The sequence below is a fragment of the Stegostoma tigrinum genome, chromosome 19, assembly GCF_030684315.1.
Source record: "Stegostoma tigrinum isolate sSteTig4 chromosome 19, sSteTig4.hap1, whole genome shotgun sequence".
NCBI classification, from domain to species: domain Eukaryota; kingdom Metazoa; phylum Chordata; class Chondrichthyes; order Orectolobiformes; family Stegostomatidae; genus Stegostoma; species Stegostoma tigrinum.
The window spans coordinates 42,381,645-42,453,733 of NC_081372.1; the positions used below are offsets into that span (position 1 = coordinate 42,381,645).

Sequence of the window (72,089 nt, forward strand, 5' to 3'; positions counted from 1 at the left end):
TCATTAGACTCGTAATTCCTAGGTTTTATTGCATTCAAACTCCACCGTTGGCCACAGCATTCGCTAGGTCTCTGGACTAATAGTCTAGTGATAATACCACACGAGGCCAGTGCCTCCCCATGAGTGTATGCACACATTCACCTTGGGAGCCTGAGAAAATAACTTTTGTTTCTGGTAAAAAAAATGATTTGGGTCAGGAAATCCCTTCCAGTTGGTCTCAGTACAGGATTTTCTGGGTGACAATCTTTTGCTGCTTTAATGTTCATTTTCCAAACAGAATTCAGTTCCAGAAGGTTCCATTCAGATTACAGTTCATGTATAAAAAATAATGCTAGGACATGTCTTTACTGGCATATGGGAAATCCTCCAAAAACAATTGAATCCACAGCATGAAGCAATAATTTAGCTGTTAGCCTAACCTTATTGTTTCTTTCAGAAATGTATTATATTTATTACATTCTTCATTGCTATATTTATACACATATATTAAGCTGGACCTGAGATGTTGATGGTGACAGAAACTAGTTTGAAACTAAATTGGACAATATGATTGATTGCTTGTGTATAGCTTCTGCTACCAAACTGTTAAATTTAGAAAAATCAAGTGATGACTGATGTTGTTGAATTGCCCACTGAGCTGACTTGTATTTGTTCAGATGTTTCATCACCATGCCAGATGACATCATCAGTGGAGCATCCGATGAAACGATGTCATTCTACTCCACTTGGAATTTATACTGTCCGGTCCATTATGGTGAGTTCTGTCATTTCTGGTTTTCATCTGTATGAGTTAATATATGGGGTCCAATTTTATATGTTCGTTGATTGAAGTACAGGTGGAGAACTATGCCTCTAGGAATTCCTGTGCATGTCTATATTTGGCGCTACTCTGGTTACTTTGTCCCAGTTCAACTGATGGCCTTCATTGTCTGAATGGACAGATATTAAGGAGAGTTCATCATGCTGATTTGCTGCTAGCTGAAGTTCATGTATTCTAGTGGCTAGCTCCTTCCTGTTTGTCCAATTTAAACCATGTCCATTCTGCATATTGTAGGAATGGCATCTTTAATCCTTGTAGGTGTTTGTCATAGAGTGGTCATGGTCTTGTGGGCCACTATAATTGGTCTTAGAAGTCTTGTGGACAATTCCGATGTGTTCCTGATGCAGGGAAGTGTGGTCAGTTTGTTGGGTCATACTTTGTCCTCCTGGTGCTGTCTGTTATGTCGGCATCTGTGGATGAGGTTGACGAGATATCTGTTGAAGGTGAGGATTTTGTACAAGTGTTCTTCTTCTTCCCGGTGTAATCCTAAAGTGTTACAGTGTGCCCTGGCCTGTTTCAATAGTATCCTAATGCAGTTTTGTTTGTGGACATTGGGGTGGTTGCTGTGGAAGTTGAAGATTTGATCTGTATGAGTTGCTTTTCTGTATGCTGAGGTTTGGAGCTCCCTGTTTGTCAGTCATTCTACCTTAACATCCAGAAATGGAAGTTGATTGATGGTTTCTTCTTCCCTTGTGAATTTAACCACTGTGAATATGCTGTTGATGAGGTGGTGGGTCTCTTCTAATTTATTGCGTTTAATAATGACAAATGTGTTGTCTATGTATGAGATCCACTCTCTAAAGAATGGAACTCTGGTGACTTTAACTATACGTTAGTTTGACTAACAGTTAGTTTGAATAGATATATATAAAGTATACCATATTTTGTGAAAGGTTATAACTGTATCAATTTCCAAACGTTTCCAACTCTTGTAGCACATATTCATTATTTCTTCAACAGATTAAATATATTTGCAGTGTGAGAAAATCAAGTAATTTATTTTGCTTAGTTTGGACAGCCACTATCCATTAAGTTATTGATACTGATTAGCATAAATATTGATAGATATTGAAAATGATCACTTAACAGTAAAGAATTCACACAAAAAGCCATCACTTGATTAAAGTATTGGCCAAGATCTGTAGCTCGGGTTGTGGATGAGGTTGTTAGAGATGACTTATGGTGGTTTAATGTGAAGGTCACTTTGCCTCATGGAAGGGGAAGGGTTGAGAAGGAAAGCCCTTCATGGTAACCTCAGCTGGTGCAGGAATTGAACCCTCCTTGCTGGGGTCACTTTACATTGCAGCCAACTGAGCTAACTGACCCCCAAAGTCAATTGTTGGTAATTACTTGCTAAGTTTAATCATTCCATCCTAATATAAAAAATAATCTGAGAAACAAATGAAAGTATGAAACAGCATGAGAGGTGGGTAAGATGACAGCAGCTGTTAGGTTGGAGATAAAAGTGGCATCAATATAAGAGAAATGACCTCCAAAGAGCTTCCAACTCAGATCCATCCCATCCCTATAACCCTGTATTTCCCATCACTAATTCACCAAACATTCATATCCCTAAACACCATAGGGCAATTTAGCATGGCCAATCCATCTAACCTACACATCTTTGGACTGAGAGGAAACCATAGCAGCTGGAGGAAACCCATGCAGATGTGGGGGGAACATCCACACAGCTATCTGAGGCTGGAATCAAACCCAGGTCCCTGGCATTCTGAGGCAACAGTTCTAACCACTGTGACACCCATAAGATTGTGCTCATGTTTGAGAGTGCTTCGCTTGATGAAGGAACAATGGGATTAAATGAGGACCTTGTATCTGATTCTAATGGAGAAAAAGTAGACCTCAAATTGTTTAAAGAAGGAACAACATGTTTCAGTTGTAATAAGAAACTGAAAGCGTTTAAAGTGGATATGGTGCGGAGAGGTGGGATGGGGAGTGCTGAAAGCGTGGGAGAAATAGCAGGGAAAGCAATAGGAACAGAATGGAAAACAGTGAAGATCAAGGTAATCAAATTTGTTCTTAAAAAGTTGGAAATCCAAGTTATTTTGAAGAAAAGAAATTTGCTTGGAAAACACTTTTCACATCCCAAAGTAAAAGTCAATTATTTACTAATGTAAGCAAATCTCGCTATATCTTGTAAGTCCCTCAAGCCAACAATGAGACATGAGCAAAAACAGAAATAGCTGAAGAAACTCAGCCAGTCTGGTAGCATCCTTTGAGAGAAAGCAAAGTCAACGTCCTGAAGACGCGACGCTGTACCCGAAACGTTAATTCAGCTTTCTCCCCACAGATGCTGCTGGACCTGCTGAGTTTCTCCAGCAATTTCTGTCTTTTGTTTCCTACATTTGCAGTCCTTCGTTTTAGTGCCAGTAATGAGCAGTTCTGTTTGCTCTAAAAGAACTAGTTAAAAGAAAGAGAGATCCAACTCTGTCACATTTTAGGAACTGTACCACGGATTTTGCAGTTGAATAGGTCCGTGGGATTTTTGGTTAATATGTGTCACCCTGAAAACTGGCACCTTCAAAAGAGAGAACTCTGTCGATCTCGCACTAACCTTCCAGCCTCAGTTACCTGCAGTTGCGTTTAACTGACAAGTTATAATGTACGGAACTGTGCACAAGGGGCTCGATTTTATTTAAATGTAAAAAAATACACATAGTTACAAATCAGATTGGAAAAGTAAGCGCATGGAGGTGTTCAACATCAATCGCTCCTTTCGTATTTCTATGAAGCGGCCTCCTGGACGAATGCTTCGTTAAGACAACGCGAAGGAACTGGGAAGATTACAAACAAAACGGAAATTGCTGGAGAAACTCAGCAAGTCTGGCAGCCTCTGTGGAGAGAGTAACAGTTAACGCTTTGAATCCAGAGACCCTTCCTCAGAACTGGATGGGCGGGAGAGAGAAGTATTTCGGGTTCTTTACAGGAATTTGTCAGGCGGTGGAGTGCAGGAATGTAACATTTCTACGGATTATGTGTGCATATCAGCTTTCGCGTTACAACAGAAGTGATCAGCTAAGATTCTGTTACTCCCAACTGTGTTGAACTGATTGGTGTTCCGTTTTCTAAAAAACAAAAAGAGAATTGAAGTTATTTGGACAGCGTGTTTTCTTTTTCCATGCTGACTTTTGTTTACAAATGCGATTCCCTAATTGTGAGGTTGTTGTTCAAACGAAGCCGGATCGCAGTGCCCTGGCCTTAAGCGATTGACGCGATTGAACGAGGCACACTCATCCAACTCGCAGCGGCTGCAGATCACTCCACAGTTTGATCTGGCACCCCGTGTGTTTACAGAGAGAGAAAACCAGGGGCTTGTCAACCACACCAAGCAGGTGCGGTTTCTGATTCGCTGGGGACTGGGAGCCACACAAGCCGCTGTCTCTATAAATTTGCTAAGGAGATTGAAGCCTCACACAGAACCTGCTAATTTCTTGCTGCCCGTTTGACACTTGAGATTCGACAAGAAAAGAAATGAGATTTCAGAGCCGGAACATCAGAATGCTTCTGCAGTTTTTAAGACAAGGGGGCAAATGGCAAGGCAGCATTCCGGTTTCTACTGCTGGCAGTGCCTCAGAAAAAGCTCTAGCTCCGTGTAGGCACAATTCTATCCCCGGTCCCACGAACTGGCCTGTACTGGGGAGTCTACTAGAGATCATCAGGAAAGGAGGACTCCAAAAGCAGCACAAAACACTGGTAAACGGAGGGATGCAACAAGCGTTAGGTTCAGCTACGGGCGTGCAGTGAGAATTTATCCTGATTTCAGAAAATAAGTTGAAATCAAAGCTTAACTGATCAATATGTGTTCTTAAACTGAGGCAGGTACCGATAGTATCGGAGAGGGATGCATTGCACCCATGAACCAGGTGAACGTGACAGTCTGACTAAACGCGTATTGTATGCTTTCCTGCAGGTGGAATTTCACAAGAAATTTGGGAAAATTTTTAAGATGAAGCTGGGTCCTTTTGAATCCGTTCACATTGGGGCCCCGTGTCTTCTCGAAGCTCTTTATCGCAAAGAAAGTAATTACCCTCAGCGCTTAGAGATCAAACCGTGGAAAGCCTATCGGGATTACAGGGACGAGGCGTACGGGCTGCTTATACTGTGAGTTCGGTAGGGGCTGCGGGGGGCGGGGATGGGGGGACTTGGGGCAAGACGGGCTATCCCGACCATTGAGCACGCTACGTTAGAAATTACACAAAGCGCACATTTGGAACTATTTTATATTTGCCAAAACGAAATATCAGACTGAGAAGCTGCATCATTGCAAACGCGGGCCGTTTATTCTGACACTGCTAATTAGTATGTTCAGTGTACGTTTTTGTTTGAAAACGTATCCACTAACTTTAACAGATCGCGCATATAAATCCTTGTCTTCCAGACGTAACCGAGGCAATCATCATTTTTTTTGTCCTTTAAGGGAAGGCAAAGATTGGCAAAGGGTGAGGAGTATCTTTCAGAAAAAGCTGATGAAGCCAACAGAAGTATTAAAACTGGACGGAAGAATCAACGGGGTAAAGATATTTGACCTCAGCGTGCGTCACACGCTTTTACTTAAGTCTTTACACAACCTGATCGGGATACCGAGGTGTTTATATAAAATCTTCCCTCTCGCGGCGCTGACGAGTGAACAGGCAAGGCTGAGCTTTCACACAAACTCGTTCAACAATGGAGACCGAGAGCTGTCCATCTCACGGGGTTCTGTAAGAGGCTCGGGTGGTTTTCTTTAGAAAATACGACATCTTTTAACAGCGCAGTTCAAAATATTGACACAGGAGCACACAACATCCCATAGCTCTCGACCAATGCAAACAGGTATCGGTGTATGCAAAGGGATCGCTTTGATCTCCTTGAAATTTACTGAGTTGGCTGTTTGCCTCACTGCACTTAGATCCAGCAGCCGATCAGTACTCGGCATCGTTGGAAAGCGCCGTTATGTGCTCGGCAAACGCGCCTAAAAATACAGTTAAACCTTGCCACAGCGTCCGGGCTAGGGTTGCAGTTTGGTGACTAGAGAACGTATGAAGAATCATTGCAAAGGAATCAGTCCGCACAAGGCAAGTAAGTAAGAAGGTGCGCGGGACAGGTGGGTCTGCTTAGAAAAGTAACTGGGTTCACAATTGTTTCAAAATTGTTTCCGTGTGAGAAGCCTTCCAAATGTTGATATTGTGGAAAGCGTATGCCCTAAATGACTGGACTGACTTCTCACTAGAAAACTGGGCGCTCGTTGTAAAAGAGATAGTAGGAACTGCAGATGCTGTGGTCTGAGATAACACAGTGTAGAGCTGGATGAACACAGCTGGCCAGGCATCATCAGAGGAGCCGGAAAGCCGACGGTTTCGGGTCGGGACCGTTCTTCAGAAAAAATCTGAAATGTCCCGACCCCTCTCCTGCTCCTCTTGGCCTGCTGTGCTCCTCCAGCTCCACACTTTGTTTTCTCGGTCATTGCAGAAGCTGTGTGTTCTGCAGGAAAATGAGTATTGTGTTGTAAATTGAGGAATAGAACAAGTCAAAAATGTAGCTATCAGACGGTCAAATAGGAGGTCTTGTGGTTCCCCAAAACGTGCATTCCAGGAACTCCTGCTTTGCATATTTGTTCACTCCGTTTTTGTTTTGCTGAATATTTATCAGGTTCTGAAAGATTTCGTCGACAGAGTGGAGAAGCTCCGCGATGAGACCGGCAAGATCAACGATTTATACCAGGAACTGAACAAATGGTCCTTTGAAAGTAAGCCCTTGTTTCGACGCTAAACGCATTGAAAATAAGAGCGTAGATAACAGGGCTGTAAATTCTCTCTGATGAAGGGTCTAGGCCCGAAACGTCAGCTTTTGTGCTCCTGAGATGCTGCTTGGCCTGCTGTGTTCGTCCAGCCTCACATTTTATTAGCTTGGAATCTCCAGCATCTGCAGTTCCCATTATCTCTGTAAATTCCATTTTGCGGTTTTGTTCACCAGTATTGGAATAAAATCCACTTCAAACATTAGAGTAATTCGATTAAGATCATTTAAGCACTTCAACTCACTTTTGTAGGAATATATCTGAAAATATGCATTTCAGTAAATAAAACACCAACAGTATTTATGTTGAAATGGACACAAAAGTTATTTGCTCATTTAGAATTAGAATCCCAATTTTGTAAGTTTACACACAATGCTGTTTTAGACATGTCAGTAAGGGGTTAAAATGTTTTATTAGTTAAAAGTTTTCTTACTAGTAATGAAAGTGGTGAAAGAGATATGTGCTCTGATTGTAGACCTCTAATCTTGGGTTCTAACCTATAATCCAATGAGAACCAAGTGATAAGGAGGAGATGCACACACAGCATATTTGTGAACCTTCGAATAGATTTCTAGCCACAAGAGATGAATAAGTAAGCATTTGAAGTAGAGACCCCACTCTCAGTTTGATAATTCCATCCCTCCCTCCCCAAACATTAATCTGCCTGTTTCATTCCGGATGCCCCTGAAAACAGGATCTCCCGAACACTACATGCACCATTCTGTATCAAAATAAAAGAAATTTTGTGAGATGAATGATAGAAATGGAAGGGAAAGATCATTGTTATCAACTCTTCCAATTTGCCCCTCACTCTGGTTGCCAAAACTATTTGGGGGAAACTTATGACCTCACTCGATCCCAGGAATCTGAGAAAATACACTTAAAAGAAGACAAGTACCCATATGGCATTACATTTTTCCACTCTTCAGATATGGTGTGTTTATCATAGAATCCCTGCAGTGTGGAAACAGGCCATTTGTCCCCACAAGTCCCCATCATCCCTCTGAAGAGCATCCCACCTAGACCCTTTTCCTCTACCCGTGTGTTTCCCATGTCTAACCCAAATATCCCTGGGTATTATGGGCAATTTAGCATGGCCAATCTACCTACCCTGCACATCTTTGGACTGTGGGAGGAAACCAGAGCACCCAGAGGAAACCCACACAGACACAGGAAGAACAGACAGTCACCCGAGGTTGGAATTGAACCCTGGTCCCTGGTGCTGTGAGGCAGCAGTGCTAACCACTGAGCCACCGTGCTGCCCTGTTTGTAAATCCTCTGTCATAAATTAGAATCAGTATATGTTTGAATTAAATATTTGTTTCCAAATTACTGTTTTTAGTTATTTAATAAAACATACAGATACAGAAGGTATAAAATACAGAAGGTATAAAATTTAATATATTGTATATATTTTGTGATTTGTTTGGCAATTGCATTATATGCTTATGATTAACTTTCTAATTATAGCAATTTGCTTGGTGTTGTATGATAAAAGATTTGGCCTTCTGGAACAAAATGTCATTGAAGAATCTTTGAACTTCATTCAGGCAATTAAAATTGTAAGTACACAGCAATAAATATGTTGAGGATGAATGATTAATTAGTCCTTTGGGATACCATTTTTTGCAGCCTTTTAACAAGTTATATAAATGTGTAAAGTATTAAAATTACTGAATTAATATCTAATTAAAATAACATTTTAAAACAAGTGTAATTTTCTGCAGCATCCCTGTATATTTATTGGATAAAAGTTTGCTGTCAATTGCAGTGATAAAATGGAAAAAATGACAAAAGACTAAGCAAACAAAAGGTTCAGAGTTCTATTGAAAGGCCCACATGTGAAACATTCATTTTTATTTCTTCTTATAGAACCTTATAGAACGTTATGAATTGCTCATGCTCTGTGTTTTATTCTGAATTTTAAAATGCAATGAAACAATCAAGATTTATGTGCATCCCTAAAATAAGTGGGATTTCAAAATGATTTTATATGAATAACACTGTTGGCTGTGACGTCTAACATAATAAAGCACCTGACTAAATTGTTTACTCCATCTTTCTTACTGGAAGAAGCATATTTTGCAGAAGTTTGACACAGATAAAATATGTATTTAAAAAAAACAGGAATTTTACGCTTGAAATACATGCTGCAATACAACTGAATGAAGAGAAGCTAATTTCATTCTTCAGAATGCATTTATCTTCTCCCTGTATATAATTTGCAAATGACCAGCCTTCTTGTATGTCTCAGATGATGAATACATTTGGTAAAATGATGGTGACTCCAGTTGGGCTCCATAAGCGTTTAAACACAAAGACATGGAAGGACCACACAGAAGCTTGGGATAATATATTCAAAACAGGTACATGCCTGATTAAGGTGCCTATTAGTAATATAAGTTACAACAAAAAACATTTAAACAAACTACACTGAAAAGCTAATATTTTAATCTCAGGGATGATAAAACCTTTGAATAGCTATGAATACCTAGAATGTCAAATTTTAGTGCATTCTTGTGTGAACTCTTGTCTTTCAGGCTGTTTCAAATTTGATATATTAATATTCTGAAAGAAAGGAGATGATGATAACACCTGCTGTCAAACTGCATTTCATACCTTAGTACAGATTGATGGGATGGAAATATCTTTCTCTGTTATTCTTGGGCATTGTCTTGCAGACAACCTATTTTTTATTGGTGAGGTTCATATTTTGCAAGTAGGAAAAGCTTTTATACCTGAAAATAGGCAATTTTTTTCCCTTCACTGACTCACATTTAACAGACTGGTAATGAAGCAATAGTGTTTTTTGAACTTGTTGCTCTGTATTTCTTACAGTATGATGTGCTGATAGTTTAATATTTGTAGCAGCATGTAGAAAGCTGAATCTTTTGTCAAAGCAGTTATCTGAGAGCAGCACTTTTTATTTATTTATTATTCCACTCAGACTGTTTTGAAGCTCTACCCAAAATAAACTAGAAACCTGTAAGACACAATTCTATAGTAAATGCTATGAAAAGGATTGCTTTGTTTTGGAAGCATATTACCCCATAACATCATCATTCTGTTGCTTCCCAATTTTGCCAATGTAAATAGCTACACCAATTGCAACGTGATAAATCAAAAATGACTTTTGAAGCTTTTCAGTTCTTTTTGTGTGTAATCTGCAGCACAAAACTACAGTTGGTTCTGCTATAACATGATAGTTGTGTTCCTGCACAACAGTGCATTATAGAAAATTGCGCTGTAGAAATAATGGGGCCAATGGGAAAAGTGAAGTTAGGGGCAGACCACCAAAAAAACCCCTCAAATTCACTCAAAAGCCTAAAGCAAAACATAGCATAGAATAAATGTCTAATTCAAATATAATAATGAAACGAAAGTAAATTTAACACTTACCTTGAAGAAATGTCAAGATGACTTGACGGTGGAGGAGGTTTTGAGGTTGATCTGTTGATCATGTCATACCGGCATGGAGACCCTTTCGGCGCTAACATTGAGCATGCTCAGGGCAAAGCCAACAAAACAATCATGTGATGTCTGCATGTACTCCTCCGCGCACCAGTGGAATTGTGTTATCGCCAACACAAGTTTGCATTTTAGAAATAGAGCTCTCTATTCATCAGCCGTGTTATAACCAATTTGTGTTGCCAGAACACATGATTATCAGAACGGACTGTACCACACAGGTGGTTTTTAATATGCTCACTTTAAAAACCTATCAGGATGGTCGATGCCAGAAGTGGAAGTAAAAGTAACAGAGCTGCTGAAAACTTTTCTGCATTTGGGATGAAAAGATATTATAATCTTTAAAGCAAGTCCACTGTGATCGGGAGCTCCATTTAGATTACACAAATTAAGTTCGCATGTGGGATCTGTTCGGCTAATAGAAGGGACCTCTATTCAATCATCAGAATTAGATTTGAAGTCTTCAAACATTCTTCAATCATGTGCAAATTACTATGTGACTGGTTCCTGAAGAACATACAGCTTTAAAAAAAATTACAAAGACTGTTATAACACTGAATGGAGTATTTGGCCCATCAAGTGATTAAATATTCTGCTGAGTTAGCCAAGTATGATCTACACTTTCAAAATTTCTGCTGACCAGCCACAATTAGTTCACGTTTCACTATGTGCATCATAATGCTTTTTTGTAACATGGACTATTTTTTAACAGCTTGAAAAGTAAGTCGCTGACCCACAATTTTCAGTTTTGATTTCTGTCTCTCTTCAATGAAGTAAAAGTTTTGTTACAATCAAATAGTTAATGATATTTAGAAGTCATTACAGTTAGAAAACATCAGATGTTGCCAAAGAATCAATTAGTGTCTAATTTAATAACTATTTTACCCAAATATTTTTAAAATGTCATAGGTATTCATTTATTCAGTCGATAAAGAAGAGATTTAAAGCCACTTTTTTTTGGATCATGTGATTGATTGCTGAACCAATGCCATTTCACTGGAATGGCATGCTCTTGGATCAGTCATCCAACTAGTAAACTGAATGACCTGGATAGGTATTGGAGCCAAGTATTTGTAACAGTCTAAGGTTAACATGAGACAGTGACTGAGGTCGCTGAACTGACAGTGATATGTAACTCAAGTTGCGCACATAGCTTATTCATTCGAGGCACTATTGACAGACACACCCACTTTCCTATGTCATGAGTGAAAATAGCTGAAGATAAAGCACTTTCAGCATGACTTATGGGCACTGTAACAGATATTAACACATCAAAGTATATTTGTTTGGCTTTCTAACTTATCAACCTGTAGCCATCAGATTCTTTGCAAATATTTCTTTTGCTTATGTTCTGTCAAAGTAATATGACAAATATTTTATTTTTAAGATAGACAAACAGGAGAAGACAACAGGCCAGGCAGCATCTGGAGGAAAGGAGTAGTCAATGTTTTGGGTATTACCCTTCTTCAGGACTAAAGACTATTCCTTTCCTCCAGATGCTGCCTGGCTTGCTGTGTTCTTCCAGCTTTCTGTTTGCCTACCTTGGATTCCAGCTTCTGCAATTTTGTTGTCTCTAATTTTATCTTATTTAACCTTATTTACTGAAAGAGCCAATTTGTTAACGGTTTAGTAGTACTTGTTTCAAACTCAAAAACAAACAAATTCTAAACAGCAGTTTCCAAAAAGCTAATATCGCACCTGATAAAGCTGATACCTCATGAATGACCCGCATTATTGTTTATTGTACATAAAAAACTATTGATTTCACCATGTTTGAAGCAAATCACTGAAATACACAACATTCCTTCACTTGTGTTCAAGGAATTAAGCATTGTGATGAAATTAAAGGAAACATTACAATGAAATAAAAATGCTAAAGACACTGAATTAAAATGAATTTTGGAATTTAAAAGGAAGCATGGGCAGAAATTCTTGAGGGCTGGAAGTCAGAGCTGTATATTGGATGCTGCCAGGACTGTGTGTAGGCCTATGAAAAGACCCAATGGATCTGAGATCCACATACATCCAGGGAGACTGGATCCAATATGGCTATGTATAACTAAATAGAAGTTACAGCACAGAAACAAGATTTTTGGCTCAACAGGTCTATGTGGTGCTAATAGTCCACATAAGCCTTCTGAGAATTTAATTAATTTAACTCTATCAATCCAAGCTTTGCTTCCTTTTTGCCCCTTATTAATTTGACTAGCTTCACTCCAAAATGCTATTTTGGTGTTCTATTTGTTTTAACTACTTCACAAATTATCGGGTTCTGCTTTTGAACCATACTTCTAAAATGTTTTTCTTGAATTCCTTATTTGATTCATTGTAGACTATCCTACTTTTATGGTCCTTAGTTCTGAACTCTCTCCCACAGCTATATCAAACAAAACCTTTATTTTTTTCAAGGTAATTATTACGTGCTCAGGTAATTGTTTACGAAACAGAATTGTTTGAGTAAGATGGTTCAGATGATCTCCTGTTTGTCATCTCAAGTAGATGTTAAACATTTAGGAGGTCAGCAGGGCAAAAAAGCAATAAACAAGACCAAATAAAAACAGTCTTTATTTCACTCACACAAATAGTCTGAATCCAAATGGGTTGTTCAAGAATTCAGATTCTTGTAACTCAGTTCTAACCAAAAATACATTTTATAAAATTAACAGCCTGCTTTTTAAGACCATTAATCAATGCCATTCACTGCAGTTATATTAGTTATTTATTCAATATATCTCATAGAAATTATTAAACAACAGCATCTGTCTTTTATCTTTGTGAAGTCGTAATCAGCCAGAGATAAATGTATTTGAATAAGTCCATGTTTAAAAGTGACCTTACTAAGAAAATATCTGAACTGAAAAGAAAAGAGTTTAGGTTCTCCAAAGGATAATTGCATGAAGAATTTGCTACTTCCACAAAATATTTCAAGCTCATGACTGAAGCTAACTACAAACTGCTTTAACGCTTGGAGATTCATACAGTGATTTGAATTTGGATATTTTGCTCAACTGTTTTCTTGCTTGATTATTTATCATTTTAATTTTTCTTGTGTGTAATTTTTTTTAGCAAAGTGCCACATTGATGGAAGATTGAACAGGCATTCAGCCTGTCCAGCCAATGACTTCCTCTCAGAAATCTACAATGGCAGTGAACTATCGAGAAAAGAATTATATGCAGCTATCACAGAGCTCCAGATTGGAGGAGTAGAAACGGTAATATTCTGACAGAAGTCTACATGCAGTAGTTGAAAAGATGCAGCTCAGAGCTGCACTAAGAGAATGCACTTGGTTACAATCTTAGTTGTTAAGTGTCAACTTACCTCACGTGATAACACTTTCACCTTAGAGTCAGAATATTCTGAGTTCTGAACAAGAGTCATACTGGACTGAAAATGTGAACCTTGCCTGTGCATTGATGCTGCCAGACATTCTGAGTTTCTCGTTTCAGTTTTGATTCCCCGATTTCAAGGGGATTTGAACAGATTAAATCAGAAGAAAGTTTGATGCTAAGTGAAGGAAACTTTGTTAAAGTTGATGGACAGTTATTGTGCACATTGGGCTGACAGTGGGGGTAGGTCAGTCACACTTTGTATCCAATATACCCAGTAACACCATGGTCAGGTTTCATTAGAAAAAAAAGACTCAGTTAGATGGCAATGCTAGATGAGAATTTTAGCCCTCTGTGTTTGTGTTGGGAGTCTGTCAAAGAAAAATCTAACAACTTCTTCAAGAAGCTGACCAGGTCTCTGAGTGGCGAATGAGCAAGCTCTGGAAGGACCAGCAATTGTTGTGTTTTGAGGAGGACCGTTTCGGTCCCACAGGAATTGCTTAGAAAAACAGTTCCAGAGTGATGCTAATTGTCCGTTTAATGTCTAATGGTTAGGACTCTGAAAGCTGAATTTTATCCATCTGAGGCACAGAGCCCAGTCCACGAAAAGATGAGCATAAGCACATTGTTGAGGTTCCAGCCTGTTTGGAAAAGACCAATAGCCACCTATGAACATATAAATGAGTTTGGAGCGAGAGTAGGCCATTTGGCCCCTTGGACCTTCTATCTGGTTGTAACTTAATCTCCATATTCCCTCTGACACCAACCCATTCTGCTCATCAAGAATCTATCCTTTGCCTTAAAAATCTTGTAACATTCTACTTGCATTAACTTTTGAGGAAGACAGTTCGAAAAGAATTCTGAATTCTTTGCTTCATCTCTCTTAAATGGGCAACTCCTTATTTTTGAACTTGGATAACCAGTTTTTGATGTTCCTTTGAGAGCAAACATCCTCTCCATATCCCACCTGTCATGAACCCTCAGGATTTTGTATGTTTGAATTAAGTCACCTCTGGACTAAAAATCTAGCTTGTCCAAACTTTCCTCTGAAGACAACTTGCCTATTTCAGATACTAGTCTGGTAAATCTTCTCTGAACAACTTCAAAAGCATTCACAACCTTCTTTAAATAAGGTGACAAACACTAGATACAGTATCCAGATGTGCTCGCACCAGTGCCCTGTATAACAGAAGCAAAACCTCCCTGTTTTTGTATTGATTTTTCCTCACAATAAACAGTAACATTCTATGAGCTTTCCTAATTACTCACTGAACCTGTATTGTAGCCATTTGCGATCTATGTAGGACATCTAGATTCTGGCGCTCTGAAATTTCTCATCATTTGAATAATATGCTTCATTTTTATCTGTACTTCTAAAATAGCCAATTTTCCTACATTTTACCCATTTTGTCAAATCTTTGGCCGCTCACTTAACCTATCTTTATCACTTTCTATCTTTTTTATGTCACTTCACAACTTTCTTTCCTACCTAGCTTTGGTTAGTCTGCAAATTTAACAACTGTACCTCTGTTATCTTCAGCCAAAAATAATTTGTAAAAACTGATGAGTTGTGGCCCCAGCAGTGACCCCTTTGGCACACTACTGTTACATCTTTGCAATGAGAAAACGATCCATATGTGCCTACCCTGTTTCCTGTCAGCTAGCTAACCTTCTATCCGAGTCAATATAGTAATCTTTCACATACAGGGAAACACTGCTCTAGTAGTGATGGCATTGCATTAATAATCCAATGGCAAGGCAAATGCATTAGGACATAGGTCCAAACCTCACGCATGGCATCTGGTGAAACTGAAATTTGATTTCAGGATGTGATTAGTGGGAACCTGCAGAGGTTTATGGTGGCTTTCAACATTTTAAAGTTTATATCAAACACTTACCTGAGTGGATTGAAGGCTTGGACACTAAATGGCACAACTCTCCACCTATCTTCTCCTCTATCCATCTTCGGTCCGCCTCCCCCTCTCTCCCTATTTATTTCAGAACTCTCTCCCCATCCCCCTCTCTGATGAAGGGTCTAGGCCTGAAACGTCAGCTTTTGTGCTCCTGAGATGCTGCTTGGCCTGCTGTGTTCATCCAGCTTCACACTTTGTTATCTTGGATTCTCCAGCATCTGCAGTTCCCATTATCTCTGATCACAATGTATGGTGTGTTGTTCATGAGATGAAATAACAAGGACCAGACAGATATAGATAGGTTAAGTGAGTGGGCAAAAAATTTACAGGTAGAGTATGAAGTGTTAAATCATTCACTTTGGCAGGAAGAACAAAACCAGCATTATTCAAATAGAGAGCAACTGCATAATTCTGAGGTGCAGGGAGATGTAGCTGCTCAAGTGCATGAGATACAAGAAGATACGATGCAGGTTCAGCAATGAATAAGAATACGAATAGAAAGCTATCATTTATTACTAGATAAATTTTACATGAACAAAAGGATGTTATGGTTGAGTTACACATGGCATTAGTAAGACAGCACTTCGAATACTGTGTGCAGTTTTGGTCTCTGTACTTAAGGAGGATGTAATTGTGTTGAAGGGAATTCAGAGGAGCTTTACTATACCGATACCTTGAATGGCTGGGCTGTTTTATGAGGGAAGATTGGACAGATTGGACTATTTTTTAAAGGAGTTTCAAAAAGCAAAGGATGGTTTGATTGAATTTCATCGGGTCTTGAGGGGTCTTGCGTAGTGGACGTGGGTGTTTACTCTTGTTGAACAATCCAGAACTAGGGACACTGTTGTGAAATTGGGGTATCACCCTTTTAGGACAAAAATGGGTCAAAAAACATCTTTCAGTTGGGACTCTCCAGATCTAAATGGTTGTAACCATTCTCCCTGTGTCTGCATGGGTTTCCCCGGGTTGCTACGGTTTCCTGCCACAGTCAAAGGATGTGCAGGCTAGGTGGATTTGCCATGCTAAATTGCCTGTATTGTTCAGAGATGTGTAGATTAGGTGGGTAACAGGGCGGTGGGCCTGGGTGGGGTGCTCAGAGAGTCAGTGTGGACTTGTTGGGCCAAAACACCTGTTTCCACAGTGTAAGGATTCTATGATTCTATGAAAAATTAAATACTTCTAAGGTGGAGGTAGGTAGATTTTTGTTAGGCCAGGGAATCAAAGGTTGCAGGAGATAGAAAGCATGTGGAATGTTGAACGGAAATAGATCAACCATAATCTTAGTGAATGAAAAGATTTAATGAGATGAATGATCTACTTCTGCTCCTAATTCATATTTCCACACATTTGTATTTTCCACAATAACCTTTGATGTTGCATGTTAATAAATGCCTTCTGGAAATCTAAGTACAGTATGCCCATGTTTTATCCACAATGTGTTACTTCTTCAAGGAATGCCAATAAATGGTTGAACATGATTTCCTTTTCCCAAAGCCATAATAATGTTTTTAAAAACAGCCGCAAATATTTTCCTGACAACAGATGTTAAAATAATTGCCTGTAGTTTCCTACTTTCTCCTTACCTTTTAGAATAAAGGAATTATATTTGCTATCATCCAATTTAATGAAACATTTCCTGCGAATAGGGAATGTTGGAACATTAAAACCATTGTATCTCACCAATCACTTCTTTTAAGACCTAAGGATGGCTTCCATCAGTACTCAGGGACTTGTCAGCCCCAACAATTTGTGTAATACTACTTCCATGGTACTGTAATTTTCCTGAGTTCCTGCCTACATTCTATTTCCTCATTTACAGATAAATCTGGGGTGTTTCTTCCATTATAAAAATGCTCATACAACTTATCTGTTCAATTCATCTGCCATTTCATTATATTTCATTACTAAATGACAGAGTCACTTTTCCATCCACGTTGAGATCTCCTCAAAAATTGAACTGGGTAAGCCTTAGATGTAATGGAAAATTTTTAAAAGAAATTTTGCCTTGTAACTACCTCATTCACCTTGAAAATTAGGAGTCTTCAGTCTTGTTTTTTGCATCCAGATGCTGGACACCTCAAGCATTGATGGGAGATCCATAGAGCTTTTTCCTCTTGTTAGCTGTGAAATTGTCCTATTAATCATGACTATATCACAGGGTGTTCAACAATTTCAAACATCATGGCTTGTTGCCCACAACTATAGCATTCTTGTTTGCTACTGCCTAGGATTTCCCTGCTGTGGGACCCTACCTCTCGCTGTGGGAGGAATGTATGGGGACAGATAACCTCCCTTACTTCTGTCACTCCCTTTATTCTGTCACCCAGGACCTGGGCGTTGGCCTATTGGTTTGGAGTATGGAGGGTTTGATGCTACATTTCCCACATTCACCTGATTGATCTTGCCTCCCTTGCTCTGTCTAGGGTGCTGTAACTCCTGGATCTCTATCCCTGAGGCCTGTGTCACCTTTCTAAGTATCTAAGCCTAGTGTGGGCATCATCAGCTGAGCCAAAATTCACACACAATGGTCCTATTACTCATGACAATATGACAGATTGTAGAACTTTGATCTAAAGAGAGGGTTCAGAGGAGGTTTACCAGGATGCTGCCTGAACTTGGAGGGCTTATCTTATGAAGAGAGGTTGACTGAGCTCGGTCTCTTTTCATTGGAGAAAAGGAGGAGGAGAGGGGACCTAATTGAGGTATACAAGATAATGAGAGGCATAGATAGAGTTGATAGCCAGAGACTATTTCCCAGGGCAGAAATGGCTAGCACGAGGGGTCATAGTTTTAAGCTGGTTGGTGGAAAGTATAGAGGGGATGTCAGAGGCAGGTTCTTTACGCAGAGAGTTGTGAGAGCATGGAATGCGTTGCCAGCAGCAGTTGTGGAAGCAAGGTCATTGGGGTCATTTAAGAGACTGCTGGACATGTATATGGTCACAGAAATTTGAGGGTGCATACATGAGGATCAATGGTCGGCACAACATTGTGGGCTGAAGGGCCTGTTCTGTGCTGTACTGTTCTATGTTCTATGTTCTAAACCCATAATTTTCCCGTAACTGTTGAAACTTTAGATATAAATTTTGAATTAACCTTCATGATATTGAAGATTTGCAAGATTTTCCACAAATCTTAAGTCAATTAATTTGGAATTATTAAATTTTGTGAAAAAAACTATATTACAAATTTTCTTTCTCCCAATGTTATTCATATATGACATTATATGTGTCTTTAATTCTAGGTGAAGAAAAGGCTTTGTACAAATACTGTAAATGGTAACAGTTTATTTAACTGAAGGCAATCGAATGAAAATTCTGCAAAAAAGCTGTTAACATTTTAAACTATCTTATGTTACAGACAGCCAACAGTTTACTTTGGGCTATCTTTAATCTCTCTCGCAATACCAAGGCACAAGAAGAACTTCACAAAGAAGTGTTGTCCGTGCTGTGTAAAGACCAGGTCCCAACTGCAGAAGATATTAAGAAAATGCCTTACCTAAAGGCTTGTCTAAAGGAATCTATGAGGTTTGTTGACCAGATGACTGTTCATTATACCTACTCAAAATGGACTGCAGTGCTTCAAAATAAAAGCTAATTATCACCCTTCTCAAGACCAAATAGGGTTGAGCAATAAATATTGGCCCAGCCTGAGACACACACATTCCATGAGAAAATTTAAAAAAGATTTTGATGTTTGTATTTCATAGTTCTGAGCTTAATATTGTCATTTCCAATCCTGCATTTTTGTTGTTTGCTTATATCATGCATCTAATCCCAGTCAAAATAAGTAACCGTTCATTTTTAGAATGATATTTACGATACAGCTTTCTTCAATCTGACAAACTCTCAATTCTTTTGTTATATGGTTTGGCCAAGATTGGGAAGTATACAAAATTCCGAAAGCAAACAATTCTGTAATAATCCAATCATTCTTTAGCATGCACTGTAAATCACATTGCTGGATTACAGTGGAACCAACAAATTTACAGTTTATTACTTCAGTGTCTTTTTAAGAATGAGACATGAGTTGTTAATTTTTTACTGATAAATTGTCCAGAACTGAAATACTGATATGTTGCTATTATATCTGCCCTATTGTAATCAGTTAGGTTTATTTTCTTCAGAAATATTAAGTATGTAATATCTTTATTACACGTCACTATTGTACATATCTTTCCATCCTATATAACTAAAGTGATCATTCCAATTAACTTGGTGTGTGCTTTTTAAATGAACAAAGATGTTTATAGAGAAGTTTGCAATCTTGTTAAATATTCTGCAATAACAAAATGCCGCATTAAAGTAACCATTAATACCAAATACTTGTTTAGGATTACACCTTCTGTGCCCTTCACGAGTCGCACCCTGGATGAGGAAACTGTTCTGGGTGACTACTTGCTACCTAAGGGAGTAAGTATCACATGACATTTCAGATACAAACTGCAAGTATAACAAAGCTCCGTTTTGTTGTTACGTGATCAACATCTTAAATTATTCATCATCCCATAGTTTGATGGACTTTTCATATTATGATACTAGGCAAAAGACAGCATCTATTTCATCCCAAAAACATTCAGATAATAAATTACATTTGAAGCTGAATGGCTGTTATTTAGACCTAACAAAGTGTACTTTGAACAGACTAGAATGATATAGTTACCAGGGAATTGTTTTTAATATTGCTGGGTTAAGGCATATATTTTTCAAGGACACCAGAAGACAGTTCTTCTCTTCTTTGAACAGCATTAAGAGATCTTTAACGTTCACCTGAACCAGAAGAAGCTGAGGAGTACTCGTTTCATTAACTTATCCAAACACACTCTAAAATGCCTGAGAAAATGGGGCCAATCAATAGGAATGATTCAAACCAAAAACCTCTCATCAGCTATGCCTATAGTCACAGGCACCTATCAGCAGCAAATGTGAAAAGGAACCAGTCTGTGGTTCAAGCAACATGGAGAAGGTGAATGGCAGCAGTGAAAGAGGGTATAGAGGCAAAGGAAGTCAGCTCGGAAGCCACAGAAGGTGGTGAGGCTGCCAGGTTCAAGGTGAATGGAGACCTTTGGGTTGAGGGTGTAAGGCACTAAGACTGTGGGCTTGTAGGGCTGGGATTAGGAGTGGTGAATGGATGGGAAGTGAGGCTGCAAAGAGAAGCTGCAAACATTAGGAAGGGGGACTGCAAAAGGTTGCAATGGGAAATGGCTGTAATCAGGAGAAAGCACATTTACGTTTTTCAGCATTTGGAAGGTTCAGCTAACTGGGAACCAAGAAAACCTAAGTCACTGAGATAATCGATTCCTTACAAATGAATATGGAGAGTATACGGTAAGGCTGCAGAAACTCATGAACTACTCTGTAGGGGATGTGTAATGGATGCTATCGTAATGAACACTGTGACTTTGATAATTTAATATTGAACACTTTTATTTCTTAAATATTAGCATTTATATATGATCACATCTCAAAGCATTTCACATAATGTGAATTACTTGAGTTGCAATGACAGTGTCAAAGATAAACATGCAACAATTTAGTTAAGACCTCACCACTTTATGGGAAGCATATTAAGGTTGATGGCTTTTAGGGCACAGAAGAATGTGTCAGTTACTTTCTAAAGAAAACATTTTTTGCCAATATGCCTGTTATGTTACACCAATTTAAACATTTTGATACCTGGGAAATTAATGCTTTCCCTGTGTGTTGTTGCTTTATGTTTAATGGGGATAATTCCAGATCTGGACAACATCCAGCTTTATGCTGATAAATGGCAAGATATTATGCCATACAAATACCAGGCAATGACCAACTCCAACAAGAGAGAAATCTATTTACCAGCTCATGAGCTTTCTATCACAGAATATCCCACTGTCAATATCCTGGGGTTACCATTGACCAAAACCTGAACTGGACTGGCCATATGAATACTGTGGCTCCAACAACAAGTCAGAGCCTAGGGATTATGCAGTAAATGACTCACCTTCTTTGTCCCAAGATCGTGTGTGCCATCTACAAAGCAGCAGTCAAGAGTGTGATGAAATACTTTCCAAACCTGTTTGGATGGGTGCAGCTCCAACAATACTCCGAAGCTCAACACCACTTGATTAGGACACCATCCACCACTTCGACATTCACTCCTTCCACTTTTGATCACAATTGCGGCACTGTGTGTCATTTGCAGATGCACTGCACTAAGTCACTAGTGCTCCTTCATCAACAAACCTGTGACCTCTACCACCTGGAAGGACAATGGCAGGAGTAGCATGGGAACATTACCAACCTAGAAGGACCAACCCCAAGCCATGTGTCATTCTGAGCTGGAATTATATCACTGTTCATTCATTGCCACTTAATAAAATTCCTGAGGCTCCTTTCCAACAGTACCGTGGAGGTTCCTACACCCCATGGATGGCAGGGATTAAAGAAGGCAGCTCACCACAACCTCCTCCATGCCAATACATGTTAAGCTAGCCAATGACAACCACAATCCATAAATAAAAAAAATGCAAGCTTATCTATCGAGAACGCAGATGAATTCTTCCAAACCTGCTTCTGTGTGAGTCAAATACCCTAAATGTCAGCTCAGGTATGGAATGTATTATTACTGCATGAATTCATCATCTAACAAAAGGCTTTAATGACAGAAAGGAACCCGGAAAATTCAGGAAGAATGACTATAAACAACAAAAAAATCCTCTGAAAATCTCAAGAGGAGCTCTCAAGAAAGAATACACATATGAAGGGTCTAGGCCTGAAACATCAGCTTTTGTGCTCCTGAGATGCTGCTGGGCCTGCTGTGTTCATCCAGCCTCACATTTTATTATCTTGGATTCTCCAGCATCTGCAGTTCCCATTATTACACATATATTTTGACCCCTGCATTCAACAAATGAGTATCTCAAACAAAATTTCAGTAGCACAGTGAGATTTCACATCAGATTATGTGTTCAAATAAACTTCCTACAATTGATTTTGAGTGGTGCCAAGTGGGCTGGGTTGTCACTTGACAATTATCTAGTTGAAGTACTATTTCAAGCGACTACCTAAGTCAATCATGATTTATGTAGCCAGGCAGTAGCTTCTGCTAAATCATCAAACTATTGCCAAATTGTTGCTATGCTTTTATTTAGAGTGCTTTAAGATCAAAATCATGTTTAATATGTAACTCTGTCTTAAGCAGACAAATAGAAATAAACTGAAAGAATTAGATAGCGAAAGATAAGATACATCAACATAAACTAGTGGAATTAGATAGTGAAAGGTAAACAGAGAAACAATTGCACATAGGGAAATAGGCCACAATCTTTCTTTTTATTTGCCAATACTGCTGGAGAGTAGTATTACTATTTTAATAATTTTACTATTTGTAAAAATGTAAGAGCAATTGATTGTTCATATCCTGGAAGCATAAGTCTTGAGTTTGAGTGGGTTAAATAGATGCATTTTCAGATTGATCACACGTCTGTTAAAAAAAAAAGTTGTGGCTTCATTTCTTTTTCCTGCAGACCATTTTAATGATAAACAGTCATGCATTGGGATGCAATGAAGAATATTTTGATGATGGAATGCAGTTTAAACCTGAACGATGGCTACAGGCTAGGCATACAATCAATCCATTTGCACATGTGCCATTTGGTGTTGGGAAAAGGATGTGTATAGGTCGGCGGCTGGCTGAGCTACAGTTGCAGTTGGCCCTCTGTTGGGTAAGTCTTGTGAGCTGGGCATCACCATTGCCTGCTAACCACATTCAAGTGCATCATTCAACCAGAGTCACAGATTTTTCTAACCAAGGTTTTGTAACCTTTATTGCAGTTAGTGCCAAGGTACAAAATAGTGGCAACTGATGAAGATCCTGTGGAAACATTGCATTCTGGGACACTGGTGCCTAATCGTGAAATCCCAGTGGCGTTCCACAGACGTTGAGGTGCATTTACAATTGTTATCAAATCATTGTTTTGAAATAGTGTATAAGTGACCCTGTTGCTTTGGTTTTCCCCTCTTCCTGCCCTTCAGTATTGTGTGCTGATGCTGCAGCTGAAAATTGACTGTTGGATTACATTCAAATGATATATATTGGTTTATTCCTAATATTTTTCAAGATTCTCTGTCCAGTGCTGTCAAATGATATCATGAGATCACTGCAAATCACTTTTAAATTCAACTTTTTTGGCAAAGGAAACCAGTTACTCTCCTCCCTTTTAAATTCTGCTTCTTTGATTAACCTTTCAGTCACGTCTCAGAATATTCTTTTTTGTGACTCCCTGTCAAATCTTGTGTGATAACATTCCTACAAAGAACTTTAGGATGCTTTATCTTCATTTAAAATGTTATATGAATCATTGTGTTAAAGAAACTGTCCAATCCTCATCTTTGTTGTGATGAGCTATGATTCCATTGCCCAGAGGAACAGTTTTAAGATTCAGTGATAATGGGAACTGCAGATGCTGGAGAATCCAAGATAATAAAATGTGAGGCTGGATGAACACAGCAGGCCCAGCAGCATCTCAGGAGCACAAAAGCTGACGTTTCGGGCCTAGACCCTTCATCAGAGAGGGAGATGGGGTGAGGGTTCTGGAATAAATAGGGAGAGAGGGGGAGGCGGACCGAAGATGGAGAAAAAAGAAGATAGGTGGAGAGGAGAGTATAGGTGGTGAGGTAGTGAGGGGATATGTTAGTCCAGGGAAGACAGACAGGTCAAGGAGGTGGGATGAGGTTAGTAGGTAAGAGATGGAGGTGCGTCTCGGGGTGGGAGGAAGGGATGGGTGAGAGGAAGAACAGGTTAGGGAGGCAGAGACAGGTTGGACTGGTTTTGGGATGCAATGGGGGGACGGGAAGAGCTGGGCTGGTTGTGTGGTGCAGTGGGGGGAGGGGACAAACTGGGCTGGTTTTGGGATGCAGTGGGGGAAGGGGAGATTTTGAAGCTGGTGAAGTCCACATTGATACCATTGGGCTGCAGGGTTCCCAAGCAGAATATGAGTTGCTGTTCCTGCAACCTTCGGGTGGCATCATTGTGGCACTGCAGGAGGCCCATGATGGACATGTCATCAAGAGAATGGGAGGGGGAGTGGAAATGGTTTGCGACTGGGAGGTGCAGTTGCTTATTGCGAACCGAGCGGAGGTGTTCTGCAAAGTGGTCCCCAAGCCTCCACTTGGTTTCCCCAATGTAGAGGAAGCCACAATGGGTACAGTGGATGCAGTATACCACATTGGTAGATGTGCAGGTGAACCTCTGCTTAATGTGGAAAGTCATCTTGGGGCCTGGGATAGGGGTGAGGGAGGAGGTGTGGGGGCACCCACTGCGTCCCAAAACCAGTCCAACCTGTCTCTGCCTCCCTAACCTGTTCTTCCTCTCACCCATCCCTTCCCCTCACCCCGAGCCGCACCTCCATCTCCTACCTGCTAACCTCATCCCACCTCCTTGACCTGTCTGTCTTCCCTGGACTGATGTATCCCCTCCCTACCTCACCACCTATACTCTCCTGTCCACCTATCTTCTTTTCTCTCCATCTTCGGTCCGCCTCCCCCTCTCTCCCTATTTATTCCAGAACCCTCACCCCATCCCCCTGTCTGATGAAGGGTCTAGGCCCGAAACGTCAGCTTTTGTGCTCCTGAGATGCTGCTGGGCCTGCTGTGTTCATCCAGCCTCACATTTTATTATCTCAGTTTTAAGATTCAAATGCTTTGGTCCCATTTCTATGGCCAAAGGCGTACTAGAACGTATGGGCTTTGGGCACCAATGTCAGGAGCAATTCTGGGTCAAGGATGTGTGTGGACTTCTAAGATTAAGACTTAAGACTAGCTGAGCAACTTTCCTACAGGAAACCTTTGTAGCTGGTTGTCTCTGAACTCGCCATCTGATTAAGGACAATGGGTAGGGTGATGATGATGCTGGCTTTATCAGAAAACTGATTGCTCCGGAGCCGTGTTGGTAATTTGACTGAGATGGGTGGGGAGGGCTGAAACTGGTTGTGATTGGGGGAGCAATTTAAGGAACCATTCATACAGGACCCTCCAGATGTCCATTTGAAGTTACGTGCATGGCCTTCCCCACTCACTAGGCTCTGTTTCGTAGATGGAGGGCCCTGTTCCTATGGCCCCTGGCACATCCACAGAAAGACTTTTCCCAGGAAGCTGGAACATTCCCAAACTGACTGGGCATGGTGGGGGTCTCCATTGCCGGCAAAATGTGGACAATCTGGAAAAGTCACCCTTAACAGAACCTTCAATTATTTAAATTGGCTGAATTTCTTTGTGTTGGGTCACACAGTTGGAAATTTCTTTGACTGTGGAACTGCATCTGGGAGACATCACCACATGACCAGGAAAATCCTGATATTCTCATCTACCTTCTACAACGTGCAGGTCCACCTGCACCATGTTACTGCCCGGGTGGCAGAATAGAAATTGACTTCTATAGTGTGAAGCAGAGAAAAACTAACATGCTAGCATTCTGAGGAATATTGTATGGCAATAAACTCAATGCAGCGCATTAATGTTAATAAAAGCGTTAAGGACTATTGTTAAGTAACTTATGTTGGTCAGGCTGGGTTCTGTGAATGTAGTTACAATCCAAATTGGCAACAATTGTCACAAAACAGCTTTGATGCGGCAGGTTTTACATCCTACCTTTTGAAATGTAGAGTTTGTTGAGACGAGGGGATTGGAGCAAAAGGTAAATGGTTTATAAAAAAGAACATAATGACTTAAGTCTAACAAATAAATGTAACCGGAAAGTGCCAAATATTTATGTTTGGAAAACTGGTCTTACATTCATTTCTTTATTTGTTATGTATAGTTATTGCATCAGACAATACTTTTTCTTTTCAGGAGCACTGTGATTCTTCGAGAGCACAGCCCAACCTACACTCTTGTTAAGCTCAGCATTTTATAATCAATGAAAAAAGGCATTACGAGGCCAGAAGAATGTTGTGGGAATGGAAGGATTACAACACATTCACTGACCCACAAAGGTTTACAACATTTTCAATCTAAGGCTGCTCTGATAAGAAATTGAGTAATGCAGTAAGTTATACTGCTAGACGTTTTTGCTTGGCAGTAGCCCTTGCTGGTGAAGTTAAAAACTCTAATATCCAACATTTGATGCTTAATATACCATCTAAAGTTAAGACATAAATTATGGTTGGCCTCAATGCTACCTTCTCAAAATATGTAAGCAACCAGAAGGAACTCTGATATTCTGAAAATGTCTGACTATTCCAATTTAACTCTGAAATGTAACTAAAGTGAAAAACATTTGTATGTCCAGAAACTAGGCATTTGTTTGGATAATACTGACAGCTAAAGGCAAACAACTATCCACTATGAGCATTGCCAACAAAAACAAAGTTGCTGGAAAAGCTCAGCAGGTCTGGCAGCATCTTTGGATAAAAAGCAGGGTCAATGTTTCAGCTCCAGTTCTGAAGAAAGGTCACTGGGCCTTAAACGTTGACTCTGCTTTCTCTCCCCACAGACGCTGCCAGACCTGCTGAGTTTTTCCAGCTATTTCCGTTTTGATTCAGATTTTCGGCATCTGTGTTGCTTTATTTTTGTTTCCTTAGAATTTATTCCATGTTTAGAATCTCAGCTTCTGTTCACCAACTTTGGCAATGCTCATAAAAAACAAAATTCTTGAGAAACAAAAATAAAGCACCACAGTTGCTGAAAACCTGAGTTAAAAGCAGAAATCGCTGGAAGAACTCAGCAAGGCTGGCAGCGTCTGTGGGAGGGAAAGCAGAGTCAATGTTTCAGGTCCAGTGACCTTTCTTCAGAACTGGAGCTGAAACACTGATCCTGCATTTTATTACAGATGCTGCTGGGCCTGCTGAGCTTTTCCAGCAATTATGGTTTTTGCTCTTGGGAGTTTTTCTGGATTAACTGGCAGAGAGTCACAATGTACATAATCACAAAACATGTAAGAGGTGTGGAAATTAGTTTTTGATCATGTAAAATGGGATGTATCATATTGCTCTGCCCAATACTCAGTTCCAATGCAGTTAATGGGCAAAAATTTAAGCTGCAGCAGTGCCCCCCCTCCCCCCCAGTTTTCTGGAGAGTTGGCAGCAACCTCACTGCAACCATTATGGGAGAACCATGAGGATTAAATTCTCCACAGGCTCTTCTGGCTCCAGTAAGGGCAAATTCCACCAGATTGCTAGTGAGGAGTGAATGTCTGAGATCAGCTAATAGCTCTCCAGTCTTGGCTATGCCAATAGAAGGCATGGCCACTTCCCTCACTGCAGTGGAAAGTCCTATCAGAATCATTGCTGGGACCTTCCAAATAATATAAGTGGGTCATATTGCTTGAGGGTGGTCCAGTGAGGGGAAATACAGAAAACCCATTGTCAAGGACAGCACAGTGACTTTCCAAGGGTCCTGGCATTTCTGCTAGCAGGTCCATCTGTTGCATTCAAGATGCCTAAGAAAGAAGAAATTTCCCATGAGGAAACTAACATACCCAGAAGGGTTTATGACACAATTTTTCCACATGGCCAGGTGCTGGATTCTACCAAAGGCAGTGAGATATGGAACTTAACCAGCTCTCAGGTGTTCCCTTTGAGTCACAACTGGTTTCCGGTAGGAAGACCATCCTTGACCTTTCCTACCCTGAAATTTTAATCAAGGAGAATTAGGAATGTGGAACCTTCATCTTATATTTTCCTGCCACATGATATAGCCACCCACTGCTTTACAGTTGATCTCCAGGGAGTATTAAATCCAATCCAATTGAATTAAAAACCAAGTGGGAAATACAATGGCACATTATACAATATCCTATTATCTCTGTTGCGCTAAATTAAACAATAATTTTATGGTAAAAACCTTATTAGACAATGGTATAATTGAAAATATTATTACTCAGTTACTTTACATGGGAATGCACCATATCAAAGTTTATAGTGATGCTTTTGTCTCTCTAGTGGTAAAAAAAATCAGTCACAGAACTGTTAGCCTATTATTAGACAACTATAACAATGCACTTTTCAATAGAGTTTGTTTTACTTGGAGAAAATCTAACAAGTTAGAAACTCAGGGTCTTTGCTATTATTGGGCAATTTTGCACAACTGAAGAGATTTCTATGTGTTGATTTGTAAATGTCTTTCAATTTTCTATTAAAAGTTAGTAAGAAGCATTTAATGAATATGTTTTCTTTTGAATTCAGCCTGTTTTTGCCAAATGTTTCATATATTACTCATGTTAAAGCAATATTATAATGCCATGACCTGTATTGATAATGACTTTATATATTGGGTGAATTGAAATCACTGGTTGAATTTTTCAAGACTCAACAGCAGTACTTTTTAAAAATGGCTCTGCCCATCTTAGAAGGAGATTTTTTAACATTTTTACAATTATAGATTATAATTTCCTAAGCAATTAAAATGTAGCCAGGCTGTCTAGAAGAACCCATCAGAGACAATCACCTTTGAGGAATGCAAAAGGTAAACTCCTGATCCTTCAGGAATCACCCAGACAACGGAATGGGGAACAAGCCATTAGATACAATTACTTTGAACAATAGGTCCCTAGCTGGAAATTCACTCGGCATAATCTAATTATATCTAAACTGTGGAATCAACTTGCAATCACAATGTTTGTATAATTGGTCAATGCTATAATGCCATGTACCTGTCTTAAAGATTGAGGCCTGTTTGCCCTGGAATTTATAGCCGATATAACAGTACGCCAAAATCCCCCCTTCATCTCAATCATTGAAGGAATGGGATCTCTTTTAACATATAAAAGGATGCATGACAGGATTAGATCTAGTCCTTACACAGCTATTGTTACTTGGTGAAATAGATTCACTCTGCAATGCATTGTCATTGCAGATGGAGGTGTGCCAGATATTTTAGATGTGTAATTGCTGTCAGGTGTTATGTCTTCACATCATCCTGTGTGATGATTGGGTGATAATATGCAGTCCAAATATGTCATCTATGACTTGTCTGCACCATTTCTTATTACAATGTCATATGATCTGGGTTGGACACACCTAAGCAACGTATTCCCACACGCCCATGTGTTCATGCAAAAATCTCAAAATCTTGTATAAAGGATGAAGCAAGCTGGGATAATTGTCTGCATGTTCATTGTTACAAGATTTTCTTACTTCTTTCTCTTAACATGCCATGTATATAAGAGTGGATGGTGAGAATGTAGAAGGGACAGACTGTGTAGAACAGCTTTGCAAACATGAGTGCAGTCAGTGAGCCTATTGTTGCCTACAGGAGTAGTACATAAATTTAACATTGCTATCCAAAAATCTTGGCAAATCGCTTTACATTTACAGATTGTGGATTTCACAATGCAGACAGCAGGTTCTATGAAATCATTCAAATGAAGTTAGTGAGGAGAAGAGCGGACATGTTGAACACTGGAAGTCTTCCAAAGGTGCACTAGTGTAACATGGACCATTGTTAGACATACTGAACTCACTGAATATGTGTATAATGTCATATTTTGTTTTGTCACACAGAAGGGAATTTGGTGAAATAGTCAGTCACCAGAATGTAAACATATTTGTGGAATTATAAGTCACAACCCTAATAGAAAGAGTGCACTCATAATCAAGCCCCACTAATATGTGAGTTGACACACGTGTATAAATGTCCAGCCTAATCACTAAGGAGGTTCATTTGCTTGAATTTAACCAACATCTGAGATAAAAGAGACTAACATAGGGTTCTTATAAACAAACTTATCAGACTTAAACTACAACTTTTGAACACACACACGCACACACACACACGCACACACATACACACACACACACACACAGACCAGTTCTGCGGAAACATCACGAATGGAAACCAGAAGTAACAAATTCTACGGATCAAGAATGCAAATCTCATGAATAAAGTGTTTTTTTTCACTGTTCTTTTACATTTTTGGTGATGATATCACATTGTTGTTGGCCACAGAAGATCTTCAATCTGTTAGTACCCGGCAGTTGAATCTATGATTTGGTTTGAATGAGAAATTCCTCTTTCCAGAGGTTTTCTGGGCACTTGAGTGAACTGCACTCTTACTGTGCTGTAATAAATGCTAATTAACTATCTGAAAGCTATTGCTAGGCATCTTTTCAACTCAAAGACACCTGATGCCAGCTTATCTCATAAAGGTAGCAAATCTAACTTCTCCAAGATTTTTATTACCTGCTTCCATGTAAGGTTCTGGTCCAGGATGTGTCTGGTCTCGAGATGGAGACTCAGTGACACTGCTATGTGGTGACAAATCACACTCCCCAGTGTATATTCAATAGAGCCCATTTCTGCTCCCTCCTGCAGATGCCCTGTAAAACTGCTAAGGATGACCTTCCTACAGGTGCACCATGTATTATCTAAATTGTGAGATGTTTTCAGCATTGTTCTGGATCCCCTGTGCCCAATGGGAATTTAATGGGGTGGATTCCCACCTCACGTGTTACCAGGGTCTACCTACACGATTTCACTTGGGGCTCCATACCCACTGTTGAGAGTCTGGGCACTGTCATGCTTTGGAGTGTGTCATCTCCCCCAGTAAATCTACCATGGCTAACTTCACTTGTCCCTCTAGCAACTAGGGACAGGGTCTCTGTTTTTGTTCCTGTGGTAGTGCTTACTGATGGGGTGCCCAACAACTTCAAACATTATAGCATTCTTGTTTGCTACTGCCTAGGATTTCCCTGCTGTGGGATTCTACCTCTCGCTGTGGGAGGGGTGTATGGGAATGGATGACTTCTGGAGTAGCCTCTCCTGCTTCTGTCACTCCCTTTATTCTGTCACCCAGGACCTGGGCGTTGGCCTATTGGTTTGGAGTATGGAGGGTTTGATGCTACATTTCCCACATTCACCTGATTGATCTTGCCTCCCTTGCTCTGTCTAGGGTGCTGTAACTCCTGGATCTCTATCCCTGAGGCCTGTGTCACCTTTCTAAGTATCTAAGCCTAGTGTGGGCATCATCAGCTGCGCCAAAATTCTCACACCATTTTCAGTGGTATGTGAAACAAGAGTTCAGGTCCAGCTGGCCCGTTGTGTGGGTGTTAGCATGGTTCTATCCCTGCCAACAAAGTCTCCTGTAAACTGTGCCCATTGGCACCTGGCAAATGCAGTTGGGTGGTCTCCTTTCTTCTTTCCTGCATTTGCTCAATCATGCCATAGTGTTCCATCTACTGTAGCCTACCACAATCAGGATTGCCTCCTTCATACCCACCAAAGTGCCTCCCCCTACATTCTGGGGACTGGATAGCATGGAATGGACAGCTGTACTCAGATGTTGTGAAATTAATTTCACTGCTTCAATATTGTCCAGTTCAGGGAGGGCCCTTTGGTGATGTGTGTGATCAAAGAATGTCTGGGCTCTGTGAATGGTTTGAATACAGGGTTTTTCCTAACAATTTCGGAAAGCTGGGTGATGGAGGAAGGACTGGTGTACATGATGGGGCTGTTGTTCTGACCATTCTGGCAGCTGGTGCTTGGAAGATTCATTGGAGCGGGAGCAGAGGCAGGAAGAGGAGGCTGTTGAACTGCGCAGTGTGGGTGGGTTCAGGTTGCTTCAGTGTGGTAGGTTCTATTAGGATAGGAGGCTGTGCTAAGACAGCAGTGGGTTGTGGAGATGCAGTGGATAGGGGTCTAGACGGTGTGAAGGGAGTTCAAGTTCTTCCAGAAAGGAAGGTAGGATGGGGTGGGGTGGGGTGGGGGAGGCAGCGGTGGTTCCCACTCACTGTGCAGGGTGGCATTCCTGTGTGTCTTCTCCTCTATATCCTCCCAATCTATGGTATGGACAATATTCCCCAGGGTCCCACAGTGTCCAAGGTGCACATCATGCACTTCTGCACCAACAGTAACAATTTCAGTCCATCACAGCGTCACCGACTTATAGAGATGTACAGCATGGAAAGAGATCCTTCAGTCCTACTTTTCCACGTTGACCAGATATCCTAAATTAATTGAGTCCCATCTGCCAGCATTTAACCCATTTCCCTCTTAATTCTTCCTATGCATATACTCATCCAAATGCCTTTTAAATTTGCAATTGTACTAGCCTCCACCACTTTGTCTAGCAGTTCATTCCATAGATGCACCACCATCTGCATGAAAAAGTTACCACTTGCTCTGGCAAGTTTGGCAAAGTGGACTTTATTTTCTGTACCTCTCACCGCCTGTAAACAGTTTGTCTGTTCTGCAAGCTCTGGAAGCATCACACTCCTGATCTCCCACTGTTCATGCTGGGGCCTTCTCAAACTGGGCCTGGAACTGCCCCATGTGCAGTCGGTTTACTACGCTTTGATGCTCCTGCTTCAGGAACTTTAAATTCATTCACCCTAATCCTAAACTGGTGCCTTTGAACTACTCAATAAGCCTGAGGGTCTCTGTGTCTCTCAATCTCTCTCTCTCTCTCTTTTGACCAGCCTCTTCTCAAATTTGCACGTGCTGCTAAATATTTCTGCTCTCTTGCTTCAGTATGCTTCTTTAAATTTTAGATCTCCACTTCTTTACCATGGAGCTGTTCCATGTGACCAGCTATTACAACGGCTTTTAAGTCTTTGAAAGTGTGCTTCCCAAACAGTAATGTGCTTTCTCCAAACAATTTTGGCCCTCAGATCTCAGACCTGATGCTGGTTTATCACAATTTTTTACTCACTTAGTCCATTTTTATTCAAATATTTCATCAGGGTTTCCTCCCAAATCTTACCACTGACTATCGTATGTACTTTATCTTTCTCTCTGGGGCTTGTGACTCGAAAGCCATAGTTTGTATAACTCACAATGTAAGCACTTGGTTTTGCCCAACTTCTGGTCAGTTTGATTTTCTTTTGGTGAGTTCTGATTTATTGGAGTATCCTTTCGGGTACTTTTTATCCCACCTACCCAATGGCGCCAAAGTTGTAATGTGAAGGGTGGGTAAATGTACCCTTACTAACCTTGACTAGTTTGCAGTAACACTTAGTAAATCAGGCATGAGATAGAGAAAGGGATCAAAAGTCAGGGAAAGGTCCAACACAATTTTATTGAATATTTTATTAAAGAAAAGCAATATTTATCAAACTCTACAATTGGACTTTATTTAAACACTATCAAACTCTTCATGGGACTCATCAAGACACAGTCCTAAATTTACATTAATACAAAAATCTACCTCTGATGCTTCTGAGGATTCACGACACCCTATCCATAGGTCTTCCATTGCATTTGAACTATTGCCTGAGGGGCCCAGCAATACCCATTCAATAAGGCTGGGATAAGCTGTTCCTCGGAATTTGAAGATGGGCTGATGTATCAGGAACTGCAGTCATTGATTCGGACATTCTCTTCTCATCTAGGACTAGTTCTGGTCTTCGGGTTAGCACCTAAAAGGTGGTCTTTTAGATCTGGTCAGTCCAATGATGGGTGCCGTGAGATACTAGTAGTTGCAGATGTTGTGGAAGTCAGCTGCCAGATTAAGTTGATCCCTGGAGACACCATTAAAGAAGGTGCAAAGGCAAAGCTTTAAAGAATGCAAAGGTAGTCTGGGGAAAGAATAGTTCCATTTGAGGACAAAGGAAAGAATTTGTTTGTGAATCTGGAGGAAATGGGTGATGTCCTTGATGATTTTACATCGAAGTTCACAAAGGAGAAAGACATGGTGGATGTTGAGTATGGAGAGGGGTATGTTAATATTCTAATGCATGTCACTATAAAAAAGGAGGTGGTGTTGGCTGTATTAAGAGCAATAAGACAGGTAAATCCCCAAAACCTGATTAGAACTATCCCAAAAAACTGAGGGAAGAAATGGATGGGGCCTTGTTTGAAATTTTGTGTTCTTTTTAGTTACAGGTGAAGCTCCAGAGAACTGGAGAATTCCTGACATTGTTCCTTTAAGAGGGCAGCAGAGAGATTACTGCTGGTGGTTTAACCTGAGAGTCACTATGTCTCAGGCAAGGGGAGAGTTTGCGAAGGAGAATGCTTTGTGATAACCTCAGCTGGTATGGGAATTGAATCCACACTGTTGGCACCACTCAGTGTGGCAAACATACTGTCCAGCCAAAAGGACCCCTCTCTACCTTTAATGCCCACATCAAAAGCCATATTGATTTTGCTTTATTTCAATTTCTGTATAAATATGTCAGTTTGATTCTGGATATTCTGAAATTTTTGCCTTTAGGCCTTGCATTAGCCCTTCACTGCTGCATTTCAGAATGCATTGGAACCTCACGGTGCAATGCTGCTGCAGTGCTTTCTGCCTCAGCCAGAGCTAACTAGCTCAAGGTACTTCTGTCTTGCCTTGCTGTTTAGTGCAGACAGAAAACCAATCATCATTCAAGTAGGGAACACAATTCTATATAGCAATATGTTATGTCAAAGTCATATCTGCACTTTGTGCCAGTCACCTATACAGCAAGTGCACTGCGAGCATCAGCTAAGTGACATGGTCTCACAGACTAAATGGGGTAAGCAAGTCAAGGGAGATGGGGCAGGGTGTTCTGACACAGTGACTCAATGATAGCACACATTGTCAGGACAGGGCCTTGGACACAGTTAGGATCTTCCTCTTGCAGAGGGTTGGGGGGGGTCTGAATGTCAGAAATCTCATTACCCATCCTAGCTCTTTCTCTCCTGTTTGTGGGCGGTACAGCTGTTAGTATGAGTGTAGGCAGGAGAAAGGTGGTGAGGAGTCCCAAATGAGTGAGTAAGAGAGGCAGAGGCAGCGCAGGATTGCTGGCATGGGGGAACTGGGTGGACAACATACTATGAGGGAAGATGATGCATGTGACAGTGAGAGAGGTAGGGAAAATAGCAGAAATAGAATGAGTGTGAGGTTGCAGCGAGAAGATGGTGATCCTTACCCATTGGAATAGAGAAAGTCATTGACTTTCTTTCTGCACTGCTCAGCATTCCTCTGGAGGCCATACTAGCCTGGGTGGCAACCTTAGATCAGGGCCTAGTGTTCTGGCCTCCTCTGGTGGTCCTGGAGGAGGAAAATGGCTATCTCTGCACCATCCCATCCACCTGGATCTCTTGTAAAGTGGGGCATCAATATCCCCTCATTTGCCACCCCAAGGAAAAAACTGTCATGAACCTTGCAGAACAGCTACAGACTGCCAGTGCACATTGGCTTCAAATAAAGTGTCAATGCCAGGAAGACCAGGATGTCCTGGCAGTGATGAGTACTTCTGCTTCCAGTGAGTGGGAGAATTGGGATAGTGTCAGACAAATGATGTGTATTAGGGCTGTGACACATAGTTAATGAGGCAAAAACACTCGCTGGACCCATGAAAGGTGATAAAAATGACAGTCAATTTCTGGTAAGATTCAGCTTGAAGCGTCATTGCTATACTGAGCATAAAGTTTGTAAACCAGATCATAAACCAGCCCAAAACCAAATCAACATTCAGATTTGACGTTTGCAATCAACTCCACATTTGAACTTCAGTCTGGGACAAATTGCCTAATCAGAGATTCAAAAAGCCTAAGGATTAAGGAAGGCACCTGGGATCAACAAGATCCAGCAGATCTGTTGCAACTTGACACAAGCAGCATTTTAAGACCTGTTCAATACAGTTTGAATTGCAGAGGATATCCCAGAAGACAGGAGATAAGAAATAGTCATCGAGCTGCCAGTGAAAGGGAACCTCCGCTACTGTCGTGAATGGATGTGTCATAACACTGCTGTTAGTACCTGGCAAGTATCTTTAGCTAAGTGTGTCTTAATAGATTGAATTAAGAAGTAGGCATGAAGAACAGGGCAGATTTCTGTGTTGGTAGGCCAGGCATGAACAGTTTTTTGGAATGAATCGACTACAATTCCCCAAAGTAAGATTGGGCCTTAGCTGATTAAGTTATCAGGATATTAGACGAAGTTGGTATGTACCGGGCTGAGAAGATGGATGAATAATCTCATCTTAGTGTTTAAAATGCTACAGTACTCAATATACAGCAACACTGTCTAATCCAGTGAAAAAAATCAAGATAACATCCTTGATACAAAAAAACTGTGGCTGCTGTAAATCAGAAACAAAAACAGCAATTGCTGGAAAATCTCAACAGGTCTGGCAGCAGCTGCGGAGTTCTGAGGAAGGGACACTCGACCCGAAGCATTGGCTCTGATTTCTCTCAACAGATGCTGCCAGACCTACTGAACTTTTCCAGCAATTCCTGTTTTTGAAGATGTTCTCAGCATTTGAGTCAGGTATTCAGCAGGGACAGTAGAAAGCACTATTTGCTCACAAAGCACCACATATCTGCAATTCTACAATCAAAAAATTGTGGCAGCCTGGGACAATTGGAGCAATCAAGATTGAGAGAAACCTTTTTTAGGCCAATTAATTCGACCTCAAGACCAGCATGTTCCTGTGGAAGTGCAGAGTAAGGATGGCAAGATTCAGGAACCTAGGACAACAAGAAAAATTGTGAGCTTAGTGAGAAAGATAAAGGAAGCATACATAAGGTTTAGGAAGACAGGCACAGCCCTTGAGGAATATAAAGAAAGTGGGTAAGAACCTAAACAAGGAGTCAGAACAATTAAAAGAGGCTATGAAATGATATTAGAAAACAGGATTTAAAAAACTCAAAAGACTTTTCATATACATATAGGACACAAGAAGTAGTTTAGGGAAAGCGTAGGCCTACTTGATGACAAAGGAGGAAATTTATGCATGGAGCTGGAAGAAGTAGTTGAGGTTCTTAACAAATTCTTTGCATTGGTACTCACAAAGGAGAAGGACATGGTGAATGGTGAGTCTAGAGGGAGATATGTTGATATGAAAAAGGGGTTGGTGCTTTGAAAAACATTAAGCTGATAAGTCCTCAGGAACTGATGGGGTCTATTGCAGAACAGTGAGGGAGGTGAGGAAGGAATTGCTGGAGCATGGACCAAAACATTTGTATCCTCTTAGTCACAGGTGAGGTTCCAGAGGACTGGAGAAGAGCAATGTTTTTCCTTTGTTTATCAAGGGCAACAGATATCTGCGGAAGTTCCTGGCCAGTGAACCTTATGTCAATAGTAGGGAAATGATTGGAGAAGAGTCTTGAGGATTGGGTTTATTGACATTTGGAAATATATAAACTTAATAGTGACAGGCAGCATGGCCTCATTCAGAGGAGGCTTTGATTGACTTTTCTGAGAAAACGACAAAGTTGGTTGATGAGGGCAGGGCGGGGTTGTCTACATAGACTTTAGCAAGGTCTTCGACAGGGCCCCTCGTAGCAGGCTGATACAGAAAGTGAAGTCAATGGGATCTGCAGTGAGCTCATAAATGGATAATGAAGTGACTTTGTAACAGAAGACAGAAAGGAACAATGGAATGGTGTTTTTCTAACTAGAGATCTGTGACCAGTGGTGTTCCATAGGGATCAGTGTTGGGACCCCTGTTGTTTGTAATATATATAAATGATTTGAAGTGGAATGTAGCTGGTCTGATTAGTAAGTTTGTGGATGACACAAAGATTGTGGGAGGTGCAGATAATAATGAGAGTTGCCAATGGATACAGCAGAATATAGATAGGCTGGAGACTTGGGTAGAGAAATAGCAGATGGAATCTAATCAGGACAAATACGAGGTGATACGTTTTGGAATGAGGGAAGGGGGGAAGTATGCAGTAAATGGCAGAACCATTTTAAGTATGAACGTATAGAGGGATCTAGGTGTACAGGTCAACAGTGCCCTGAAAGTGGCAGCTCAGTGGATAAGGTGGTCAAGAATGTCTATGGCATGCTAGCCTTTGTTGGTTAGTTGGGCACAGAGAATAAAAATGGGCAAGTCATGTTGCATCTGTATAGAACGTCAGTTAGGCCATATTTGGAACGCTGCATACAGTTCTAGTCACCACACAACCAGAAAGATATGGATCCTTTGGAGAGGATACAGAAAAGTTTTACCAAGATGTTGCCTGTTTTACAGGGTATTAGCTATGAGGCGAGATTGGACAAACTCCGTTCGTTTTCAGTTGAATGTCGGAGAACGAGTAGTGACCTGATAGAGGTTTACAGAATAACGAAAGGCAAGGATGGAATGGACACGTGGAATCTTTTCCCAAGGGTAGAATGTCAATTACTAGGAGACATGGGTTAAAGCTAAAATGAGGAAAGTTTAAAGGAGATATGAAAGGCCAGTTTTTTATATAAATGGTAGTAAGTGCCTGGATCGTGCTACCAGATGCGGTGGGATAGAAGCAGATACAATAGGAACATTAAAGACGCATCTTCAGGTATACAAATAGGTAGGGAAGAGGGTGATACAGTCTGTACAGAGGCCAAAGGTTTTTGGGGTTTTGAAAAGCCTTCTGTGTCAGTGCAGGATTGGTGGGCCAAAGGGCCTTTTCCTTTGTTGTACTGTTATTAGCTCTTTTTTGTAATAGAGTCAAAGACTATACAATTACACTGGGCAAGTAAAGGTACAATATCAGCCATGGTCTTAACTGAAAGGAGGAACTGTCTCAAAGAGAGGAATGATTAACTTTTGCCCTTTTATTGTTATGGATAGTTTACAGCAGCAAGTTTCTCCCAGTTTGTTGATCTACAACAGTATCAGATCATTCTTTTTTCAATTTCTGCTCAACAACAACTTCAATATGATGGGATCTTCCATTAAGAAATATTTGAGAAGGAAAAACCTTATGTCTGTTCCATGCCCTGTGTGATTGTTGCAGTACTGCCATTCATGTGTGAACAGTGAAGCCTGTGATATTTTAAAGTAGTTAAACAGAGAACTCCTATACACAGCAATAATCTGAACAAATGAGTAAAAGTAAGACTTTCTAGATCTCCAGCATTATGTTCCAAAAATATTGTGCTAATCTAAAAAGGTAAAAATGTCAAAAGTGTCTGAAAGCAGCTTCAGCCAAGCCATTTTACCTCAAGTAAGCTGGATAATTTCTATATTGCCTGAAGTTGTCTGTACAGCTTTATCTTTTTAACATTGTCCAGTCATTAATTAAAGATTATAGATCATAAAATTCCTTGTGTGGTTTGCCTTTATAAGAGTGTAATTGGATAAGAGAGGTGATGATTGTCATTACTTCTGATGGCTATGTAATTACTCTTGTTGAAAAGCATGTCCATTGGGAGATTGGGCAGCTTTACAGTGATTTCCACAATCATTCAGTTGTTCATTGACACTTATCAGCTAGGATCACAAATCTAAAGTCATTTGTGTGAAGTGTTGGAGGGTGGCTGGCAATCTACAATCCATCAAGATTTGGTACATTCAGTGAAAGAGTGGAGGACAATAGTTGGACGATTCCCTTTGGATATTTTTCTACACCAAAATAATTTGCTTAAAAGTTGTGAACATGGCAGTTCTCCAACCACACATAAGAATTTGCTATTCATGGCAACTTGGGAAAAGGATCAGATAGAATGTTGTGTCTGTTCTTTGGCCACTTTAGAAAATAGAGCATAGAACATTACGGCACAGTACAGGCCCTTTGGCCCTCGATGTTGTGCCGACCTGTCATACCGATCTCAAGCCCATCTAACCTACACTATTCCATGTACATCATATGCTTATCCAATGGCGACTTAAATGTACTTAAAGTTGGTGAATCTACTACCGTTGCAGGCAAAGCGTTCCATACCCTTACTACTCTTTGAGTAAAGAAACTACCTCTGACATCTGTCCTATATCTTTCACCCCTCAGTTTAAAGCTATGCCCCCTCGTGCTCGCTGTCACCATCCTACGAAAAAGGCTCTCCCTATCCACCCTATCTAACCCTCTGATTATTTTATATGTCTCAATTAAGTCACCTCTCAACCTTCTTCTCTCTAATGAAAACAGCCTCAAGTCTCTCAGCCTTTCCTTGTAAGACCTTCCCTCCTACCAGGCAACACCCCAGTAAATCTCCTCTGCACCCTTTCCAAAGCTTCCACATCCTTCTTATAATGTGGTGACCAGAACTGTATGCAATACTCCAAGTGCGGCCGCACCAGAGTTTTGTACAGCTGCTGCATAACTTCTTGGTTCCAGAGCTCGATCCCTCTATTAATAAAAGCTAAAACATTGTATGCCTTCTTAACAACCCTGTCAACCTGGGCGGCAACTTTCAAGGATCTGTGTACATGGACACCGAGATCTCTCTGCTCATCTACACTACCAAGAATCTTACCATTAGCTCAGTAATTTGCCTTCTGGTTACTCCTACCAAAGTGCATCACCTCACACTTGTCCGCATTAAACTCCATTTGCCACCTCTCAGCCCAGCTCTGCAGCTTATCTATGTCTCTCTGTAACCTACAACATCCTTCATCACCGTCCACAACTCCACCAACCTTAGTGTTGTCTGCAAATTTATTAACCCATCCTTCTACGCCCTCATTCAGGTCGTTTATAAAAATGAAGAACAGCAGTGGACCCAACACCAACCCTTGCGGTACACCACTAGTCACTGGACTCCAGGATGAACATTTCCCATCAACTACCACCCTCTGCCTTCTTTCAGCAAGCCAATTTCTGATCCAAACTGCTATGTCTCCCACAATCCCATTCCTCGCATTTTGTACAATAGCCTACTGTGGGGAACCTTATCGAACGCCTTGCTGAAATCCATATACACCAAATCAACCAGTTTACTCTCATCTACCTGTTTGGTCACCTTCTCAAAGAACTCAATAAGGTTTGTGAGGCACGACCTACCCTTCACAAAACCATGCTGACTATCCCTAATCAAATTATTCTTTTCTAGATGAGTATAAATCCTACCTCTTATAACCTTTTCCAACACTTTACCAACAACTAAAGTAAGGCTCACTGGTCTATAATTACCAGGGTTGTCTCTACTCCCCTTCTTGAACAGGGGAACCACATTTGCTATCCTCCAGTTTTCTGGCACTATTCCTGTAGACAATGATGAGTTAAAGATCAATGCCAAAGGTTCGGCAATCTCCTCCCTGGCTTCCCAGAGGATCCTAGGATAAATCCCATCCGGCCCAGGGGACTTCTCTATTTTCACACTCTGTAGGATTTCTAATACCTCTTCCTTGTGAACCTCAATCCCACCTAGTCTAAACTGCAGATGAAGTCAGTGGGGACACTAGTGGTGACCCTTACCTCCCATATTCTACAGGAGGAACATGCAACTGCCTAACATCCATTCCCGCTCAGTCCCTCTGTTCTTAAATTCATTCCTGTGTGTCATCGGGAGGAATCCAGAGATTACTACCTTTGAAATTTTGCCTTTCATTTTCCAACCTAACTCCCTAAATACTCCTTGCAGGGCCTCATTCCTCTTTCTTCCCTGTTTTTGGCCTAACATGTGGCACAATCTCTGCTGTTCACCCTCCTGTTTCAGAATGCCATGCAGCTGTTCCATGACATCTGCATCTCTGGGACCTGGATGGCACCATCCTGGAGTCTTGTCAGGGTCGACTCCTGCCACAATTAAATTCTACCCCCCCATTTCTGTCCTCCCACATTGCTTCCTTCCCCAGCCTCCTGATTCAAAAAGGTGCAGCTCGACTATCCATCATGCCATGGAATTCCTTCTGATAGATCTATCATTTGGCAGTAAGGTTACAGTGGGGCTGACATTTATAATGCAACAATTGCACGATTTGCAAGTCCCCCTCCAAGCCACTCACCTTTCCGACATGGAAACGTACTGTTGTTCCTTCACTGTCATTGGATCAAAATCCTGGAATTCCCTCCTTAAGGGCATTGTCAGTCTGCCTACAGCACATGAACGGCAGTGGCTCAAGAAGGCAGCTCACTGCCACCTCCTCAAGGGCAATGGGGAACAGGAAATAAATGCTCACCAGTCAGTGATATGAGGGAATAAAGTTGTTGCCATCTTGATTTCCCATTTAACAATGAGGACACACCCTGACGATCACAACATTGCTTCTTCTCTTTATAATATCATCTCTATTCCTGCCTCAGTTCAACTTCATTGGAAATGTATGTGTTCATAACTTAAGTATGAATTACAGTTATGGCTAAACCAGCAATGGTTTAATGGCAGTGGTTTAATGTTGAATCAGACTGGATAATTTTGTCATTTATGATTTCAAATTCCTACTTAGAAAAGTCCTATTCCCAGGTGTGTCACCCCAGTAATGAAGTGAGAGAGAGGCACTTGTTACTAAAGGGAAGTTTTAGGAGACTGACATTGATTTTCAACTAACACTGACTGAATTTAGAGCAGTCATATCAAAAACTGGAAACAACAATCCTCTTTGCTAATGGAATGACAAATGTGGAAAGAAGGCCTGAATAAAGGTGATGAGAATATTGAAAAAATGAAAAAGTAAAACATTGTCTTGTTTGAAAAAATGTAGTTATACGATTGTAGTTTTATGTTTTCCTAGACACTACTACAGTAGAGCGTCAATCTTTGCAAAGACATTATTGGGAAACCCAAATAAATGTCATGGGGTTCAAACAATGGTAAAAGTTCAATGTTCCCATGGTTATAACGTAAGACAGCAATGGGCATTTAAATTCCTTGAATGACCTTGTCCTCGTTGAACTATGAAATTAACAGAATAAACTGAAACTAGTTTGGGTTATCTAAGAGCTCAAACTCCATGACGTGCTCATTACTCCTACGTTATGAATAACCTGCAAATAAAGAGATAAACGTATATCATTGTAATGCAGTTTATTGGTAATTTTCCTTGTAGACACACCTTATTCTCAGGTAGCAGATAGGATAGAATTTACTGCAGTGTTTAATTCATAAAGAGGGACATGACTTTGCAAATGTTTATTGGTTGTTCTTACGTATGGAATGTTAATAATCATGACATATTTGTTTGACAATTATCGCGAAATGATTTCCCTTTCAAACCCATAAGCACGACAGATAATCCAGAATCCTAGTAAAAGGTGTGTTAGTTTAGATCAGCAGTAGACTATTGTTTCTGCTTGATAAATCTGGATTAATTTCAGGTCCTGAGCAATATTAACCTGAGGTGTCACTTAAATTCAAAATCAAGGGAGAAATACATTGTTGGAGATTGGTTTTTCTTTTGGAGGACATTTTAAACTAACTTATCAGCTTGTTTGATGTTTTAAAAGATCGATTGAAGTTATGAGAATGTATTAATTCTAGGATTGGATTAGTAACTCTTTATAATTTAGTTGACTTGGCCCTCAAGTTGGTTCCACTAACAGATGTGTTCCATCCAAGGTCCCCACATATGGTTATCATTGATACAACACATGTCAACTAATTCTCTCTCAGTCAATGAGGTAGTACCTTTCCAGAGCTCCTTGGCAACCAACCAATGAATAAAACCCAGTTTTTAATTCAGTTCTCTGATACAGGCTCTCAACTCTTTCATAGGCCTAAGATATTCATGCCACATTTTATGACTTTTCCTTTAAGTCATTCATTCATTACTTCCTCAGATTTTCTGTAATTCTATATTTCTTCTCACTCCCAAAAGTTGAAATGAGCTTGTCGTACAACTTTGCCGGCTTGTCCTCACAGGAATTCTACGTTATTCTTTTTGTCTCTTGTCTGCTTTCTCTCTGGCTGCAACTGTGTTCTGATTACCTTCGTCTTCCAGTTTTCTTTTTTGCAGCTTTCCTTTGTGGCTGGCCACATGGCTTCAGTCTGTCAGCTTATTTTCTGTTAATGCTACTTTTAGGTTAAAAGCTTCAGATCATGATATGGCTGGCCTTAATCTAGTCAGTGATAGGTGAAAATGGATGTCACTCTCCTAAGATTTTCCATTATTAACAAGTGCCCCCTGCCCATTTCACTTCCAGGATGACGTAGCTGGGAATAGAATTTTTCCAAGTAGGAGCATGAAAGTGTAAATGAGTTCTCCTGGCATCAAATACAAAATAAATTGCCCCACATCCCCTCTCTCTTCTCCATCCTTCAACTAAATGCCATGATTATCACATGGAGGAAGCACGGTGGGAAGGAAGAACACTAAAGCTGGATGTGAGATTTCAATGCATACCATCCAAAGTTGCTAAGTACTGATGCTACTGAAACATGAAGAGATGCCAGACATTCTCTGCATCAGTGCATGAAAGAACTAATTTTAAAAAAACAGCTACTTGAGCACCAACCTACTTATGCCTGGCATATTTGTCCAAAACAAAACTGATTGGAATGTCCATCACATAATCCTTGGAATACAAAGTCTCATCTTCAGAATAAGAAACTCTCTATTATGCTCTGTCACACTATTACAGTTCTAAATCAGACAGACGAAGGACAAATGTAGCATCACAGATCCAATTATGCACAACGCATTGTGAACCAGCAAGAGAATGCCACCCCAATCTGTAACACCATGATTTACCTTTTGCTTAAGTCTCCATCAAAAAACTAACCTGGAAATCAATCCAGTTTTGGTGTGGAATATATAAGGGCAAGCCAATAATCAGAATAAGGCACAACCTAGTAAAGCTGCCATACATGGGCACCTGTATGCTAAGCAGCAAATGTAGTGACAGATGTAAATGGTCTTGCCTCATAAATGAAATCCAAAATCATTTGGTTCAGCAAGGATAAAAGGTAATTCCTGGAACTGTCCTGCATACATAGATCTAGGTTTTATTACATGCTAAAAATTTATTACAGATGGTTGCGTTGTATCAGTTCTCCAGATGTCAAAGAGTGCAGACAGATTAGATAGTTATGAAAAATTGATTACAGATTTCAGGGACATGAGAACGCTTCCAAAAACTCATGGTGTTCTCAAATATCTACAATCCGGTCAACGACCTTATCACTTTAGAAGTGAGCTGGTAATTGGCTATCTGCAGTCACTCCTCTTTCTTTGAGCTTTTGCCATATTTTTTCTACTCAGTAGTATTTTGTATGCATCAGCAAAGTAACTAACTTGCGCAAAATTAATTATATTTTATTGATACAATTATTAAAATGTAATAGTTCTGTAACTAGCAATCAACTTTGTGTTTTTACAGACCTTTGTTGCAGTAGTAAAACAGTTCAAATCAAATTCTTAATGAATATTGGTGGTTTTTCAACTTCAAATATGATTTCTTTGAGAACAATGTTTTTTCTAAAATTATTTATCACTTCAATGTTGGTTTTACATGTCCAATTTGTTCATTTATGGGGTGTGACCAGCATTGGCAAATCAGCATTTGTTGCATGTCCCAAATTCCCTTGGAGAAGCCAATAGTGAACTATGTTCGTGAATTATTGCAATTTGTCTGGTGTAAGTATGTCCATAATGCTGTTAGGAAGGGAGTGCCAGAATTTAGATCTGGTGACAGGGAAGAACATTGATATAATTCCAAGTCAGCTTGATGCACGACTACAAAGACATTTGCAATTGATCGTGTTTTCATGCATCTGCTGCTCATTTTGTTCAATGTAGTGGAGGCCATGGGTTAAAGTGCTACTAAAAGATGCCATCTGGGTTATTGCGGTGAATATTGTCAACACTTCACCCAAACAGTATTGGTAGTGAAGGGACTGTACGGTCAAGGTGGTGAATAGGGTCTAGGCTACTTTGTACTGCACACAGCTCCTTGTGTGTTGTCAGAGATACACTCAACCAGACAAGTAGAAAACATTTCATCATTGACTTTGGCCTTGTAGATAGTGAACAGGTTATGGAGAGTCAGGAAACACTCCAGAATTCTCAGCCACTGTACTATTTTTGTAACTGGAAGTTTTATACACAAGTCCAGTTAAGTTTCTAGTTACCCAAGATGTTGATATTGGGAGATTAAGGGATAGTATTTTCACTGAACATTCACTGAAATGGTCAGATTTTGTCTTGCTGGAAAGTCATTTCCTCATTATTGTGAGGTATGAGTGTTCCTTTTCAATTATAGTCTGAATGTTGCCAGGTCCTGCTGCACATGGGCACAGATTGCTTCAATTTGTAAGGAGTTGTGAATGGTGCTGAACATTGTGCAATCATCATTAAACATCCCCTCGTCTGACCTTATACTGGAGGGAAGGTCTCTGATGAAACAACTGAAATGATTGGGACCAGAACATAACCCTGTGTAACTCCTACAACAATACCCTGATGCTGAGATGATTATCTTCTAACAACAACAACTGTCTTCCTTTATGCCAAGCATGATTCCATCCGGTGAGAGTTTCCCCTTTGTTTGCAATGAATTTCAATCCTCCTTGCTGTCACACTCAGTCCAATAGTGCCTTGATGTCAAGGACAATCATTCACTTCTCACTTTTGGAAGTCAGTTCTTATGTCCACATTTGGGACAATGCTTCAGTGATGTTTAGAGCTGAGTCTCCCTGGCTAAACCCAACTATGCATTGATGAGCAGGCTATTCCTCAATATGTGCTACACCATAGCGATGCTGGCAAACTTAACAAATTTTCTGGTGATATAAATGAGACTCATTAGATGTTAATTGGCTTTGTCATGTCTTTTGTGGAAAGAACATTAACTACATTATCCACCTCTGTCACAGTTGTAATAGAAAAGCTAATGTGGAGGGAACAGGGTTACTGGTGCAGATGGAAAAAAAGAGTTCAGGGCTAGGAGGGGCTAGGACGGTGTTTTTCTGCACCAAATATTGTCGGGGTCCTTATCCTTTTCTGAATCCAGAATTTTCACTGTATTCTTAACATTGGACACAATAAATGAAATTGGCCACAGTTTGGCCTCAGGATCTACTGGTGGAGCCAAAATGGATCTTCCGTTTACAGATGGTTAAAAGTACATCAGCTTTTTTGGCCTTGATTGGCAAGGCTTTGGTATCATTGAGCTTAGGGATGTTTATGAAGCCTCACATGCCAGTTTGTTGTTTAATTGACTACCACCATTCATTACTTGATGGATTAGTAATGCAGCTCGTTGATCTGATCCATTAGTCGTGTGATTCCAAGCTCCATCTGTCACACCTTGCCTCTGTCATTTACTTGTATGTAGTCCTATATTGTAACGTCACCGAGTGGGCATCTCATTTTTAGGTAAGTGTTTGCCTCACCTTCATGTTTTCCCACTCTTCTCACTGATCTCGGGTAGATCTTCTGACTTGGTAGTAATGGTGGGTTGAAGGATATGCCTGTGGTCGCAGATTGTGGTGGAGCACAATATTGGTGCAGGAGGTCACAATAATTCAGTGCTAATCAATTTTGATCTGCAGGTATTCTGGCTCTATCCCATTCTGCACAGTGTCAGTGCTATGTAACATACAGTGAATGGTCACAATATATCCAGTCATTATATAAGCACTACCCATCCCCATGGTAAAATTCTGGCCATTGCATTTAGTTTTGGGTCATTATACTCCAGAAAAGATGCAACTGCAATTCAAAAGGGAGTGCAACAGCAGAGAGACCCAGCATTATGTGAGGATAAACGAGAGAAGATAGGATGATTGATTGACCATGTGTTTAATGAAGCATATGTTGACCTGAGCTTTATCATTAGGGGCAGAGAGTAAAAACCTAAGATAGCACAGACAAGAGTTTTGCTGAAAAAGAAAACTTTTTCTCCCAAGCATTTCCTCTTGTATTCCTCAGACCATTTGCAAGAATACCAACGCAAAGGAGAATAACATTTTATACCGTACAGGAACAGAGTGCTGATTGATAGGCAATTTGGTCTGATTGATAATGGTGATGCCATAGAGAATTCACCAGGTTTATTTATTCACTCATGGGACTTTGGCATTACTGGCTGGGCCAACATTTCTTACCTATCCTTAGTTGCCCTTGAGAAGGAGGTGGCGAGCTGCCTTTTGGAATTGTTGTTGGTAGACCCACAGTGCTGTTAGGGAGGGAATTCCAGGATTTTGAAACAGTGATTGTGAAGGAATGGCAATACATTGGCAAGTGGCTTACAGGAAGACTAGCAACACCAAAACTTGAGGTAGTATTCTTATGAATCTGCTGCTTAAATAGTACTGGTCACATGTTTGGAAGTTGTTGATCTTTGGTGAAGACAGACAGTCGAAAGGAAGATAGATACTTTGTAGATAGTACACACTACTGTTACCAAAGCCTCAGTGATGCTTATGAATATGGGACCAATCAAGTGTGCTGTTTTGCCCTGGATAGTGGCAATGTTATTGAGTGTTGTTGGAGCCACACTCATTCAGGCAAGTGGGGAGTATTCCATCATACTACCCACCTGAGACTGGCAATATGGTGGGCATGCTTTGGGGAGTCAGAAGGTGAGTCACTTATTGCGGTATTCCTAGCCTCTAACCAGCTCTTGTAGCCATTGTATTTGTATGGTTAGTCCAGTTCACTTTCTAGTCAATGTTTACCCTCAGGATGTTGTTAGTGGTGAAATCAGTGACAGTAATTGGTTAGATTCGTGCTTATTGGACACAGCCATTGCCTGACATTTGAGTGGCATGGATGCGACTTGACACTTATCAGCCCAAGCCTGGATATTGTCCATTTCTTGCTGTACTACAACTTGGACTGCTTCACTTAGGACATTAATCTGAGGAACTCCTGCAGAGTTCCTAGAGCTGAGATGATAGACCTCCAACAATCACAACCATCTTCCTATGTGACAGGTATGACTTAAACCAGCAGAGAGGATTTTTTTTCCACGACTTCCATTGATTACTATTTTGCTGGCACTCCATGATGTCACACTCAGTCAAATGCTACCTTGATACCTCAGGCATTCTCATTTCACCTGTGGAATTCATCATTTTTGTCCACGTTTGAACCAAGGCAGTAATGAGGTCAGGAGCTGAGTGGCCTTGGCAGAGCTCAGTCTGAGCATTTTTGTGCAGGTTATTGCTGAGCAGGTGTTGGTTAATCTTCCATCACTTTACTGTTGGGCGAGAGTAGACTGATGGGTGGTGATTGGCTGATTTGGATTTGTCCTGCTTTCGGTGTACAGTACACTCCTGGGCAATTTTCCACTGTCAGAAACATGCCTATTATGGACCAGACTAAATCCATTCAAACTAATTAAAATAAAACAAAATAAAGCAGAATTGGCATAACTTTAACTCTTCTGAAATACTTAATAAAATAACATCATATTTAACTACTAATCATCAACTGTTCTAATATAGTAGCATCTCATAAACACATTTGACATTGCCAAAGATTCAGCAAAACAAAGCTTCCTCAAGTGTTAGCTCCTCACCAGTCCAGGAGAAAGGAATACTGAAAAGAAACAAAAAAAATATAGCAGCAGAGAGAGAACTCAAAGTTTTTGCTGCAGTAGAGAGAGAGAGTTGTATCAATCAGCTTCAATAGCCAGCTCCAATCACCAAGTGAAAGAAAAACTAAAACCCTGCGTCTGTGTCAGCCTGATTCCACTCACTAATGCTTCTTTTGTGTAATTTTAAACAAAACACTTGGGAGCTCAAAATTGTTTACCCACTGTTTCTGAAGCAGACATTCTGGTGCCACTGTGGCAACACCTCTCTGCAAGAGAAACAGTACAGAACAAACCCCACTTAAAGCCTCAGTACCAGTGTTATTAATATACTGGAATATCCTGCCTAGGTGTGCAGCAAGTTCTGGACCACAAGTCTTCAGTACTATTGCTGGAATGTTGTCAGAGCCCATAGCCTTTGCAGTATCCAGCTCCTTCAGCCATTCCTCGTTATGCTGTAGAGTGAATTAAATTCACTGAAGATTGAGATCTGTGATGCTGGGGACCTTTGGAGAAGGTTGAGGTGGATTATCTACTCAATACTTCTGGCTGAAGACTGTTGCCTTGGCTTTTGCAATGATGTGTTAGGCTCCCCAGCATTGAGGATGGGAATATTTGTGGAGCGTCCTCCTCCAGCAAGTTGTTTAATTGTACACCACCATTCACGACTGGATGTGGCAGGATGCAGAACTTAGATCTGACCCTTTATTTGTAGAATTGTTTAGCTGTGTCTACCTCTTGCTAATTATGTTGTTTGGTATGCAAGTAGTCCTCTTTGGTGGCTTCACCAGGTTGACACCTTATCTTCAGGTATGTCTGTTACTGTTCCTAGCATGCCCTCTGCACTCTCCATTACACCAGTGTTGATCCCCTGGCTTGATGGTAATGGTAGAGTGGGGGATATCCCAGGCCATGAGGTTGCAGAATGTGTTAGAATGTGATTCTGCTACTGTTGATGACCCACAGCGCCTCATGGATGCCCAGTCTTGAGCTGCTGGATCTGACTGAGGATTGTCCAATTTGGCATGATGATTGTGCCACACAACATGATGGAATATATTCTTAATGTGAAAGTGGGACTTTGTTTCCACAAGAATTGTGCAGTGGTCACGTTTACCAATAGTTTCATGGACATGATCAGCCAAATAAGCAGAATTTAACCTGATACCTTGAGACTTCATGGGATCCTAAGCTGAAAACATCGAGGGCCTTTCCCTCCTGCTTGTGTGCCTCTGTGTCAGCACCTACACTTGCTAAGTTCTGTCATGGAGATAGGAAATACCCAGGGATGTTGATGGGGCATATTAACTGCAAAGTACCATTCAGTGAGTATGATGATGTAAGACTATCGCTTGACGGGTCTGTAGGACAGCTCTCTGAATTTTGGTGCATGTTCCCAAATGTGTAGATGTTAGTGATGAAGACTTATCAGAGTTGACAGGGCAGGGTGAGTCATTGTATTTTCTGATTGCAATCAGTATTATTCATTTTTGATGTTTCTTTTTGTAGTTTGATACAACTAAATGCATGATAGGCTAGCTTAGAGTACAGCTGTGAGCCTACGATATTGCTGCGGGCCCAGAGTCACAGATAGACCAAAAAGAAAAGTTGCTGGAAAAGCTCAGCAGGTCTGGCAGCATCTGTGAAGAAGAGATCAGAGTTAACATTTTGGGCTTGATGACCCTTCCTCACAACTTTTTTTTGGTGATCTTGGAAGGAATCAAAGCACTGAAGTTCCAAAAGAAATATCTGCAACAAATTGGTTTATACTGGTTTTTCTTACATACTTGTAAATAAAATTGTGAATTCTTTTTCCACCTGAAACACTTATACATAACAATTTAGTTCCTCCCGCTAATAATATATAGCATTATAAAACAGAATGTGAAGAGAAAACAATGGCTTTGAGTACAAAGCCAACATCGGAACACTTAAATATTGGAAACTGCCTTTTCTTTTTACCAATGAGACCCCTCCTCTGTTGCCAGCAATTTTTGGTTTTAATTTCAGATTACCATCTGTTGCAATCTTCTGTTTTATTTTTACAAAGTTAAAACTATTAAAGTCATTAGTAGCTGCCTACTCAGTTGAACTTACAAGCTTGAGATATTTCTGGACAACCTTATTTTCTGGGACAGCAAGAAGTCAAATATTTCAGTAAACCAACTTTATGACTTCCAAGAAACAGGTCTGTTGCACATAATTTGTTCACTGAAACTGAACATTACTAATATCACCTCAGAAGGCATTAAAAGTGCTTTACAGGACTTTTTACAATTACTACAATGCACTTTTGAGTTAATCACTTAAAGTTAAAATGAATTTGATACACTGTAAACTTTAAAAGCATGAGTTCAGCTCAAGTGAAATAAGGGCGCAAAGTAATGAAATTGTAGAAGAAAATGCTATCCTGTGTAGTTAATTGTTTTTCTGTGGTGACCTTCAAAAGAGAATTTGACAAGGTTGTGATAGTACAAATTGCAGAAAAGCAAAGCGTTAAAGTACATTATATAAAGTGGGGCTGTTCAGTTTGTTCTCGGGAGGAGCAAACTCAAAGTGATGGGTGATGCAAAAATGCATTTCCAAACAAATGAAATGAACTCAATGAACTGTATGTCTTCCTTTCACACCACAAGGTTTTAATTTATGTTTACTTTTAAAAATTGAACAAAACGTGTGTATAATAAAAAAAAGTTATTGTAAAATCAATGCTGTCCAATGTCACTTTATTCGATGTAGTTGCACAAAATGAAACTATACAGTACGATTAAGTGAATGTGAAAAACGCATTTTTTTTTATTGAGAAACCAAGGTGAAGGGCCAAGGCCCAGAGTGCAGGACAACATGAAATTTGGAGACAGTTAAAGAGAAGACAACATATATCAGACAGTAGGAATGAGGCAATACCAACCTTGGCTTTTGAAACCTGAGGTTATAGAAGCTAGGAGAGATGTAGGGAACAGTGGGGATTTTGTTTTGATGAGAACAATGATTTATAGTCGAATATTGTGTGATCTGTCTCCATTTCAACACAGTAATATTGTAGGAAGGACTGGGGGACAGAGAATTTGTGTTTGTTAACAACAGCTTAAACAATATGACACCTTATTATAGAAAAGTATCTTCAGTACTTCGCAGAAGTGTAATCTGAAAAATATAGTGACTATTGGGTAATAAAATGTGAGGCTGGATGAAGACAGCAGGCCCAGCAGCATCTCAGGAGCACAAAAGCTGACGTTTCGGGCCTAGACCCTTCCCATTATCACTGACTATTGGGTAATTCTTGTTTTCTTGTCAAGAGAAAACAAAATTTTGTCATGGTGTTTTCTCTCCATCATAAGGTCAGAAGCGGGGCAACATTGCTGATGATTGCATAATGTTTAGCCAATCTTTAGATCCCAAAGCAGCTCATGTCCATTTGTACAAGATGTGGACAAGATCCAGACTTGGATGTTAAGCAACAGGTAACATTTGGCAAGCAATAACGATCTTGAACAAGAGAGAATCTAACCATGGCCCCTTTGCATTCAGCGGCATTACCATCACTGAATCCTTCACTATCAACATCTCGAGTATTACCATTGATTAGAAACTGAATTGGGCCATCTGTATAAATACTGTAGCAATAAAAGCAGTAAATAAATCACCTTTTTTCTGCAGACTCTGTCCACCATCTACTGGGCCAAGTTAGGACTGTGAAAGAATACTCTCCACTTGCCTCTCCAATCAGGAAGCTCCCCAGTCGAAATAAACTCATTGATTGGCACTCCATCTAATACTTCACTCGTTGACCATCAATGTACCGTGACAGTAGTGCATACTATACAAATTGCACTGCAGCAATTCAGTAAGGCTCCTTGAATTGATGCTACACTCACACATCTCCTGCCTTTTGCCCTTCACGGTGGTAGGTATCAGTGGTTTGGAAGGCACTGTTTAAGGAGCCATGACAAGTGACTGTATTCCACAGTATTACATATTGTTTGCACTGTGCATCAGTGGTGGAGGGAGTGAATGTTGAAGGTAATTGGAGTAGCATCAGACAAGTGCTTTGTTCTAAATGGTATTGAGCTTGGAATTGCGCTCATCCAGGCAAGTTACTTTAAGAGACTATCCAGAAAAGACTCACTGAATTGTTCCGGAGATGAGGAACTTCAGTTCTGGAAAAAGCTTGGAGAAGTTGTGACTGTTCTCCTAGGAGAAGAGGAAGCTGAGAGGAGATCTGTGCACTCAAATTTATGGAAATCAGAACACCGTAAATAAGGAAGATCTGTTCTGTACAAAATACTAATGGGGTTTAGAGAAAGTCAGGATTGATTTATAAAGTGGAAATCATGTTTGACAAACTTACTGGAGTGTTCTTGAGGAGGTATCCGATAGAATAGTTGAGGGAGAACAACTGAATTCAGTGCATTTGGATTTTCAGAAAGCCTTTAATGAAGTTTCATAGAAGAGGTTATTAAGCAAAATGAAAGGCCTAGTTTTTTTTTAATGAATCAGGCATTTACAGTGACCAAATTACATACTAGAAGGGCAGCACCCCCAGAATAGGTCAAATAGCATTCTGTGCTGTAATGATCTTATGAAAGACTGGGATCAAATAAAAATCGAGTGATTCAGGCATTTAGTTGGAGTTTGTGGTTATGGAATACACTGACAAAGGCCAATGAATGTAAAATGAAATCATCTGCCATACCAATTGATTTAGATGATAGATAGAGCATAATTAATGTTTAATGTAATTAGAATTAAGGAGAAAGTGAGGGCTTTTGTACATTAAACGAACAGTAAAGCCTGGAAAGATTAGTCTATTTGCTTAGGTTACAGCAGAGATAATATGAAGAAAAGATAAGTTGTGTGTAATAGTTTGTAGAAAACAGAACTACAGTCTTTACAGAAAGTTACCAGGCTTATTTTCTAAGATATACTGACAGCACTCAAATTGTTCACAACTCATACATTCTGGAAAAGTTGAGATCCAAGATGGTTCCTGAACACAATTACTATACCTGTCTAATGTACATATACAAACATTGGAAAGGACATTGTTTGACTTGCCCATGATTCTCTCAGTCAAATAGACTACTGACAATCACCACTCAGTATGGCTAATGACTAACTGGTTAAGTAAAGAGAGAGGAATAGTACTAATGGAATTATAGTTCAGCAGCTTTGTTATTTCTTTGGCTTTTTATGGCATTTCCCATGCCATCTTGCATGGGGGTCTGGGGAATTTGTTTGATGACTTCCAACTTAACTTTAGTATTACAGTTGGAGAGTTCATGGAAATGCTCTGTCCAGTGAATGTTTATTGCCTGACCATCCTTGAGCAGTTTTTGTATGCCTTTAGAACGCAGAGGGTTTGGACACAGTAGCTATGACTGTATACTGTCTTGGTGGCACTGAAGAAGCCTCTTGTGTCACTGGCATCTTCCATGTAGTTGATTTTCAAGGCCTTATCAGCCCATCATTTGTTTTTGAACTTCCATACCTTCTTCTGGACATCAGCCTTAACTTTGGCATTGGCTCTCCTTTTGGCCTTGCATTTGATGTCATTCTGCCAGTCACAGAGGCTGTGCTTTTCTTGGAGTTGAGTTGTTCAATTTCCATGTCCTCCTTATTGAACCAGTCCTGATGGTTTCTAGATTTGTACCTGTGGATGTTGTTACAGGTACTGAAAATGGTCAATTTGAGCAGACTCCAATGTTTTCCCAAGTCCTCTGGCTATTCTTGAGATAGGTTCGTCGATGTTGTGCAGGGACTATGTCACCCAGTCTCTCAATATTGAATCTTGCCTGGGTCTGCATCTTCTGAACTCCTCTCTTTCTGTATAGTCTGATGGACAATGTGGAACGGATAAGGTGGTAATCAGTCCAGCAGTTATCTGAGCCGATCATGGCCCTGTTGACATTCATATCCCGACGTGATGGTCCTGATGGGATTCCTATAGAGATCGTAAAAGGAGGGTGAACCACACCTCCATGAATACATACATATCTTGCTCTTGAAAATTTGGTTCAAAGAAGAGCTCCCCTTCAAGCGCAGTGATGCCCTGATTATGAACATGTTCGAAAAGGGTGACAAGGCTGACACTTAGGAATTACAGAGGCATGTCCCTTCTATTAACTATTGGCAAAGTACTTGCACATGTCCTTGCAAATAGACTTCTGCCATTATTTGAGGAAATACTCCCTGAATCACAGTGTGTTTTCTACCCATCCAGAGGAACAACGGAATACTCCAAATGTGACTTAACAATGGTGTTATACAGCTGGGACAGGACTTGCCAACTTTTATACTCCAGGCCTTGACTGATAATGACAAGCATGCCGTATGCCTTCTTTACCACTCATCTACTTGTGTTGCCACTTTCGGGGAGCTATGGACTTGCATCCCACTTACATTAATCTCCTAAGGGTCCTGCCCGTTACTGTATAATTTTCTCTTGTATTTGACTTCAAAAATGCATCACCTCACACTTGTTCGGATCAAATTCCATCTACCATTTCTTTGCCCAACTTTACAACTGATCTATCATCCATGGTAGACTTTGACAACCTTCTTCATTATCCAAACTCCACCAATTAATCAGGTCACCTATATTTTTATTCAAATCATTTATTTAAATTATAAACCACAGAGATCCTAGCACTGACCCTTGTGGAAAACCACTGCTCAAAGACCTCCAGACAGAAAAATGCCCTGCACAACTTCCCTCTGTCTTCTACGACCAAGCCAATTTTGTGTCCAACTTACTGAGGCACCATGGATCCCATGTGACAAGTGGATCAAAAATATTGAGGATTTTTCTGCCACAGTCCATCCTTCCCCGATGCTATCTTAAGTCTGCATCTAAATGAAAGAACTTACCAGACATCCAATAGCATCGATATCAACAAGCAGGGTTTGCAACCATTCACAGTGAAATACTGTATTCCCACTGAAAGCATACCAGGAAATAAAAAGACTTGAATCTCTTCACTTTTAATTTTAAAATTATACAGATAGTGAAATAAATAATTTGACGTACACAAGGCCTCCAGGTAAAGATAAAAATATAATGAATACATTTTTAAAATATGGTTATTTTTATGATGGAGAAATTTGGCATTCAAAACATACAGATTTACTCCATTAGCAAGAAAGTGAGGCTGTTAAGCAGTAATGATGAATTTCGAATATGGCTAAAAACAAATACACTTAATTTTTAAAAAGTGTAATTTTTTTGTCTTTCTTTTAGTTTGCCAAGTTCAATTTTGCCAGTGAGACAAACAGTGTAAGAACAGAAGTTCTCACCAATTCCACAGATTTCTAATTCATTGCAGTCTGGAGGATCATTTACAGTATTTTTTTCTGGAAATGAGTGGAAATACTGACAACAACTTTTGAATTTCCATGTCTCATGCTGCATGTTCAGCCTCTGGGCTTTTGTTATCGGTTTTAGAGAAGTGATGATAGTGAACGTGACAATTTCATGTTTAATATTACTGTAAAATTTGAACTACCGATTCAACTATTTCGTTATGAGGGTGCATGCATCAGGATATTCAATCTGAAGTAACCTCCTTTCATAAAGTTAAATGATGAGTGGAACATAAATTTTTCATTAGAATTAAAGGAAAAGTGATAGTATTTTGATGTTAAACTGCCTGTAAAATCTGGAAGATTTCTTTGTTTGCTTGGGTTAACATCAGCATAGTGCTGAAAACAAACAAAAGATAAATGTAGATGATTTGAAACTGAGTCATACAGTGCAGAAAAGTACACATACTCTGAGTAACAACTTGTTTTTGATAAAAGAATTTTACAATTGCTCATAAGACAGGAAAAGACAAAATCATTTTTCAAAAATTAATTTGTAGAAGTAATATGACCAATAATTTTTAATTGCACTTATTGTACCATTATGTATATATACCTAAAAAATTTGAAGGTATATTTTATAAACAAATTGTCAGAGATCGTGAGGATAAACTTCGATGCACTGACACAATTTTTGCTAACATCAGAAATCAATGCCAAATAAATTCTAAAAATGCATTTTTGTGTGCCTGATGGAAATTAATAGACTAGGATATCCCACCATGACATATGGTGGAATTTGAATTCAATTTAAAAAAATCTGCAATGAAGAGCCTAATGATGGCCATGAATCCAATGCCAAATTGTTGGAAAAACGCACCTGGTTCACTACTGTCCTTCAGGGAAGGAAAGTGCCATCACTATCTGGTCTGCCTGCATGTGACTCCAAACCCACAACAATGTGGCTGATTCTTAACTGCCATCTGGGCAATTAGGGATGGGCAATAAATGCTGGCCTCGCCTGCGATACCCTCATTCTATGAATGAATAATAATGATAAGCATATATTGCAAGTTTTAAATTATTAAATTGATCTGAACAAAAGTGTGGACATGTGGATCAGAATACTTTTCGTAATAGGTTTTTAAAAATGTGACAAAATGCTGATCATGGGAACTATGTAGAAACTGTGCATTGATGTTAACGATAAAGCCAGAGGCTGTTGGGTTTATTCTGGGGAGAGGTGAACTGGAAAAGATGATGTGTAATGCTAAAATGTATTTCCAAATGATGAGTTGAACTCAATGAACTCAATGACCTCTTATCACTTTGAAAAATGTTTCCATATATTCTGTAATTATTTGTGGAAAGTTCACATATATCAAGGGAAATTTATTGAAAAGTCTATTTTTAAAATCAATACTCTTTATTCTTGGCTAATTTGACAGATATTTTTTATTGAGAAAATGTATTTAATCAAATTGGTTTCATGAAAGAATGGTTAAACCTTTCTATGAGTAACCAAGGTGAACAATCAAGACATTCAACATATAGCAGGGCTGAAGAGGGGAAAAAGAATTCAACGTAAACCAGAAAGCCTTATTTATAAGAAATACACCATTGTGGTATCATATGTAAGAAAGGATAAAGAGAGTTAAGGAAGATTCACATTTTTGACATCCTAGGAAATAATGAGTAAACCGTAGAGAGATAAGCTTCATTTCACCACAACAGGAAATGGGGAGGAGGAAGGGCATGGATGATCATGTATTTAGAGGTCAGCATGAAAAAAAGTAGCTCAAAAGAACAATACCCATAAACATACAGAAAATAAAAGAGAGTATAATGGAAGAATGAAGAATGACCTTGAGGCGTTCTACAGGTGTAAACAAAGGAACAATTTGGGACACAACACATTGTGTCTAAAGGACACCTGAAAATGTTTGACCCAAAACTGAATATGGCTATTTTTCGATTGGTTGTGAAACGACCTAAAACAATGATTAGGAGCTTCAAAATATTTAAATAAATTAGCTAAAGGAGAACCTTTTCAAGAAATAAGGCTGTCCTTTTGGACTCAGCCTGGAAAATGCAATTATAAGGTTAGTGTGTTGACTGGCATGTCACAGTAATGTGATGACCTCCTCTGCTGTAAGTGCATTTGACTGCAGTCAGTGGCAGCCATTAAACAAATATCGCTTGTAACATGGAGTCAGAGTGATACACATGAAGACGTGCTGATTTTCAAATGTTTCAAAATGTTTCAGAGAGCTGATTATTGAAAGAGACATTAATAAGGAAGTAAAGAAAAGGCAACAGTCTGTGAATCTGTCTTGCTGGGTAGATCAAAGTGGTTGTACTTCTATTCCACACTGCAATAAAAATAAGAAGAAATCTAATACAGAGTTGGATTTTATTTCCACTCTCAGTGGTAAAACTATGAATTAGGAACAGAATTAATTTAAAAATCTGAGCAGGTAAGAGTTGTAAGCCTGCTGTCAGTGCTGGGAAAGAGTGCTACAAGCTGGGGTGGCACAGCAGCCCAGCGGTTAGTGCTGCTGCCTCCCAGAGTCAGGGACCTGGGTTCGATTTCACCCTCAAGCCACTGTCTGTGTGGAGTTTACACATTCTCCCTGTGTCTGGGTAGCTTTCCTCTGGGTGTTCTGGCTTTCTTCCACAATCCAAAGATTTGTGGGTTAAGTGGATTGAGCATGCTAAATTGCCCATAGTGTCCAAGGATGTGCAGGCTAGATTGGTCAGCCACGGGAAATGTAGATTTACAGGGATGGGGTGGGTATGGGTGGGATGCTCTTCAGAGGGTCAGTGTAGGCTTGCTAGGCTGAATGGCCAGTTTTCCTACGATAGGGACTCTGCAATGATGATGATTCTCACCTGTATTACTGTCTTTATTGCTTTGCAAAAGTAAGATCAGGAGGGATTTTGAACCCCATATTCATTATACGTTTATACGGCATTTGTTCAACAGCAGAACTCAAGGGGAGAGGGAGACGATTGATCAGTATGTGACCAAGCTGATACATCTAGCTGGATCCTGTGACTTTGGACAACAGAAAAAATGATCTCAGAGATAGAATTTTCTTTAGTACAAGACATCATGTGATGAGAAACTATGCTTGAAGAGAGGAGAAATGTATTCTCAAGAATACCACTGATGCGCAAAAATTCTGATACTATCAATCATTTGCTTGGGAGTAGTAATGGGAGAACAGATCAGGATTTGTGTTACACTGAGGATCAGAACAGGCTGAAAGAAAGCAACAGATTGGGGAAAAGGGAGAAACGTTTGCAGAAGAGCCAATAGAAAGATCAAGGCTGGAGGGCAGAATATAAATGTCATTGGGGTTAACACATAAAAGAAAATGAAGCATGTCCAGCATGGGGAAAAGCAGCGCTTTAACTGCATGGCGATTCATTCAAATATTCACCAAGAAGAAACAAAAATTCGATAAAGATGGCTGCTGGAGAGATGTTGATTCGAATGAATGACCCTATCATTACAAGTTAGTCTCATGATGTTTAAAGGCAATAAATAGTTTGTGATCTTGAGAATGAAGACTGTAGAAGGAGAACATTAAGTGAATATGAAGTGACAGTTAGGCACCATTATTTTCTGTAGGCAGACCTGTGAAAAATAGTTCAAGATGGTGACAAAAATAAAGCCGTAAAAGTTGTAATTGAAGCTAATTGGTGGAATAATCTTCATGTCAACTGGACAAATAAAACTGAGAGCCCAACTACCATGGAAAGTTTGAAGATCCAGAATTCTTGATCAAAGACATTAATCAAACCTGAGCACTAAGTTTTGCAGGCCACAGAGTCATTGATTATGGAATACATCCATGAAGATTTCATAGATTGTTTTACAGGTTTGGATGTCTTCCTGGTGAATATCATCTTGAAGTTGTTGAGAGCGTAAGAAAAGTGTAGCATCTGCTGAGAAGTTCCAGCTGCCCTCAAAGCCAACCTGAAGACAAAACAAAAAACCTGGAAGAAAAGGGAATAATCAAGTATGAAACAACTCATGCAGACTGGGTTGACAGGATGTTAGTGATTAATAAGCCCTGGGAAACTGATACCATGCACAGATTCAAATCATCTCAATGAAGTATAGAAGATATCTCATTACCTTATGCCAACCTTTGAGGAAATGTTGCCTCAACTTGCCAAGGCAATTGTCTTTAACAAATCATGCAAAGGATCATTACTGGACAATGAAGTTTTTTTTACTTACTCATAGGACGTGGGTATCACCGGCTGGCCACCATTTAATGTCCGTCCCTAGTTGCCTTTGAGAAGGTGCTGGTGACCTGCCTTCTGGAACCCTTGCTGTAGGTACACCCGCAAAGCGATTGGGAGGGAATTCCAGGATTTTGATCCAACTACAGTGAATATTTCCAAGTCAGGAAGGTGAGTGGTTTGGAGGGAAACTTGTAGGTGGTGGTATTGCCATGTATCTACTATCCCTTTGAGATGGAAGTGGTAATGGATTTGGCAGGTGGTGTCTGAGGATCTTTGGAGAATTTCTGCAGGGCATCTTGTAGATAGTATACACTGCTGCTACCGAGTATTGGTGGTGGAGGGATTGGATGCTTATGGCTGTAGTGCCAATGAGGTGCACTGCTTTGTCCTGGATGGTGTCAAACTGGCTGCACTCATACAGACAAATGGGAAGTATTCCATCACACCCCTGACATGTGCCTTGTAGATGACAGACAGGCTTTGACGAGTCAGAAGATGAATTACTCACTGCAGTATTCCTAGCCTCTGACCTGCTGTTGCAGTCACTAGGTTTATATGGCAAGTGTAGTTGAATTTCTGGTCAATGGTAACCTCCAATGTCAAGCAGTGGTGGTTAGATTGTATCTTACCGGAAATGAACATTGCCTGACATTTGTGTCGCACGAATGTTACTTGCCACTTGTGAAACCAAGCCTAAACATTGTCCAGAACGTGTTGCATTTGAATGTAGAATGCTTTAGTATCTGAGGAGTCATGAGTCACTGGTTGAAAGCAACAGTTTTCTACCTACATTCTGGATGCCGTTTGGGAGACACAGATGGCTATGCAAGCTACTCAGCATTTCCGCTGTTCCAAGAATAATAATGGAGACAGCACAAGATAGTTTGTAATCTTCCCAGAACTGAAGCTATTATAGACAATAGAACGCAATTGTGTGGATGTGGAGAAACAATACAAGGTGCTATCACATTCCATAACCAGAGACTAGTGTGATTCATAGTGAGAACTCACCAAATGAACTTGTAGCTGAGCAAAACTAAATAACAATGCCTAAAGTCAAGTACATAACTCATGCACTGACAGCAAAGCTACTTCGCCCAGATTCTGAGAAGGCAGTGAGGCAGTGACAAACTGATGTAGAAGCAATGCCAAGATTTGTTGGGCTGCTTGACAAAGTTCTTGCCTAATTTGTCATTAGAAACATAGAAAACATAAATAGAAACTAGGAGCAGGAGTAATCCATTTAGCCCTTTCAGCCTGCTCTCCTTTCAATATTATCAAGGCTGATTCTCTGTTCAGTGCCAAAATGCACTTTCTCCCCATAGTCCCTGATGCTTTTAAATTCTAAAACAAAACTACCACTTTCTTGAATACATTTAGTTATTTGGCCTCCACAGCCTCCTGTGGTAGGGAATTCTATAAGTTCACTATCCTTTAAGTGAAGAATCCTGGAATTCCCTCCCTAATCGCTTTATGGGTGTACCTACAGCAAGGGTTCCAGAAGACAGGACCAGCACCTTCTCAAGGGCAACTAGGGACATGCATTAAATGCTGACTGGTCCTAAGGGTAAATAAATAAAATGTCTTTATTTGCCAGTAATGCTTTGCTAAATGGTTTATCCCTTACCCAGACACTATGACCCTGGTTCTAGATTAACCCAACCAGGAAAACATCCACCCCACATCTAGTCTGTCTAGCCCTGTTAGAATTTTATATGTTTCAATCATGTCCCCTCTCAACCTTCTAAATTCTGGTGAATACAGGCACAGTTGAACCAATTTCTCCTCATAGGTATCTGACTAGTGAACCATTCCTGCACTACCTCTGCAACAAGTATATCCTTTCTGTTAGATAGAGAAACCAAAACTGCACACTGTATTCCAGTTGATGTCTCATGAAGGGCCTGTATAACTGCAGTTACAATGAAGGCCAAAATATCATTTACCTTCCTAGTTTCTTGCTGCACTTGCCCATCTACTTTCAATGACTGATGTACAAGATCGCCCAGATCCATCGGCACATCAGTATTTTCCAAAATATCAGCATTTAAATAATAGCCTGCAATTCTGTCTTTTTCACACCAAAGTGTATAACTTCAAATTTAGCCATGTTGTACAGAATCTGCATTATTTGCCCATACAATAACTTCCACTACAAAAGAAATTACTTCTTAAAAAATTTCTGCAGAGCCAGTAAAATAAATAATGCATGTCCAGAATTTCATTGACACGCATTCTGCGGATTGTATATGTTCAAAATCATTGCTCTATAATGTCCCATATATTGATGCATATGTGCACAAGAAACTGCTCATTTTGACACGTTCAAATAAGATTAGAGCAATTCAGAGGGAAGCTCATGGCTAGGTGTAAAAGAAAGAAACAATCAATCTGATATAATTTTTTTCAAATCTCGATATGTTTTATAGCAATATTCACTCTCCTGTTGTAGGATGTACAACAGCCAATTGTGAACACCAGGAACCACAAACAGCAATGTGGTAAAGAGGAAACAATTTGCTTTGTTTCTGATAACGTTAAATTGATGATCAAGTCAAAAATAAAATTTACATTTTCGTTCCAACAAGACTTTAAATGCCTTAGTTGGACCTGCACTAATAATCATCCCTGTTTTAAGGAAAATAATTCCAATATCTTAGATCCCCTCCCGATTACAGTGATACAATTCCACCATCATTTTGAGAATATCTCCACCAGGCATAGGCTTTTCGAGCAGGTGACACTTCCTTATCCCACAGCCACATCACCAGGGTTTACCTAGTAACCTTGCCATCTGGTGTGGACACTCCCTCTGTTGGTAAAATACCATCAGCAGTGGAAGGACACCCTTAATTGGCATCCCCAGGATTTCACATCGTTAAGAATCCCGAGAGCTGACAACTTTCTCTTGTAAGATTCCATTGCATGGCTTTAATTTCTCCTATTTAATGGCTTGATGAAAATTACTCACGCAACTTCCCCTATAGTCTTTCCAATGGTTTGGGATAATTCGTAGCAACTTCAATACAATACTCTTGTATTGTTTTACCGCTTGACAGAACTAAAATGTTATTAGCCTCCTCGTATTTACGCCCCTACACTCTTTCCAATGAGTGTATGACTGCAATGTTTTTTTGTGTGGAGTTAAAATATGGTGATCGGCATTTTCAATGGTGTCACATCTGGCATGCCTCACGCTAGGTTTTCTGTAAGTGATCATTGCTGCTCAGTGCATTTTGTTTGCAATTGAGCTCAATTGTGAGTTAAATGGTGAAACGGTGAATCAAATGCAGATTTGGTTAGACATTCATATCACCTTAGATACCTTCTAGGATTGAAGGACCTGGCATCACATTTAAAGGACATCCGAATACTCTTTTACTCACTAAAAGCCAGGAAATCCAAAACAGATTGCAGTTGTCACTTCCACTCCCACAAGCTGTTTGTCATGTGCCATAAAATGGTCCCCTACCTTTAGGAATGTCTTTCGAGATTGGCTGCTCGAGGTCATCCTGGCCACAAAGGAGTTCTTCCTTCCCTGGGTGGTGGGAAGGAGCAACCTATCAGATCTGAATAGTCTGAGGCCAGTTGCAGAAAGGATCAGTGCCTTAAGTAGTGATCAACACAGGAGGACCCAGTGCAGGAAGCGAATGAATGATCTCCTGTGCTTTTCAAGGAAGACCATGACCGAATGGGCGGCACGGTGGCTCAGTGGTTAGCACTGCAGCCTCACAGCACCAGGGACCCAGGTTCGATTCCAGCCTCAGGTAACTGTCTGCGTGGAGTTTGCACATTCTCCCTGTGTCTGCGTGGGTTTCCTCTGGGTGCTCCGGTTTCCTCCCACAGTCCGAAGATGTGCAGGCTAGGTGGATCAGTCATGCCAAAATGCCCGCAGTGTTCAGGGGTGTGAGGGTTATGGGGGATGGGTCTGGGTGGGATGCTCCAAGGGGTGGTGTGGACTTGTTGGGCCGAAGGGCCTGTTTCCACACTGTAGGGAATCTAATCTAATCTAATCTACCACCATCTTCTCAATGCAACCTCATGCTCACAGATACTGTACTCACTCTAACCCTGCCATTCTACAGCATGTCACACTTCAGTATCAAACACAAGGGGGTGCAATGAAAGGCACATACACACATTATGCTGTCAATCTTCCCATATTTCCCTTTAGTTATTTCTCACTTCTTTAAAACCTAAATAAATCAAATGACTAGCTTTTATCAAATTCAAGCTGGTTGTCCTAGATTTATTTCTTCCTTCCTAAATGGTCACTGATTTTTTTTCTTGAATTAATTGAATTGATTCAAGGAGTTAACCTGCAAACAATAAAATGAAACTACCGAGCCTTCACTCGGTTTTTATTTTGGCTACCATCCAGTACCACATATCAGTGTATATATTTAAAAAGGAATGACAAATTGTGGGCCATGGCTTCTGCCATCTCGAAACTTCCTTCAAGAAAATGGAGAGCATGCCATAAGTCTCTGGTGACATATCTGCCTCAAGTTTGCTTACTTTTCAAAACTGATGGAGTATATTTTACAGCTCTCCATTGGTGTATTGAAAGGTGGATGGCAATGTAAAATAAAACATGCAGCCATCCCCACGCTTGCCCAAATGGTCAGGTAACGTGGTAGCTAGACAGACCAATATGCCCCCTTCTCCCCTCCATGAAAGATTTTCTCCATATTTTTCTATAATTATTTGTATCGTACAATAACTGTTAGCTGGAGATGCAGTATCAATGAAGTAAGTTTTATTAAAAATCAATCATAATGTATGTTATCTATTATAAACACTTTTTTTTAGAAAACCCAATATTTTTGATATTGTATTTTTTGCATTCTGAAGAGATAAGAAATCTATAATTATCCATAGACATTGTGCAAAAATATTTAGCAGATTTCCAACATGTAACGTGCTGCTTACTGAACAATTGTTTGAAGTGGAAATTTACGTGCACTGAGCATTTTTGTCTCAGGTGAATATTCCCAACTTAGTATACATCATTGACGAAGTTTCATGTTGCTTTTCCTTGTGAACCAACAACCTTAGTAGCATTGCTGATCGTATTAACATTCACTTGTCAACATTCCATGATTATAAACTAAATGGAAAGGGTGAGCAAGTTCAATATTACTGAACCAATGTCGTATCTATTGTTTAATAACATTGCTCTTGCGTGTTTTTTTTTTATCTTTGATTGATTCTGCCCTGCAAAGCAAATGATCCCGCCTCTGACCTGTTCATTCCAGATTTGAGGAAAACAAAAATTCAAGGCCAAACAAGTTAATTTTCTGAGGAATCACACTATGCTATGAAGTTTTGTTTTAAATATTTTATGGGCAAGCAAGTTCACTATACTGCATGAAATGCTGCTCATGATGAAGCTTGCTGTCACTGCCTAAGTAGCAAAGTTTTTTGCAGCTAACATTTGTTGCGTTTGAGATGTTCCAGTTTATGATGATAATGATAAATATTGTTACAAACACTGTGAGGAAGACCAGATGATATTTCACACTCCTTCGGTATCCTAAGCTGTTTTGTCCACTAGTCCATATGACATCATCATTGTGTGCAGTAGTTGGCACAGTCCTCAATACTAATCCTTTAAGAACCTTTCAAACCTATATATAAAAAGCTAAATGAAATGTATCTTGTCTTTATTTATCTTGAATTAAGATCAGAGCACTAGGATATAGCAGTAACATTTTCAACTTTCTCTTTAGTTTTAGCTAGATTTTTCTGTTGCTAGCACTTTTATTAATCAACTTCTTGATAGGTTTATTTCCATATAATTTTATCAATTCCGGTACAGCCATTTTCTCAATGGTTGCCACACTGACAGTGAGAAATGAAATGCAAATGATGACATTTGCTTAGCTTTGGAAATAGCCTGCAGTGTCCGGTTAGTAATCCCAGCAGCAGCTGTCTCACTCCCAGCTACACGAATCTGTATGGAACATCAATGATGTACCTTGAAGGAGGTGATACCCTCAGCATAGGCCAAAGGTCAGCTTACCTAGTTTCTCTGAACAACTATACCTGCAAAGGTTCTGGCTGGTGCCAGATAGTCACAGCAGTCTTTTGGAAGAATACCTCCACCCAAGCAAAGCTTGTGACCTCTCACTGTCCTTAATCGTCACAGCGCTCAATATCTTTACATCAGGCCTTTCCAGTTGTTGATGTGTAAAATACCACAATCTGAACTCACTAAAGTATCACTGACAACATTTCTTTTCATCTGCTTTCAACTACATCAACTTGGAATGCCGATCAAAATCAAATTGCTGTAATTTCTTTTTTATCTCAGGGTTTTCACAGGCCCAGAGTGTGATAGACAGCAAAATGTAGGGATCAACGCATCATCGGAATGAGCCAGACAATCATTCCCTCAACGTGTAGCTAATAATTTGACCACCCGAAGTGAATAACACAAGCCTGGGCCAAACCTCCAGGGAACAGCTCCGAGTCATCCACCCTTTGGCAGTCACATGTTTCTCAGTTCCATACTCACAGACAGTGCTTGGATTCTGGGCCACAATGGATACCTATAGAAGACCTTGGCCATTTACCTGCTCAGAATGAGGTTTTATTGCAGTGACGGATCTGAAGGCTTCCTTCAGTCTGCCCTAGCATGCAAGACCAAGGTAATAGTTATGTACTAACTCCTGTGCAACAAAACACAGAACAGAGGACTACAACAGACATCAGAAGAAGGTGGAGAGAGCTGGCATAGGGAGGCACAGTGGCATCTTCCTGCCTATCCTCCCAAAATGGTCAGAGGACTTCAACACAAGCATTCAATGACCTTGTTCTGGGAAAGTGGAATGACCAAGTGTGTAAATCAGAGTCAGCTTCCCACCTTAAAAACTGTCCTGTCACTCTAGCAGGAACTAATATGAGACAATTCCAGCCAAAGCATCTGAGATTTGCTGAAAGATCTATTAGCTAATGTTAGTCATGTGATTAGCAGCAACATTAATACAGCCTTTTAAAACACTGTCTATAAACCAGTTGCAGGCAGGATCCCCTTAGTCTGTCTATTCTGCTGTTGAGTTACTGCTGGTGATGCCTTGGATAGCCAGTGTTGCCACTACAATTCCACCTAATAACTACGTGGGAAAGGGTCGCAATTTTGAATTATTAACGGAATTAACTTAGGGAACATCACCTGGGGTCTCATACAACACAGTTGTACATTGTCTATATCTTCGAAATATACAAGAGCATTACTGTCATGTAGACCATGAGCTTGGTGCTGGGTTAGAGGTCTTCACAATGAAACAATTGTTCCTCAGACAGCCAATTGCTGCATTGGCACTTTGGAGGCAATGTTGAATTTTATTGTGGATGTCTGCCCACTTTGAAAGGAGGCTTTTTTTTTCTTTATTCATTCACGGGATGAGGGCTTCGCTGGCCAGGCAGCATTGGTTGCCCATCCCGAATTGTCCAGAAGGCAGTTAAGAGTCAACCAAATCATTGTGGCTCTGGAGTCACATGTGGGCCAGACCAGATAAAGATAATAGTTTTCTTCTCCAAAGGACATTAGTGAACCAGTTTTTTTCTTTCTTGACAATCGATTCATGGTCATCTTTAGATTCTTAATTCCAGATATTTATTGAATTCAAATTCTACCATCTTCCATGGCAGGAATCAAACCCAGGTCCCTAGAACATTATTTAGGTCTCTGGATTAACAGTCCAGTGATAATACCACTAGGCCTTCACCTCCCAGTTTCCAAGGTACGAGCATTGATCCATGTTGTCCAATGATGTGTCATGAATCTTAATAGTTGGTGCGTAGTGTTGCACAGTGGTAACATAGAGGATCTTTGTCTTTTAGATGTTTAACTGAAGGTACATTCTCAAATACAACTCTGTGAATACATCAATGATGGTTCAGAGTTCATGTTCTAGGTGTGCTTGCACACAAGCGTCATTTACAAACTGCAGCTCCATGCCAGTCGGTGGGATGGTCTGGGTTCTACAGCTCAATCAGTTTCCTGCTCATCATGTAGACAGGATCCACTGCAGCAGGAAGCTTCATCAACATTGGGTGGAGTGTTGTGGCAATGAAGATGAAGAAAAGCATTGGTGTGATGACACAACCCTGTTTGCACATAACCTAGCTGCACATATCTTTAGTGGAGGCATTGGTAAAGATCAGGGTAGCAAAGTGTGGAGCTGGATGAACACAGCAGGCCAAGCAGCATCTCAGGAGCACAAAAGCTGACGTTTCGGGCCTAGACCCTTCATCATCATCCTCTCTGATGAAGGGTCTAGGCCTGAAACATCAGCTTTTGTGCTCCTGAGATGCTGCTTGGCCTGCTGTGTTCATCCAGCTCCACACTTTGTTATCTTGGATTCTCCAGCATCTGCAGTTCCCATTATCACTGGTAAAGATCAGGGTTTCTGTTACATCAAGCAGCAGGCAGAGTGTGGTGATGAACATCTGCAAGCTGTTAACTTTGTGGAAGAGTTAAAATCCGTTTTGGTGTTGCAGAAGGCCACGGGTAAAGATTGGTTCTGCTCTCTTCATTTTTCTTAAATTGTCATACTTTGAAAGCCATGGTCATTGCCCTCTTGATTGGTGGAATCAACATTGTGATTCTAGTAGGAGTTCTTCAACCACTTGGGGGAGGTGATGGAGGTGAATTTTTGCAAATGTAATTTTTTCCCTGCAGTGGGCAACTAATACTGCAATCAGTCTTACCTTCTTTCTTGAAGATGATCACAATTATGTTAACTCAGAGATCTTCTGGCATGCTCCCATTCTTCCAAATGACAGAGTTGAGATCATGCATTCATGCCAATTGTGTTTCTCTGCCTGATGTCTCAATATCAGCAGGGTTTCCATCTACACCATCAGTCCGTCAAGCAGCATCAGAGGAGCAGGAAGGCTGACGTTTCGGTCCTAGCCCAAAATATCAGCCTTCCTGCTCCTCTGATGCTGCTTGGCCTGCTGTGTTCGTCCAGCTCTACACCTTGTTATCTCAGATTCTCCAGCATCTGCAGTTCCTACTATCTCTCTCCCACACCAACAGTCTTGTTAGTTTTCAGGGAGTTACAACCAGCTGAGGAATGGCTCTTTTCTTTTTAAACACCTAGAACATAGAACATAGAACATTACAGCACAGTACAGGCCCTTCGGCCCTCGATGTTGTGCCGACCCGTCATACCGATCTCAAGCCCATCTAACCTACACTATTCCATGTACGTCCATATGCTTGTCCAATGACGACTTAAATGTACCTAAAGTTGGTGAATCTACTACCGTTGCAGGCAAAGCGTTCCATTCCCTTACTACTCTCTGAGTAAAGAAACTACCTCTGACATCTGTCCTATATCTTTCACCCCTCAATTTAAAGCTATGCCCCCTCGTGCTCGTCGTCACCATCCTAGGAAAAAGGCTCTCCTATCCACCCTATCTAACCCTCTGATTATTTTATATGTTTCAATTAAGTTCTTGGTTGTTGACAACAATTTTTTTACTAAAATGCAAATATCACTCTGCAATGAAAACTTAACTAAATAAATCGAAACAAAGAAACCAATGAATTATAAAGTTTTCTTGAGTGAAAGATAGAGGGATTTTATTACATATTCCCCAATAGAATAAAAAAAACACACGAAACAAACATGGTTAAAAGTTTAAAGGTGGAGGAAGGCTGTCATTACAGACAAGAAATTAAACAATTCCAGTTTAAAGTTATTGAAGACCCTGGCATTTTAGTCTTGGACCTTGGTCCCAACTCTTTCACTGTTGTCTTGTTTTCTTCAGTAGTGGTGAAGTTTGTAGACCTTGAGTTCCCAGTAAACAGTGGATGTTTCAAGCTGTTTTTTCACCAGGCATGGATTTTAAGGTTGGAGTTACAGAGTCATACAGCATGGAAACGGACCGTTCGGTCCAACTTGTCTATGCTAACCATTTTCCCAAGCCAAACTAGTACCATTTGCCTGCAATTGTTTATCACAGCAGCCTGCTTATCACGTTCCATCACAGCAGCCATTTTTTAGTCAGTGGTTTTTTTTTAAAAATCTGTTTTTAGTCATGAAAATCCCAGCTATAAAATTCAAGTGGTGAAAGCAAAATATTGATACACGTTTAGACTAATTTCATAACATGGTTTATTGGGAGAAGGGAGGGCTGTGCACAAGGCAAATTGTTCATTTGGAGACCAGTGTAGCTCTCTTTCTGGGCTATAAAATGTCAATGATTCTACTTTCACTATTTGGTGATGTAAATGTAAGTTCAACAGGTTAGTACCTGGTTTTTAGGTGATCTTCATGCTACTCCTGGCATGCCATTGTACACTCTTCATTAAGCCTGGTTTGATTCTCTGCCTTGATGGTAAAGATGGAATGATGGATTGATAGCACTTCCTGAATGTCCAGTTTTTTTTTTAGCTGCTAAGTGTCTTCTGAATCTATCCCTTTGTTTACAGTGATTATGCCATATATAATGCTCAGTGCACAGATGGGATTTCATCTTCACAAGGCTGCATGGTGCTTATTCTTACCCATACTGTCATACATAATTGCATCTGCAACAGAGTGAGTGGTAAGGACAAGATCTAATTTTTTTCGTCTTGTTGGTATTGTTGGGATTCTGGTTTGCAATAAATAATCCGCTGATTTTTAGGTGGTTTGAATCACCTCTAGATCCCTGGTTCTGACACTGGACTTAACTTAGGAATGTAGACAGGAATTTCAGGGCAAAGAATCTCTGCGTTCATTAAATGCAAAGGTGAGTATATCACAATAAATTTTTAAAAAGTAACAAACAGGGAAATAAAACAAAGATAACTAGTACTAAGTTAAAAAGACAAATTCAAAACAGTGAAACTGACACTAAATCAGTTATTAACTTAACACAGGCTAACTACTTTTAGAAACTAATAGTTTCAAACAGGGACATTTTAATCAGACTTCCTGATCCCGGGATTCCCTGCACTGTCACCAACCCACCTTCCCCTCCCTGCTAGCTAGGTTGGACACTTTGGGTCTTGAGGAAGTAGGCTTACCAACGGGGATAAACACAATTTTGAAATATAGCTGGCTGTTCCCACTTGCCGTAGCTGGTTCTTCACTGAATTCTTCAAACGATATTCAGTCTGGTTTGAGAACTTGGGTTTTCTTACTTTGTGGTGGTTTTGTGAGCTGGTTTTCACCTCAGAATGTGTCTGAGGCCTTGTCAGT

General features: G+C 40.2%; 1 protein-coding gene across 1 annotated transcript; it reads left to right on the top strand.

The window, feature by feature from the left end:
• Positions 1-4,206: 4,206 nt before the first annotated feature.
• On the top strand, positions 4,207-28,440 carry LOC125461221 (1,25-dihydroxyvitamin D(3) 24-hydroxylase, mitochondrial). Its single transcript, XM_048549736.1, has 12 exons — positions 4,207-4,531; positions 4,749-4,939; positions 5,256-5,349; positions 6,467-6,563; positions 8,085-8,176; positions 8,869-8,980; positions 13,149-13,294; positions 18,680-18,846; positions 19,653-19,731; positions 22,824-23,021; positions 23,131-23,242; positions 26,146-28,440. Exons 1-11 carry the CDS (start codon positions 4,310-4,312, stop codon positions 23,239-23,241), a joined length of 1,509 nt encoding a protein of 502 aa, XP_048405693.1. The 5' UTR covers positions 4,207-4,309; the 3' UTR covers position 23,242; positions 26,146-28,440.
• The last annotated feature ends 43,649 nt before the right edge of the window (positions 28,441-72,089 follow it).

What these genes read in the sequence shown, in the direction of transcription:
- LOC125461221 (XM_048549736.1), top strand. Translation starts at nt 4,310, where the DNA reads ATGAGATTTCAGAGCCGGAACATCAGAATGCTTCTGCAGTTTTTAAGA. An exon ending in GCGTACGGGCTGCTTATACT is followed by an intron (nt 4,940 to 5,255) that starts GTGAGTTCGGTA and finishes TTGTCCTTTAAG; the next exon opens with GGAAGGCAAAGATTGGCAAA. An exon ending in TGTCTAAAGGAATCTATGAG is followed by an intron (nt 18,847 to 19,652) that starts GTTTGTTGACCA and finishes ATACTTGTTTAG; the next exon opens with GATTACACCTTCTGTGCCCT.